This window comes from Amblyomma mixtum, chromosome 7 (genome assembly GCF_055824585.1).
Source record: "Amblyomma mixtum isolate Tamu chromosome 7, ASM5582458v1, whole genome shotgun sequence".
Taxonomy (NCBI): Eukaryota; Metazoa; Arthropoda; class Arachnida; order Ixodida; family Ixodidae; genus Amblyomma; species Amblyomma mixtum.
The window spans coordinates 9790961-9844041 of NC_143018.1; the positions used below are offsets into that span (position 1 = coordinate 9790961).

Here is a 53081-nt window from a genome sequence, read left to right on the forward strand (position 1 = left end):
CTAATCGCAAGTACATTTTTTGCTTGTAGGATTTTTCGCTCTCGGTTTAACCTCATACCTCTCTATCGCGCTTACGTTTCTGCATAAAAAGAGAGCTCTTTTTCGAGCAATAAAGATAAGTTGTCAGAGCGCCCTTCATTTCGCTGTAGTCGTTCCTTTGTGTGTCTGTCTTCGGTTTCCGCCACAGTGAACAACCCGTTCTTGGCCTCTTAGCGAAAGGGAGTTATCGTATGCACTACTTTTCTTAGCAGGGAGCGAGCAGGACTCGTATCTCTGGCACAGCGCAAGCAAGGCCGCGCATCTGAATAAGTGTTTCCGGTCTGGTTCGTTCCTATATATGGGAGCGACGTGATATCTATTTTTCTCCAGATTCGTCTCAATCTCTGGAAGTCGCGCTTTGAGCGCCTCATACTCCCCGGCACACGGCGCCACCAACAACGCTCTTCCGGAACTTCTGCGTTCTGGATCCGCCTCGTAGATTGAATTAAGCGTTCCTTGACTCATCGTTTTTTTTTTTCTTTTTACAGAGCTCTGGCCGGACACGGTCAATTGCAGGATCACTATTTAAGTTCCTATGTCAAACAACAGAGCAATGCATCAAGGAATGTCAATTGCAGGATCGTTATTTAAGTATCTATGTCAAACAACAAAACAATGCAACAAGAAATGATGCGAACAAACACGCCAACCTCCTTTTCTTGTTGCCATTTTTAACAGTGCCTAATCGCGATATATGCAATAGTATGAAGTTGCGCAGCTTAACTGTCAAAAACAACCAGCAAAAATTACACACGACTTCATGCTCATCATCGACGAGACAAGGTTCAACTACCTCTCTTCCTTCAACGCTTGTTGTTGGCATCGCTTCCATCGAATGTGGAAACACTTCAGGTCAGTGCAAGCGCAACTGCCCTTGGAAAGGGCAGTTGGGTAGGGAGTGATTCTGTTTAGCCGCTGGGGAAAATGTCGAGTGCGAATGACGTCAGTATATATCTGAAATGAAGTGCTTTGATTTTTGATTTTATGGGGGTTAACGTCCCAAAGCGACTAAGGCTATGAGGGTCGCCGTAGTGAAGTGTTCCGGATAGTTTCGACCTCCTAGAGTTCTTTAACGTGCACTGACATCGCGCAGTACATGGGCGATGTCAGTGCACGTTAAAGAACCCCAGGTGGTCGGAATTTCCGGAGCCCTTCACTACGGCGTCTCTCATAGCCGGAGTAGCTTTGGGACTTTAAACCTCCCTAAAATAAAACATCAACGCACTTTACTTCAGATAATAGTCGTTGACAACGCAGAATAATGCGCTGGAGAATTAGTTAACTGCGTTCCCGCTGTGAACGCAGCCACGTGCTCACAGCGCACACCGCTGGAGATGCGTCACCATTCTCTACAGAAGCAGGAAAGAGGGCGGAGGCGGGGAGGAGAGCGGTCAAAGAATGGAGGACGGAAGGGTACGAGAAGGCTGCGTGCACGTGCCAGGCGCCGGGAGACACACCTGCCGCGGTATCAGGGCGGTCGACGGCTCCGACTCAGCGCGTACGTTATTGTTGAGAGCTGCGCGCCATCGCAGCAACCGACAGATCGATGGGCCGACTGCAGCACACGCGCTTATTTAATAGGTCTAGTTGCGGAGGTCCTAACCAAGCCCGCTCTCCAAAAACAGCTCACCAACTGACCCAAAATTTGTGTTTAACAGATTGTCGCGCCACCTGTTATCAACAACGGCAATTTACTAACATGCCCGTAAGAAGTGTGAAGTACCATCCGAAGATTTTTTCACTACTATTTGCATATAGCCCATGACTACGGCCAAATGAAGAATTGCAATGTTTGGTGAAAGAAGTTTCAAATCACTGGGGTGAAGAGATTTGCAGGGTTGCTCGCTTGTCGTGCGTAGAGGGCGCGCATGTCTGCTAGCTCCTCGGCGCAGGGAGGGACGGTCGACTTCGAACTCGCAGTACAGTGAGGCCTTGTGTGGGACCCCGATAAAAATTCGCATGTGTTCTTAGCGGCGAGCGGGCGATAGGGAGGTTCGCGTTGCACCACAGAGCACGCCATCGGTGTGTGCACACGAATGCGACTCTTATCTGGACCGCGCCATGCGACACCCGAGCAGACGACGCGACGCGTGAGCAGACGACGATCTTAGCCGCCGGCGATCGTCTGCGGCGGATACTTTCGCGGAAAGATAACGCTAGAAAGTGTTATTTCTGTCTAGACACGCTCCGCAGATGAGGGAAGTAAATGTAGGATAAAAGCAGCGTTTCGCGGCGAACCGGTTACACGTCGATAACGTTGAAAGAAAAATGATGCAATGTACAACGTCGCTTGTTTCACTCGTCTGTAAAACTACTGCTTTCCAACTCGTTTTCGGTCTGGATTGTGAGCTCGAGAGACCTCCGTGCGCTCGGCTGTGCGGTGTGCGATGTCAATGCTCAGTAAAGAACCGCAGGTGGTCGAAATCATTCCCAAGCCCTTCACAAAATGGCGCCTCTTTCCCTCTCTTCCTCTGCCTCCTACGTCCCTTTCTTCATGGCACGGTTCGGGTGTCCATCGATATTGGCACAGTTATTGCGCAAGTTTTTTTTAACGATTATTTCTGAAGCGGATTGGACCATGAGGAGTCACATTTAAGTACTCCGGTTGCGAAGGCTGAAAAAAAAAAGAAATGAAGGAGAACACGCTGTCCGATTGCAAATCAATCACTGGCCTGGGGCGCTTGACTGATGCCCTGATAGACAAAATTCAGACTTATTGTGGCGTGGCCATCAGAAGACATGTGCTTGGAGGACATGTGAAAGGCCGTGTGGGCCTCGTACTTCTACATGGCCTCCACTGATGTACTACATCCATCTCACGGTCTCCTTCCAAAGGGAGCCAACACTTGGTGCCAGTTCAACAAGAGTGAGATGAATGGCAAGCCCTATACATCCACCAGGAATGCCTCCCACCAACAGTAATTGAGGCTGTGAAGCCTATTTTTCAACAGCTTTCAAAATCTGAACTTGTAAAGAAATGCCTTCATGGAAAGACTCAGAACGCAAATGAGTTCTTCAACAATGTCGTCTGGGAGCGCGCCCCAAAGAATGTGTTCGTTGGCCTTGGGGCACTGAAAATAGCTACCATGGGTGGAGTCGAGAGTTGGACGAAATCTCGTCTGGTAGAATTATATAGCTACCGTGGATGCTGTGCTGACATGTAATGAAGGTAGCGTTACTAAAGCCGACATTTTCAGAGCGTTTGGCGTTGCCCCAGGATGCTTCACGATGCAGTGGCTGCGTGAAGCTGACCAACAACGACTGTAATTTGCATACAGGCCTACACTGCCGGTTACAAAAGAGGCCCGGAAAGCAAGGCAGCAAACCAAGAAGAGAATTGCTGACTGTGGAGGTGACTTCGAGGCTGGTGGCTGTTGACCTGATACATCAACATGCATTCATAGAGTGCAGTTATGGAATAAATTGCTTTTTTTTTTTACTTCAAAGCTGATTATTTCGAAATGTCGATTTTCGTAATGTTTGCCCCCCCCCCCCTTTTCTCTGGAACCAGAGCAGCTAGAAGCATTATTTTTTTGAAAACATTAATGCAACATAAGGGAAAATCTACTGAACCAGAATTATAAAAATTAGTGCAATTATTTTGTTTGACAAGATGTCTATTGCCATTTTGGCTGAAAATTGAGTACGTCCACTAAAAACTTGAACACAAAATAACATATTTTTATCAAACAATAATTCTGGCTCAGTGAACAGAACTTGGATAGCTAGTTTCAACGATACCAATATAGCTGCTCTAACCTTGACTGATCCTGAGAAAACGGGTCACAAACATAGGCTAAAATACATGGGAGGCATAGGGCCTGCCCTGCCCCGTTAACGGAAAATTATTCCGTGAGGGCCTTTTAGTCCAGGAGCTTTCCGGGTATTTACTCCCAGAAAGGTAACTAAAACCTTTCACGCCTGAAAAATCCCGTCAAAGCAGACAGAGCAGTAAGCATCCAACGCAGGTAGTATCGTGAGATAAGGGTAACAGATAATGAGCGATACTGAGTCACATACACCGCCATGCAATAAGCACTTTATTTTTATCATTAGGTTATCTTTGAACGCCCGGCCGTGTTTATCAGACATGTGAGTGAACTCTCTTCGCATGTAGCGGTTCGGTCAGTGCTGGCCGCAATACACCGTCCACGTTTTATCATGTAATGGAGCGTTGTGCAACAACTTTACAAGGTGTTCCAGGTAAAGTTAACCAAGGCTTTCAAAGAGACGAAGAGTTCTGCACGAGTGAAACCAAGTGGGCGCTGTTGGGGGAGTCGCTATAGCCCAGTCTTCAGAATTTTTTTCAGCGACAGCTGTTAAAGGCACTTTTGTTTTCGGTTCTGCAGCGTCGGCGTAACACCGCGCCACAATGATTGCTCAGCATGCAGGACGTCGCGCATGACGCCATTGCAACACTAATTTCAATAGCCAATCCAGCAAGAAAACTGTGTACCATATATTTTTCTCAGCTGTTCCCTTTGTGTCCCACCCCCTTAATTGGATGTATACCTCGACATTATCTCTTATTCCTTTTTTATGTTCTCAATTTTTATTTCCTGATATACTAATTTTTTTTGTGTGTGAAGATCCCCTTTATTTTATCTTTAATTGGTTTAAACCCATTATATACTTAAGTGGCACGGGCTGGGACGCTCTACTTTAAATCCTTTATAATAGTCCAACCATACTAAAACAAGCAAACAGTGGCGCTACGCGCAGACTACCAGAAAAGGCAAACAATGAATAAACTATATATTTCCCAGCGCAAACTGCCTCTGAGTCTCCCGTGAAATGACAGTTTTTTTTTACTGTCTACTAATAATTTGGTAACTTTTGAACTCTTGGCTTGAGAAACGAAATGTCTATAGGAAAGTCGTAGGTAACCTTTAAAAACAAACGAAGCGAGTGCTTACAAGGTATGCTCTACACAGCTCTTTTTGCGGGCTTTAAAACAATACTCTCAAGATATAAGAACTATACCACTTGGAAGCAGTGGTTCCACACGCGCTCTTAAAGAACTAGATCATTTATATCAGAAGCACTGAGCGCCAGCGGCAACTGACGCGCCGTACGGGCCAAGCGAGCCCCCGTCGTTTTTAAAATAATTAAGCGAGCTGTCAACGTGAAACAAGAGAACACGACGTTAGGTTAGGTTAGGTTAGTACGATTGTGCCTGTCCTCGTGAAGAAACTTGTGATCGGAGATATTTACTCACACCATAGTTGTTTTTATTACCTTCTCGGTTCTTACTTTTTCCTGAGCGCAACGCACCTTTATCGGAATCCTTTTTATCCCGCGTCCCGTGTCGCACATGGCACGCCGCCTCCCCTTGGCGCCGTCATACTGGGTTCAGTTGTTGCAAACACTCCAGGCGTTTGTTTTTTTAACGCTATCTACGGCTCTCCTATCGACACTTTCTTCCTGCAGGCAAGAGTTCGAAAGTGATATACACTCTAAGAACAAAAGGAGTGCGGGGAACTCCTTTCGATGGAGTATACGCTTGTCCCATATTTCACTCCTTTATCCAGAGTCGCCGCACTCCTGCTAGGCGCACTCCCTCTGCATTAGTAGCAACACTCCTTTATTACGCATGGCTGGGAAAAAAAATAGCTGCGGGGGAGGGAGGATTCCAACTGGGAAACTCTGCATTGCGAGCTTGGGAAACTCTGCATGCTTGGGACGAGTGGTAATGCTTTTCAGTAGTTATATATGCTAACATTTTGAGTTCAGCGGCAGTTTCGTGCGTAATGTCGCGAGTTCTGTTCTCTAAATTGGTAGATCGCTGGCTGGTTAGAGTTGGCACAGCTCAGTAAATGATGAAACAGTAAAGGCAACATCTGAACGCCACAACGCCACGGTAAATCTTTACTCCACAGCAATTTCATGGTGCACAGTACGTTGACTCGCCCTTCGCGAACGAGTACTGGTGTCCTGATGCACTATTATTCGTATTAAAATGATGTTTAGCTTCCCTAGAGCACTCGTCGATCATTCATACCGTAGTAGGAATGCCATATAAAGTGTTTAGACTAATGTTTCGCCGTCGACCGCGAAGGTTTACGGGATCTGACAGAAGTGTTTTCCTTTAACAGAAGCATCGCTCGTTTCTGCGAACCGCTTTTTCTTGGAGGTTGTTCTGCTGAAATAGATGTTGCAAAATGTGAATGGCGGTTCCGAAGGGCATAAAATATATTCACACAGCAATGAACTAATGTTCAGGATAAATTGCGACACTTACCATGACAGTCTCTTCTTAAACGCATTCTACGCAAGTGCATGACTTCGCTGAATGGTATAGACTATTCAGAACCCCGCGGCGGTCGCATTTCGATGAATGCGAAACTACAAAGCCTCATGCACTGCGCGATGTTAGTGCACTTCGCTTTGGGATGTCGCGATGTCAGTGCAGTTGCTTTGGGACGTAAAATCCATTGAAATCAAATCAAATATGCTATATGAATGGAACGCAATAATCTCCAAAGTGTACACTGCACGTATCGGTTATGTACAAGGTCTGGCTCTGTGGGCGGAGCACAGCGCACTTTCTTGTTTAGTTGTTTTTGCTTATCACTAGTTTGCATGAGATGCGAATCACAGGTCACTATATATATGGCTCCGCTGCAGTACAAAAGCTAAGAAAATAAACAACCTCCAACTCCCTCAGGCCCTAGAGGGAGTGCGCTCGCAGTTTTACTCTTTACCGAAGGAGTCATTTCACTCCTTAGGCAGTTTGGGCGGAGTAAACTGCTGCTAGAGAGAGTACAGTATCCGGTATACTCTATCATAGAGAGTATCAGTTCTTAGAGTGTAATTAGTAATTAGTTTTAATCAACTATAGGCACGCTGAAAACAAGTTCAGCGAGGAAGCTCGAATCCCGGCTGCGGTGGTCGAATTTGGGTAGAGGCAAAATGCCCAAATTATTAAAACGCCAGTGTGCTGTGCGATATGCCATGCACGTTGCAGTCTCTGGTGGTCGAATTCAATCCGGAGCTCTCCACTAATGAAATGAAGCTCAGGAGCACAGACCTTTGGGCTAGTTGGTTTATAGCAGACACGTACAAGCGCTAAAAAAACACGGACAGAGAAGGGACTTGGACTGTAGATTCCAAGTCTCTTCTCTGTCCGTGTTTTTTTAGCGCTTGTACGTGTCTGCTCTCCACTACGGCCTCTCTCTTAGCTTGGAAACATCAAAACCCACATGCAATTTACCATAATATACTTCATGGAGACTGCGTCAAGCGACTCCCAACAATCAGTGTGTTTCGCTCGCGTAGGATGGTCCGTCGTTTTTAAAACTTTAGTTACTTTCAGCTGGGACGCCCTATACACTATCAAATTAGCTGCCTTCATTTGAAGTACAGCATGTAGTCTACACTGCAAAAAAGATATCTGAAGAAACGTCCGTTTCGTTCGTGTGGCTGTGGTCGTCAGCATTAGCTTTTACGCTTTCCACATACTCTTACAGGCTAGAGTTAAAAACCGACAAGAAAGAGAACTCGCGATCGCAGCTCATACATTCGTTCTTTATTCTGCAGGGTTATTCTCCATGCCGTTCAGTCCTCGTCATGCAACAATTGACTGACTATAACGCGTTTCAAATGCACCGTACTCATTCATTGGGCTCATATATAGTGACGAGAACGGCACGCCACGAATTGCTACAATAACCACATGCGCGCTGATTCCTTGCACCATGAAGTATCCAGCATTTCTCTGCAAGCGAAACATGTGCACAGACGCAATCCCGTACTGCGCACGGACGCAGATGTTAGCGAACCTGTGAGCTTTTTACCAGAAATGATTTACAGAACGCCCATATGGACGCGATCAGGTGGTATATTTTCGAAAGTATTGCAGCATGAACGCTTGCTGTGCACCGGAAACTCTAATGATCCACTTGGCTGAAATAGCTGCTAAATAAAAGTATGACAAAAAAAAGAGCACCTCCTGGCGCAGTCTTCTGTTCACTGCTAGCTGATATCCTGATGCATCGTGTTTCCCTTTTCAAGCGCTAATGTGCTCCGGATAGCCGAGGCAAGTTATCTGGTGTGTAGCAGTTGTGAACACGTATGCCAAAGCTTGTTGGAACACCGGCTGTGTAGAACTGAAAACAACTTTACAACATTGTTAAGAGGGAACAGCGCAAACTCATGACTATAAGCCGGATTTTTAGGCACTAAAAAGCACGTTTTAGGCGCCATAATTAGGCGGCTGAAATTGCATTTTAGGCACCTAATGGAGAAAAATAGGCACTATAAACTTTATCAAAAGTGCACACAGTTCCGAACTTCAGCGCGCAATATCTGCCGTAAAATAAAACAAAAACACAGCAGGAATGATTTGGAACCTTAAGCAAGGTGCTAACGTTAGAAGCCGTTTTTTTTTAAGGCTGTCGCGCAACTTTTCGTTCAGCAGAGCAAAAGGGACGGTTACCAACCCTTTTAAAACACTTTGGTATACCTCGAAACAAACAATTCGCTTGTCGTGTACAGAAGCAGAAACAATGAACACCTTAACAGGAGGCCATGTATTTAGAAATTGATAGAAACATTGTGAATTCAAAGCATCTGACAAATGAGTTCAGTCCTCGCTCACACAGGAATTGAACTTATTTATTGCAGGCATACACGATGCTTCAACATTAATAAATATGTTGTCATTTGTGTAAACAGTGTTTTATAGTTTGTGGCTTCACGTGTCTGGAGCCACGCGACTATCAAATGGTGCTTGCCATTAGAAGGGTCTGGAAACCTGTTGTGTCCCCTTATTGTTTTTGTGTGTGTGTTACCAGTGCAGTGTTCCGTCCTAACGGCCACTTGCCCCCTCTTCGCGCGCTGTCGCCAGATTCCTCCCACGGTGCGCCCCCGCATCCTCCTCCTGTTTTGGGGAAGCCACTCCCTCCCGTGGACGCTTCTCCGCTCCCTCCTTTCTTCGGGCGGGCAGTTCGGCTCCTGCATCGGTCGACGCTGGTCGTACCCTCATCAGCGCTTTAAATAAACAAAGTCTTAAAGTACCGTGTGCGTCTTTCGCTGCATTGAACACAGCGACCGGACACGACAAAACCATAAATACAAGATGATAGAAAATGTTACACACAGTGCTGCTTGATGCGGAATATGCCGAAAAGAATCATAGTTTTGCACGGGCTTACGTACATCCACGAGGATCCATGGCAAAATAAACATCATCCATCATAAATCACTGCTAAAGCTATGGAAGCAGTAGCAGACAAGCACCATCTCCAGGTTGATGGAATTAAATTTATGCCTCTTATCAGTAAGAACAAGCTTGTATGCTGAAAAGGAACGCTCAACATCAACGGATGTTACAGGAGCGTGCTTGTACTTAGGAACATTTGATGGCTTTTCACTGTTGGTTGGTTGGTTTCTGGGGTTTAACGTCCCAAAGCGACTAAGGCTATGAGAGACGCCGTAGTGGAGGGCTCCGGAAATTTCGACCACCTGGGGTTCTTTAACGTGCACTGACATCGCACAGTACACGGGCCTCTAGAATTTCTCCTCCAAAGAAATTCAACCGCCGCGACCGGGATCGAACCCGCGTCTTTCGGGTCAGCAGCCGAGCACCATAGCCACTGAGCCACCGCGGCGGCATACTTTTCACTGTTCGGTATCATAGAATGTTCACCGGTAAGTACTCCTGCAATTTGCTTGAGGACTCAGAACCCCTCGTTTTTCTTCAAGACGGACTGCAACTTTGCGCGGATTTTCTCGGCAATTTCTCCGTGCGGAAGAGCAGCGATTCGTTGCTGCACATTCTCAATTAGTCCAATGTTGGTAGTGAGCATTACACCCCCACATTCCATTCTTTTTATAGTGCTTGCAAGAAAAGTGAAGTTAGCGCACAAGCTGCCGCGATAAAATGGCAGAAAATAGGAAAAAGGTTGCTTCGATATTTTCGGCTGACGTGGTTGGTGTTGTGCACGCAGCCGGCGTAGGTGCAGTGTTTACCACAGCCAACTGACGAGGTCATCTAATGTTGCCACGTGTGTGTTCTACTCAAAACCGAAATGGATTCGAAAGCAAACAGAATCTGAAAGCAAAACCACAGCGTATTCAGGCCCCTTTTCTAAAAATTGGGCATTTTTAGGCACCGACGTCGGAAATAGGCATTTATAGGCACTGACACCCAAAATAGGCATTTATAGGCACTATATAAAGAGAAAAACATATTGTCAACCCTAAATCGTGCTCATATGTAAAAACAGAGCGCCTACGAAGCGTTGAAAAAAATAGGCATTTGCCTAAAATCCGGTCTCTACTCATGACACAGGAACGAACAACACCGGCACTGACTTGCAACTGAAGTTTATTCGAAAGGTGCGCGCAAAATAAGTCGTCTCGAGGTAAGCTGTGAGCTGAGTCAACGTCAGGGGTGGTGTAAAGGGCCGGATAAAAGCGATAAAATCTTAAAAGCTATAAAAATTTTATCAAGGAACGATGCCTGCGGGAAGAGTGACATGGGAATATGAAAACAACAAGATGCAGGTAAAGGATCGATAATGGGCATGCGGTTGGGTAAAAAAGGAACGTGGCTGGCACTTTATGCAAAAGGGTTAAAAAGTTAAAAGTGTTCTACGAGAGATAGGATTCCTTCTTCAGACAGGCAGTCTCTTTCGATAGTAGGTTGATGGACGGACTGCTGACACACGTGTCACCATGGTCTAGAATTAGGTACGCTTCATGTATCTCACGTGTTCGCTTACCGTGATATCTTTTCAAAATCATTGTCTTGTCGGGGGCTGGCACGCAAGAGAATTTCTTACAGTGAATGGCCAGGTTGCTGCTCGTGCCGGTCTTGAGTAAATTCGAGTGCTCCATCAGACGCTCGTTGATGCACCTTCCTGTTTGTCCGTCCATCAACATGCTATCGAAAGTGACTGCCTATCTGAAGTGATCCTATGTCTCGTAGAACACTTTTAACTTTTTAACGTTTTTACATAAAGTTCCAGCCACGTTCCTTTTTTACCCAGCCGCATGCCCATTATCCATCCTTAACCTGCATCTTGTTGTTTTCATATTCTCATGTCACTCTTCCCACAGGCATCGTTCATTTACACCGCCCCTGACGTTGCTCAGCTGACAGCTTGCCTCGAGACTATTTATTGTGTGTGCACCTTTCCAATAAACTTCAGTTGTAAGCCAGAGCATGTTTTGTTCGTTCCTATATCCTGTGTTTCCCCTGTTTCCTCTTAACAACTACTATCCCGCAAAAGCACCCTTCAAAAACATGCGCGTTTCTGCGAGTGGCTGCGACTATGGCGCGCCTTGGCTTGATAACGCTGAGAGGCTTTGTTTGGACGTTTCAATAACTCTGAGCCTTATATACACGTCTCATGCTCTGTGAGCGCTCCACGGTGAGCGCGGAGCCGGCGAAGTTACGCCAGTTACGCCGCTCGGGTGCTTTCAATTAGAAACTTGTAATTCTTTCAACTTCATTTTTTGCGTGTGTGGATCCCCAAGCATCGTAAGGATGGATGATTCTGGGTCCGACTCAAATCCGTTTTCGTATCTAATTAGAAAGATTGAAGTAAGTGAACCCGCGTCGCTTGTTTTTGACTGCACGGTGCCACTTCGAATTAACTTTTTTCTTCAAAACGCCCAGCTTTATTTTTTTTAAATTCTTTTAATGTTCGAGAATCTTGCTGAAATGACATGCGTGCACCTTGCGAGTGTTATCTTGCTCTCATTTCTCTTTCAGAAACTGATCAAGCGCTTTTTAGAACGGGAACTGGTAGTTGAAGATGTCATGCAAGCGATTCGCTCGATTTCAATACAAGAGTTGTGAGTACGATCATTTAGATTTAATCCGCACTCGGTTACCAGTTGGCGAACCGCCGACACTTAATCTGGATGTCCCTGTAGCCTGTAACTGCTACAAAGCACTGGACGCAGCCTTAGTTTTTTTGTTTCTTTTTGTGCAGGGATACTCTGCGACAAGCTGTCGATCTCGCTTCGAAAAAGGTTCTTTCAAGGCTGCTGGTAAGTATTTCCTTTCCTGACTCCATCATCATTGCTTCCCTACCTCACAGCAAACTCATTCAAGTTTAATAGCAGTAGCTTCAAGAGATCGGTTGACAGTTTCCTATTGCCATTATGACTACTGTAATTCATTGCTGTGAAGGTACTGTTTACTTATCTCTAAATTGTCTTGTTCCTCTCTGATATGGATGCCTGCCTTGCCTGCGTGCCTTTTCCAAGTTTTTTGATGAAACAGGGAAACGATAAAAGAGTTGGGCATTTTGAACGAAAAGTCTGACAGGTGCACAAAGCAGCTGTTTGGTCTCATTTTTATGTTCGTTTTGGAAGAGTATTGATTGTTAGCCGAACAGCGTTAATATGCTTAAGCTGAAGTTAGTATATTAACCCCCCATCCCCTCCCCTTACTCATGTTCTTTCAACTTGCTGCCATTTTTGCAGCGTGTGGGCCTGAACAAGGACACAGCTAATGACCTTATTGACCTGTCCATCACTTTGGCTAGACAAGGTAAGGGCTTTCATTCATCTTTACTGTGAGAGCATCATCATCCTTGTCAAATGGGCCTTGGAGCAGTTCAAATGAGTAGTGATTTAGCTGTCACAAGTTTTGCAACAAGTGTCTGTCATGTGTATATATTTTATGCCACAGTCAGCTGTCGGCTATCCTGTGTGTGTTTCACGTTTTAGTTTTAGTTAGAAATTGCATTTTAGTTATTGTGCGCAAATACGTATACCATTTGTCATGACAATTTAGACGTCCAATATTTGTCATGACGCACATAGCGAAACGAAGGCAGAATTAAGTGCTTGTGGTAAATTGCAGATAGTTACCAAAATATGGTTCCATCTTTCTGGCTCACTGTCCTCACCGCCTTGCATCGGTTTCCTAGAAACACTTTTAGCCCAGCATATTTGCACTCTTGAATATCATTGCTGCACATTTATTGGTTTACTGCATTTCTTTCAAACTTAGCTCCACGGTTATGAAGTGTATGCAGTGGCATTTTTCTTGTTCGAAACACTGATTCATTTTCTGTTTTCTGGAACATTGTTTCCACAAAGCATGACTGGTATTGCTGGCTATCTGAAATTGAAAGTTGTTTTGGAGCCTGAAGGCCAGAGTGTGAATCGCTTTCAAGAGCAATAAGCGATTATTTTGAAATCATTGTTTTATTTGAAACACATCGTTTTATTATTAACTTGCATCATTTCATTATTTTTTGGTTTAGCACGATAAAGTGGCGCTCTAGCACAGCTCTTTTGATTTCCTTACAAAATGGACAGCAGTGGGCTGGTTTCTGATGACGTGTGGTGTAAGTGCAGTTTCCAGCAGGGCATCTATGTCTTGTGCGGAACTAAATGTCATAATCATGTTGCTGCATTGTTTCCCTTGTGATGAGCGCATGGAGTGTCCCTGGTGCAGCCGACCTGTGCTCGGGCAGCTTGCCTGTGCTGCTGCTGTGTGACGTGTTTGACAGCCTGCCTCTCAACGAGAGTGAGGACTTCTTCAGCCTGGTTGAAGACAAAGTCGACATTTGGAGGGAGGTGGGAGGCACATTTCATTTCATTTCATTTTGTTTAATTTCATTTACTTTATCGTCAAGGGACAGAGTACATTAGAGGTGGGAGGGGCTCAGAGAATCCAAAACAGGAAACATCTGTAAGAAACTTGCAAAAATAAAACAGTATGATACAAAGAATTCAAAATTTCGTGTGGACATCTGATGCTGATGGTGATAATAACGGTACAAAATGCAAGGTACACGTTGGCAGCATATAACTATACGTACATGTGAGGCAGCATGACAGGTCTTCGAAATGTATCGTTACCATTTTGATTATAATGTTGATAATAAATATAAATAACATTAAATAACATTCATCACCTTTGTTGTATTGGTGCATGGCAGTGGAGGAAAAAGTCTGCAATAGTTTGTGCAAAAAAAAAATGAGTTGCCGAAGAAGAAGGGCAATAATGGTAGCACACATATTTCACTAGACCAGTTTCACCTCTCAGCTGCCGTGGTGGCTCAGTGGTTACGGTGCTTGACTGCTGGCCTGAAAGAGACAGGTTTAATCCCGGCCGTGGTGGTCACGTTTCGATTGAGGCGAAATGCTAGAGGCCCGTGTGCTGTGCAATGTCAGTGCACGTTAAAGAACCCCAGGTGGTTGAACCTATCCGAAGCCCTCCACTATGGCGTCCCTCATAGCTTGAGTCACTTTGGGATGTTAAACCTCGTGTACCACAATTCCATCTCTCTCTCACTGCATGTGCACACTTGTTTCTGCAGTAGCCGCTATGCCTGTACTTCTCTTCGGTTCACTGCTAGGTTTTAGGCATGTGGTCGCATTGAGACAGTTTCTGTGTCTTAGCACCTTGTGCTTTGTAATAGGGGTTGTACCTAGCCAACTTTGTGTCGCAAGTTATGAACGGTTATGCTTCATTGGGTGAATGGCCTTAACCTCGGATAAATTACTTTGCCGGGTTGAAATGGAAGGTTTCACAGAAGCTTTCTTTAGTTGAAAGATATAATTTCACAGAAAATGCCTTGATTACATTTACACCATCATTGGTCATCTGATCAATGGCTGCTTTGAGATCTGTGTTTCCAATCACAGGTGCCCTTCAGAGCCTTCTAAAAAAACTGCAACTAATTTCATTGCTGTGGCAGCGGCAGTGAGCAGAAACGTGTTCGGATCTGTCTAGTGTGTGACAGCATGATGCCTTTGAGGCTCAACAATGTGGCTGTCAAAACAATTTTGCGTCATTTTTAACTGCCCTTTCTCTCTCACTCCTACTTTTTGTTAAACTAATGTAAACGCTGTCACTATTGCTGCATTGTTTGCATATCCATGTATGTGTGCTTTCCTTGTTTTTAATGGGCAGGATCTCTTCTTCAAGTGCTGCAAAAACCAGCTGCTGAGAACCTGCAATGGTGCGTCTGCTTCAGTGGTGTTTCAATTCAGAGAGCATTATTCATGTTTACTAGCCTAGATGGTTTAGCCATTTTTGTTTGTACCAATTGTCGCCTTACTCAGAGAGAAGACTGATGTGCCTTTTTGAGCTAAACTTCCTGGCTTGTTTTTGCATAGAAGTGGCATTTTGGGAGTCATTTCTTTTGTAATGCTATGTTTGAGTGAGGTACCTGCCTGTTTTGGTCAAAATTAATTGAAAATCTGCATCGTGTGCAGTGATGGTCAACCAGAATAAAAAAAGGTTTCACGAAGATGATACTAGTAGCGTCATCTCTCATCCGTTAGATGAACAGCCCCCTTGCAATGAGTTCCGCAAAATGGCTGTACAGTGAAATAGAGGTGGTGCGGCCGGTACAGTCTCTGAAAGCATTAGTGCTGTGTCGATTAGGCACAAGACAGAATGGCCCAGTGCCGCTCCCCACTGAGCTGTGCCCAGAATAACTGATATTTACTGCTTTTTTGTCTCTTGCAGACTTGCTTCGGAGGTTGTCCAGGTCACAAAACACAGTGTTCTGTGGCAAGATCCTCGTCTTTCTGGCCAAGCTGTTCCCACTTTCAGAACGCTCGGGTAAGTTTGTGGTGTGTGTACTATGAATAGCTTACAGACAACAACCTGGCTGAGATCAAGAAGAAGAAATGGGCACAAGAAGAGCATGTAATGCAAAGAGCGGAGAAGCAGCGGTCCCTTAGAGCAGGGGTTTGTAATCTTATTAGTCTTGGCAAACCCGGACTTCTTTCAAAATGTACTGAGAAACCCTGCATGTCTTGGCTTTGGGCTTGTCCTGCTTGACTTGCGTACTAATCCACAGTCCCTAAAAAAAAAAGAAAATTTAATTAATAATGACTCTAAAATTAGAGTGACCCTAACATGCTTCAAGTAGTGTTTGAGTGATTTTAGAATTGTTCCTGTTCTCAGTTGGAATTGTTCTCAATGCCAGCGAGCTCACAGCTTTTCTGGTTATGAGTCAAAGGGTGACCGTCCTCAGAAGTTGGTGCTGACGGGATTGTTGTTGTCGTGGGTGTTGCATTTCTCCTCAGGTTTGAATATAGCCAGCGAGTTCAACGCCGAGAACATCACGCTATTCAGCTCAGAGGACTACAAGGGCCTCTCGGATGAAGGTTCGTTCCGTGAGGACGCAGAAGACGGACCTTCCAGGTGAGCCGGCTTCCAGGCTGACATTTTTAAAGCTGCTGCGTCAGTGTGGACTTGACAGAAATGGAAAAGTGCTCTGGGAATGCATTTGAAGGAGGCACACATGTTCTGTGTAGTCTCTTGCTTCTTGTAGCCCTGCCTTTTTTTACGTTGTGCCACTTTTAACTCGCGTGTGACTTAGCATGTAGTGAGTGACGTCAGATATGTTCAGTTATGTGCCCTGTTTTGGGTAAATTTGTTCTCTGTTTATTGTATCCATTATGCTTAAGTCTTGCAGTTTCAATAAATCAGTAATAATGATAATAATAGCAGTAATAATAATGTAAGGGATGGCAGTATAACGCAGGAGCTCAACCAAAGGAGGCATGTGCTGCCATCTATATCTTGTAGGCAGTACAGCAGCAGTAAAAAAAGTTGGTGCAGTTGCATCGCTACATAAGACACACAATGCACGAATGCTACTTTGAAAGCGTCTTCTGTTAGGTACTGGTAAGTAGTGACTGCACTATTAGAAGTTGGTTAGTGACTGCAGTTATGATTGCCAGCTTTATCAAACTCTACAGCCACGGGCAGGGCTTAGGAGAGGCCCCTCAAAACAATATGATGTATGTATGGACATGAACATGACGAAATTATAGATGTGCCTATCTTCTGCGGTGAAAATCATTTGATTTAGTAATGGACAAGTGCACTTTTTGTGCACAGTTATCCTCTCTTTACTAACTCACTAAGACGCACCTGGGTGTGTACTAAACATGGCCATTTTTTTAAATCTTTTTTTCTTTTGACGGAGTATCAAAAAGAAATCAGTTCTGTTGTGAGTACAAGACACTCAGTGTCTAAAGTAAACTTTCATTTTTTTTATAATGAAAGTTTTGTGATCTAGAAAACTCTGAATATGTTTGTATTTCAGTGCCAGTCAGCATTATACCATTTCTAAAGCTCATTTCTTTGAAGCATGAAGCTTAGCTCTCTCAAATTTGACCATGGTGGGTTTTTTGTGGTTTCAGTGCAGTGCCCGTAGACTACAACCTGTACCGCAAGTTCTGGTCCCTGCAGGACTACTTCCGCCAGCCAACATTCTGCTACAACAAGGTCCACTGGCGGCAGTTTACCTCGGCAAGTGCTGCCACTTCTCTGTTATGTGCAGATGAATTATCGGTGGGTGTATGTCCAGGTATAGAGAGGGGCATTTGAATATTGTCTCAAGTGTCTGTTTTATTTGGATCGACACTTGCTGCCAGGTTTTCCAGTTGGTAGTACACACACTTGGACACAAAGCACTTTGATGGGTCATAGATATCTTATGAGCTCCTACTGATCAAGCCTCTGGGTCAGCAGTCTGGTCAATCCACATCCTGCAATCCTCAGCTAGGATTAATTTTCAACGTACACGAGAGATTTCGAAAAACTGCGTAGCTTTCCTTTACAGCCAGAGGCTAAACTTAGATGCACGTTAATGGTCATTATCTCCTTTTTGAGACCTGCTCCACTTTGGAGGATTTCTTTGGAAGTACGCGGAACAGTGAACAAGCAGCCATGGGTGGTTAAGGTTTCTCGTTACTTGCCTTTGTCTAGCTTGACGCTCTTCACTGTCACCAACTTCCAGTGGCCCGCAACATATCAACATATTTGTGGGGTATGTGCATGGATATCTTAATGTATGAGGAGTGAGCTGTCCCTGTTGGCTGCAGGCATTTTATTGCGATCACATTTGAGTTGTTGTCACACTGAGACCTCGCCATTGTTCTGTGTCACGAAATTCACTGATTGGTCGGAGAGGTCACGTGACTGTGTGGCGTCATCACAACCTGCCCTGATAGGCCACCCTGAATGGTCTTGTTATTCTCCCCGAGAATAACAACAAGGTGTGTTTTTGAGTCCCCCAGCATCTTCACCTCAGGGACCAGGTGTCCATGAAATGAATCCAGCGCCAGGATTGATGCAGGGTGAAGAAAAGGAGCGTCGTGCTGAGCGCATGTTGCCATCACAGGGACTGCTTTAAGCAGTGACAGTCGAAAACTTGCCTCAAACGGCGCCGTATATAAAGGACACATTGCCACATCGCGAGAGGCAACCAGGTTGGATACAGAGTTAAGAAAATGAGCATCATACAGAGCACATGTTGCCATCGCATGGACTGCAGCAAGTCCAAACAACTGTGCCGTGAATGATGCCAGATGTAAAGAACATAACGTGAGAGGGCACTGAATACCATCAAACAAAAGGAATGACGTTTTGACCGGTTGTGACTTTGACTGGATTGTGATTTGGCTTCTGTGATACTCGCATGACGTAACATCGCAAAACTGTGAAAATCAAAACCAACTTGCAATTGCTTGAAAGCGGCTGCACCACGGCACTGCTTTAGGGCAGTCAAGTCACTGTATTCGATTATAACGTGAGGGTAAACTTTTAAGAGACAGAAATTTTGCATTACGTTCGAGTAAATGCAATACTTCGTGACTAATCATGCTGTACTTGCTTATAGCCGACTGTTTACATCTGCAGTCAGTCAGTAATAATTGTATTTGGCCATTTTTTGAAAGGCTGTACATGTCAGGCAAAAAGGAAAAGAAGCTAAGATATGCGGGGCTCCGCAGCGCCTTTGCAAAACTGTTTGGGGTTCCCCGAGGCTAAAAAAATTGAGATCCCTTGCATTAGGCGAAGCTCAAGTTAGGCTTAATGTTTTTGCTGATGTCACGGGAGCAACATTATCTAGCGCGACCAAGAACTCGTCTTGAACCACTTTCTGCCGGTGAATAAATGTTTTCCAATCCAATCCAAAAATCTCAAAAAGTGCTAACTACTATTAGTGGCCCTGTAGAGCGTGTTGTGATGGTGTTTCTGGAATGCAGTACTCGGGCGACGTGCTGTCGGTGTTTGGCAGCTTCAAACTGGACGACGTGAAGACGGCCCAATGGGCACTGCCAGAGAGCTCGGACAAGTCGTCTGGCAAGTCGGTGTACTTTGCCAAGTACCTCACCAGCCAGAAGGTGCGTACGAGAGCCTGCTTGCCTTTGTGTGCTGTGTGCAGCCTGTGGCTTTTGCCTTCTTGACTGAGCAGTAGCTTGCCAGTTTAAGCTGTGTAAGTTGTACTGTACAGCGCTTTACATGTTGTGGGCCATGGGTCACCCCTTCAGGATCGGGCATTGTATCTGAGGCTTTTTGTCCTTACACCGGCCCTGTATGTTGAATCCTGTGAGAGCTGTCTGTTGCCTCTGTATCTCTTCAGGCGTTGCGGGGCTTACAAATGTGGACCCTGATCTGAACACCATCGGATCTTCATTTACCATGCACTGTGTCAAAAAGATGCTGTAAAATGTTCTGAAGTCTTGTGAATCTTGTGCAGAAACATGCCCGGCGAAGCGTACAAAATGTGTTGCAAGCATGAAAGCACCTAAAATGGGCTGATTTGTTCACATAATGACTTCTTTTGACAGGGATCAATGAGAGGTGTAACTGAGTCCTTGAAAGCAGGGTAGAGTAGGTAACAATGTGGACTTATAAGTAGCTGACAAATTGCGTAGTTAATCTTCAGGGAAGTTGGGGAGTTCTCTGCAGTCCTGTCATAGTCTTGTACAAGAACTGAAAAATTGGAAAAGTGTTCTCACTGGATAACAATTAGCACCTGGAGGGGATATTTGCTCTCCTCAGTACTAGTACAAAACTTCAGGCAGCAGAGATATAGGGTAAGTGATGACTTAAGGGGGGAGCCTGGTCTTGAAAAGAAGATTTTATTAATCTAGTCGTAGTTATGAAATTTTCAGGGCACGGGTATTTTTGTGCACTGATTCTAGATATGTCATTTAATTTCATGTTGAACAATTCCTTGATCACTTATGCAATTTTGATGCAAATATAAGAGTTTTGAAGAAAATTTGCTGCGGGAAACTCTCTGAAATGCATGCTGTTGGGTTCTCTTGATACGAAGGAATGCAATAAGGGTAAAATTGTCATCCTGGCTATCATAGAACTTGAGTTATAGGGTACTGAAGCTGCCACTTCACAAACAGGAATACACATTTTTCTTCTCATTTCTGAAGTGACAACTTCAAAACCCTATAACTTAAGTTTTATGACAGGCAGGAAGACAATTTCACCCTTATTGTATTCGTTGGTGTCAAGAGAACCCAATGGCATACATTTCAGCAAGTTTCCCGCAAGAAATTTGTTTCAAAGCTCTTCACAAAATACACGCATGAAAATTACATAAGTGCTCAAGGGACTGTTTTACATTAAATTAAACTACATATTTAGAATCAGCACATAAAAATACATATTCCCTGAAAATTTCTTAACTGTGACTTCATTAATAAAAATTTTTTTTTCAAGACCAGTCTGGCCCCTTAAAGGTGACAAGGAAAAACAAGGCATCTAGCCTGCACTTGTCGCAAACCAACACATCCAACCAAAATATCTGTGGTGAGTTCTGCTCCTAAACGAAGGTTGTCCCCCTCCCCTTGCAGCTGCTGGAGCTGGAGCTGAGTGACAGCAACTTCCGCCGCTACGTCCTGGTGCAGTTTCTGATCCTCTTCCAGTACCTACAGTCCACCGTGCGCTTCAAACTGTTGAGTGGCCTCCTCTTCTTCTCTCTTCCGCAGTGTTCAGTACTCTTCCTTCCGTAAGGACACAGACTAAGAATGGTTGTGATGTCACAAAGTTTGCATATCTCCAGAATTAACAGACTGTGTAAACTCTTCCAGGCCTTGAGAATAGTTTCTTCATGACCACGCGTAGTGGTCCCAAGCAAAAGCTGTCACACGTAGACCAAGTGCTTTGCTCTAAAAATAATGGAGGGGTGCCCAGCTTTTAATGTTTGTGTGCCACTTTGGGATATGAAACCTTGGGATTATAACCATTTTCAGTTTATCGTGTTGAAAGTCAAGCCAAGTGCTGTTGCTCTTCAAATAAGGCCATGTCTAAACATCTAAACATTAATATGCATCCTAGGCAGTGAGGTAGCAGTGTTGTGCAGTGTAGCCTTTGGGATGCTTTGATGTTTTTGTGGCTTCATTTTGCCACATACCATGTGTTTCAGTGATGCCTGCAACCAATATTTAAGACTAGGGTTTTTGAGGTAAAGAGAAGCTTTCTGTGGCATAGTAATACCAATGTTTGCGGACAACAAAAAGCAGGTGAATAATGTCAACTAGTAATGCAGTTACATAAATTCCAATAGCTAATGCAGGTTATGATAGCAATTAGTGTCTTGTAGCCAGCAGTTACTAAGAGCCATATCTGTTCTTAGAGTTTCAAAAATGGATTTACCCTCACCTCTGTGGCTCAACAAATTTGGGCCATTTCTTGTGCCACTTGACAACTGCGTGCCTGTGGGGAACGCTGAGCAGTGGCCATCAAATTGCGACACTCCATGACATACGTGCCATGCCACATTCTGTGGGGCTCATGTCACAGTGTGGGTGGGGACACAGAATGTTCCTCACCTGCACTGGAGCAGCAGAGTGGCAAGGAGTGGGGAGCACTGCAGCATGGTTTAATGGACGTCACTTTGCGCTCCCCGCAGATGTGTGGTTTTCGAATGATGCGAGAAATGGCCCAAATTTGTTCAGCCACAGTGGTGAGGATAATCGCGTTATTCAAATTCTGAAAAAAAAAGATATGGCCATTACTAACGGCTGACTACAATTCACTAACTGAAATCAGGTGCCTATCAGTAATAGTTGAAATTCCCATATGTGCGGATGGTGATTCTCTGCTTTACATTTATAGACCCCTGGAAGTCCTCATACCCATCCCGATGCAGTGGTGCAGCGGTTAAGCGATGCGCCACTGCTCTGCGATGGCAAATGATCCCAGCTGTGGGCCTTGTGTGTTGTTGCTCTTCTCTAACGACCAATCAGTAATTGAACTGCCACTTGCCACAGTGGGGCAGGCCTCCCTGAAACTCCTGGTGTACCGTATTTTCCGGTGTATAAGACGCGGCTTTTTTTCAAAAATCTTGCTGGTGCGTCCTATACAAGTCTGCATCTTATACGCGAATTTTTCGTTTTTCTGCGAATTCGGAAATTACTCAGGTTCATGTTCAAGCTTTTTCACCGAAAAAGTATCGCTACCAATAACGCGGTTAATACTTCACTACGGGTATTGCCATGCGCATCTTTTTTAGGTGAACTTTATTATGAAACGGCGGTGAAAACGACTTCCGGCATCACAAACACGCGGTAGTTTTGGAGGCCCCAAGCAAAAATAATGTGAATTGCCAAAAGATGGCTTAAAATCGCGCTTCTCGCCATTGTCAAGACAAGACAAGCCAAGACAAGCCGGCATTTTTTTTAGTCGCTCTTTGCAACTGTGTTTGCTCTGTGTACGTAGTACGTCTGTAGTGCGAAGAGAATGTTTCAGCCACGTTGCCTCCAGACATAGGCAAACTTTTTGATAGCGCTCCCGAAGATGAAGACGTCGAAGGTTTTAAGTTAAAATAAAAAGTTGTTGCGGACATAAAGGGAGTACTTTCGTTTTTTTTTTCTTTTTTTGCTAAAACGTGGGCGGGTATGCCGTGAGTGTTGCCTTTTTCGATCACTTAGCGTTGCTTAAGAACTTCTCACAGGTATGGTGCACGATGGCCGCAAAAGCATGTTTAATTAAGCCTCACTAGGCTAACTGGGTAAATTGGGGTGCGTCTTATACACGGGTGCGTCTTATATACCAACTTTTTCAATTACAGCCTGCATATATGGCAGGTGCGTCTTATACAAGGGTGCATCTTATAGACCGGAAAATACGGTATTAGTTGCGCTGATTCGGTCCTCTGCTGCCATTTTGTGTCTCGTGCCTTGCAGTAGTGGCTATGGTTGTCATCCAGCTCTGACCACTGGTGCCCTTTTTTCTTCCTCCACCCCGCTTTTCAGGGATACCTATGTTCTGACGGAGGAGCAGTCAGCATGGCTGAAGAACACCCTCGCGCAGGTGTACAAGGTGGGCGCCTCCTCATTCGAACCTGCCATAACAAGGCACACCACCAGTGAGGCAACTGTGTGGTCACCATGTCACTAAGTGCTTGAGAAGGGGCTGCACATTAATTAGTTAACTGCACATACTGGCTTATTGTTTGGGCATTGGGCAAGGGTTTTGCTTGTTAACACTGAATGCTGAAAGGTGAATACAGCAAATTTTGAGAGCACGAAATGAGGTGTAAACAAGGCATATCATTAGGCAGTACTTGAAAAAAAAAAAAAAAAAAATGGCTGTCATGGAATTCCTGGCACTAGCAGCAGATGCAACAAAAACAAAAATATGTTAAAAATGCGCTGTTCCATGCAGTGATCTATAAGTGTGGCATTTCTTTTCGAATGGGTGCCTTTGCAGACACTACAGGCATCATTTGGTTTCTGCAGGCGGTGGTAGCATTGTAAATCGAATTTTCAAGTTGGGTGCAGCATGACCTTAGGTGCCAAGGTACAGTGTCAGTGTTTTCTTGACATGCACAGTGTAGTGTGAAAAGTTGGAGCAAACTTTACTTAGCAACAGATTTGATGAACTACTGGAATACTATCTTGACAAAACCAGTAACTAACACTTTTCAAGGCCTTTCCACTGCTAGGCCCTGTTAGGCAACGAAGTGTTGTTTTTATTTCAAGCATCTTGAACCGTATTTATGGACAGAAACCTCTGTAAAGAAAAAAAAAAAAGGAACTGATAGTTAATGGTGTGGCTAATCGAAGTTAGCGAAGCCAGTTTCCCAGAAATTTGCAAATTGCAGATTTTGCACGATTGGAACAGTCCTGCTAACAGCTGGCTTCCTTGCGACATCACGTGATGGTGCTGGCCTCCAGTGCAGTGGGGCTGCGAGTCTTCCTCCCAGGTAGACCAGCTGTAGCATCAGTCTCTGCAGTGCTGTTCTACTGGATGCCAGATTTGTTTTACAGGGGAGTATGTTGTGGACTCACATGCAGGGAAGGCCACTTGTGTGCTTTCGCACTAGTCTAGGTGTCTAGAAAGATGGGCTTTGCCTGTTTTCTTTTTCGGGAGCTTGCTGATAGGTGGGTCCGCGTTCTCTTTACTCCACATGGGCAGCTGCTGGAGGAAACGCCACCAGATGGAGCTGGGTTTGCCGCCTGCATCAAGGTAATGCTTGTGTCTCAAACTCTTTAAAGTGCCATTTGCAGTCTATTTGAATGCGTGGAACATTGTTTTGTTCCTGGAATAGTGCTAAAGCAGGTGCACGTGTGACTGTGTGAAGTAATGGTGTCACTGCTGGGATGTCTCATGACTTTTTATGAGGAAACCGGTCAAAAAGACAAAGGACAAGAAAGTAAGGCGCACATAATGAGACTGGCAGTGTTTGGCATTCTGGGAAACAATGTTCAGCAATGTCTAATAACATGAGCATTCTTGGAAGAGGCAGGAGCAGAGAAGAACATGAATTTCTAGAAGTCTTTTACATCAGGTAACACTAGAATGACTGCAGCAACATGCCATCACTCTCTCTGCCTGTAGGAGAAAATATTTGTTTCGTCTCTTCAAGACAGCGCGCAATATATTTGTTTCAGCCTGATATTTCCCCACTATCGCCAGCATCGTCATGTTGGCCTTCCTTTCTTGTTGTTCGCTTCTTGACTGGTTTCCTCATTAAGCTCGTTTCTGTCTGCCCCAAATCTCGAATATCATGGGCTTTACTAGCTGTAGTTGTCCTGTGCACATCAATAACCGAGTTAGTTCGTAGTACTTGGGTGCAGACAGAAACGAAGCCACATTGTGTCATGCCTGCTGCTCTGTTCTTCTGCATTGTGAGCTCAGAGGCATCACAGATGCCCATCTAGTCGTGGAAGTTGCGGTGGCACTTCTTTGACAGTGGCCATTGGTGTGGTCACTAGCTTCACATTGCACATGCTACGTGTGTGATCACTGGATGCAGCACATCCTCCAACGAGAAGAGTCGTGGAATGCCTGGAAGAACGAGGGGTGTCCCGACTTCAAGGAAGCACGGCCTGTGGAGCCGCCGCGGGAAACAAGGTGAGCACCATGCTGAGCAGTGTGCCGCTGCCATCTTTGCCTGAGCATGAATGCAGCCGTTGAGTCGCATGGTCACGTTGGTTCCTCTCGAACATCTTCTTGGAGAACATTTTAAACAGGTGCAACTGCATTGTACTGTGGTTGTGCAGAATGAATATCCTAATCAAAAACACCCTATTGCAACGACAGCTGTTTTGTCAGTGTTACTCTTTATGCAGTGTCGGTTTCATTGGCCTAGTGACGCTTCAGGTGCAATGTGCCACTCTGATTGGTCAGAATGGAATGACGTCACACATAACATCATGACAGCATGCCAAGCTGATTGGCCAGAATGCCAAGCTCTGATTGCTCTGAACGCAATGACATCACTTGAGATGTCACGAGGCATTGTCTACAGCTTACCCATGGTGCTTAATGCAAGTGTAGTGCATAACCGCGACGAACATCATACACCCCTACCCAGGGTTAGTAAACACTTGTACTAGCATTGGCAGTTTGAAATTCTCATTACTGTAGTATTGAATGTCCGAACAATTTCTATTCTTTTTTTTTTTACCGGAGCGTAGCAGTGATGTTGTTATACTCCTGGGTTGTGCACTTGGTGACAATGTTTTTTAACCATGAATGTGCGTAACTGTGCAGTTGGTTGAAGAACCTTGCGGGGAGGGGGAGTGGGTGGACACTGGGTATATCTGTTGCGGGGAGCAGTAGGTTGTCGGGCTGGTGGTGACCAGGAATTTGTATTTGCTGCCAGAAATACTGCACCAGTTTAGTTGGCTTACTTCGTTGATGCTCTGTGCTGTTGTGTTACAACGCTGCAATTTTAACCAACCACTGCTGAGGGATACGTGTCTGTGGATGGTGGGATTAATTTTTTAGGCTGGCCTTGAGTACTATCAACACATGTAGTTTTTTCTGCCTGATGTGACCTTAACTTCATAGCCACTGGTCAGCTGTTGAAACTGAAAACAGAGCTACATGGGCGAGTAAATTTAACTAGTATAGATTACCTACTTGCCCTTTTTACTGATGCCTCATGCATCATTACCAAGAACAGAAATTTCACTCCTTTGTTCCGTGTGTGTTCTACATCTCTGGCACTGTCTGCATTGAAGCATCAGTGAGTGATGCTTACTGAATTCAGTGGCGCCCACGTGTCTAAGCGTCGTGCCGTGTAATCAGTAGCAGGGATTTGGTGCTTCATTTTCTTGGAGATTTGCAGCGGCACGGCAGGTTTTAATGGGAATGGCGTCTCCTCCCGCACTGTGCAGGCCCAAGAGGAGACTGGGGGACGAGGTCAAGGCTGCCATGGCAAGCAAGAAGGTGGTCCTTGGCGAGTATGTGCCCTCCTTGTCATGTACTGCATGAAAGTGCTTCTACGAGGGTGTACCCAAAAGAAACCGGACTTATTTTTGTTTGAACTTATTTGTTCACATTTTAAGCACAGACCTTCAATCTCCTTCAAAGTATTCCCCACTTGCAATGATACGCTTGTCGAATCTTTCATTTCATTTTTCAAAACATTGTTTAAACTCATCTTTTGTGATGCTTGACAATGCCTCCGTCGTTTTTTTTCTTCACCTCAGCAACATCAGCGAAACGCTTTCCATTCACCCATTTTTTCATTCTAGGTAACAAAGAAAGTAGCACGGGGCAAGGTCGGCAGAGTATGACAGTTGAGGAATAGGGGTCATGCCATTTTTGGTCCAAAACTGTCGTAGAGACACGGCTGTGTGAGCAGGGGCATTGCCATGATGGAAAAACCAGACACCCGACCGCCACAAATCTGGCCGCTTCCACCGCACACTGCTGCCCAATCTTTTCAAAACATCCAAGTAGAAAGTCTGGCAAACTGTCTGACCCTGCGGAAAGAATTCTCAATGGACGACTCCTCTCACGTCGAAAAACAAATCAGCATTGTTTTGAGGTTTGATTTCACCTGACGACCTTTCTTAAGGCGAGATGAATTTGAAGTTTTCCACTGGCATGATTGTTGCTTTGATTCAGGATTCGATTCAGGAACACTTGAGTTGTCCCCATAGCATCATCCTTGTACGTCTTTATTAATATTTCAAGAGTTTCCATTCAACTTTTTCCGAGCAAAAATCAGAATTTCACCGGCGCACGCTGTTCACGAAAATCAGCCATTGCAAAAACGACGTTCACACAAAACAGTCGTCACTCTAAAACTCTGCCTAAACTAGTCTGACCTCCTTCAACGACGGCACTCGGCTTACTGACTCTGGAATTTTCGTTCTATGCGCTCCAAGTGGCAAAACGCGGTTCCACAGAAGCTTTGCCGACCAAAAAATTTAATCCGGTTTCTTTTGGGTACCCCCTCGTAATGCTTTGCTTTCTAGTTTGTTCGTTTGTTTATTAGTTAGTTTTCTTATTTATTTAATTATTCTGTCAACCCCTAGTTTGGCTTCATATGGCCCAGATAAAGAAAATTAACCAGATACTATGTCCAGTCCACCTTGAAAGGTTTCCAGCTGGGAAATGGCATTTCCAGCCAACTCCAGCTGGAACATTGTTTGCTTCCAGCTTGAAATGCCCTTTCCAGTCTCTCCAGCATAGCTATGTAGTTGGTTAAGGTCCAGCTGAAATTGTTCTGTCCATTTTCTCCAGGGCTTGCATTGAAACATGCTGTTAAGTGTACATGTCCCGCTGATCCCCGGGGTGTAAACTGTGCCCCCAGCTTTGTTCGAACAATCAGTATGTGATGATTTGGATTCAGCACAAGATTGAAATCTCCTTTTCTGTATTCCGAACTTTTGGCCATGCGCTGGGAGAAAATCTTCTTTGCGGAAAAAGTCACGAAATTTTTAAACTGCGGAGGAATTTTAGAGCGTCCCCTCTTTTCTCCATTATGTGCCTATGTTAGTTGCACTGTTAGAAGACCGGTTAAATGCTTAAAAGTGCTTTGATACCTCTCTAATGGAAGCGATTCACTTTGTCCTTAACCATTGGAAGAGAAGGGGGGGGGGGGGGCAGGTCCTAAACAAAAACTTTTTTACTGCACTAAACTTCTTTTGTACCGCATGTTCCGTATTTATCGGTCCCTGTTACGAAAAATTCCGGTGTGCAATCTACTGAACTATATGGGCTCAAAACGCCGACTACAAGGTACCTTATCATGGTCTTCGTCTTTCGATCAGTAATTTAACATCTAAAATTGCCTGCATTTTCCAGAATCGGCGAAAAGCTACATTCAGCTGTGGCAGAACTTTTTGTCCAGGCGAGCAAAGAAGCCAGTGTGAAAGACTGCGCCATCTGGCGAGTGGTGTTAACTTCAAGGAGCAGACGATACGCACATCCGAAGAAACCGCGCGAGGTGCGCATTCCCGCCCCAAGTGAAATCTGTTGCCTCACCGCTCGCCAGATGGCGCAGCCTGTCAAAGTGGCTTCTTTGCTCGCCTGGACGAAAAGTTCTGCCGCAGCTGAATGCAGTTCTTCGGCGATTCCTGAAAATGCAGGCAAGTTTAGATGTTAAATTACATATCGAAAGACGAAGACAATCATAAGCTACCTTTTAGTCGGCGTTTGAGCCCATATACAGTCTAGCCCGGTTATAACGAAGTCGGCGGGAATCGGAAATCACTTCGCATATCTGCTATTTCGTTATATGTGGACTACGAAAAAAAATGCAAACATCGGCATACCGATTTATTGCCGCTGAAAGAAGTCGTCCAGCGTCCCCTGAACACGTTTCGCGAGTGCGGACTTCAGGATTGCGGCTTCCATACCATCCAACTGCGAACCAAAGATCTGGTCGAACTCTGCGATAACGATAAAAATGAGCCACGCTTCCAACATGCACAATGCTGCCGCGCTTTCTCCCTGCCTTGTGCACCGCGGCACCGACATAAAACAAAGCGCGCGCTGCCACACCTCCTGCAGACTGCAGTCCAGCCGTGGCGCCGACTGCCTGGGAGAAATAGAGAACCGAGATTGGCCAAGACGGCCGCTCTCTGCGACGTCATCGAAAAAAAAAAAATCGTCTCTGTTCTTTTTTACATTTTTCCCCTGCGCGGCGTGCTCTACCGCTCTACGCCGTGACGCCGTTCAAGGACGGCGCAACACGAGACCGGCGTGCCATGCGATGCAGTGAAGCAACCTTTCGCTCCGCAGGAGAGCAGACGACGCCACGAAAGGACGCCGTCAGCCGAATTTTGCTCTTATTTTGGCAGATTATTTTTCGGTTGGTATTAAATCTCTTCGTTATATCCGCTGACGCACTCTTATTTACTTCGTTAAAACCGGACCCAAAATGTATTGAAAATGCAAAAATGGGAATGGGAAATTTAAATCCCTTCGTTATAACCGCTATTTCGCTATAATTGGCTTCGTTATAAACGGGTTAGACTGTAGTCCAGTAGTTTGCGCAGGAGAATTTTTTCTAACAAGGACAGATAAATGCGGAACAGGTGGTAGTTGACCATGCCTGTGATTCTGTTTATTGACAAATTTCCCGTTTGTGGTCATCGTCTATGCAGTGCCGAGATGAACCGGCTGTGGAACCTGTGCCCGGACAACTGGGAAGCGTGCTCGTCACCCCGGCGGGACTTTGTGCCCAGCCTGGAGAAGTTCTTTGACATTGGCGCCGACCAAGCTGACCCTGCGGCCGCAGCCAAGAGCCGAGCCAAGTAGGCGCCTCTCTCTGGCTGAATTGGGACTCGTCGAACTGGTTGCCAGGAGGGTCAACTCTCAGTACCGTTCACTCGCGGCTACATTGCCGCTTGCTTGTATGGGGCACAACTGCTAGGTCAATGTGTAAAGCCTCTGTTTATTGCAAAAAGAAAAAGTGCGTGCTTTATTGAAAACTTATCAGGACGTTACTCACAATCATATTTTAGGCAGAATTGAATCTTGGACATTGAATCATTGTGTAAGCTGCGATTATCAGAGGTTGATTTTTCAGATTTCAAAAGTGATCCACAGCTATTCGTTCAAAATATTCAAAACTTCCACCACATTATGAATTTAGGAAAGACCAATTTAAAAAAAAAAATAAATGGAGGATGAACTATGGAACTCAATTATTCAGTTGACAAATTTCTAACCCGTTGGACTGCTATTCTGATCTGATTGATGTCATGGAAACCTGTTCCTCTTTACCTGCTTTCTGAAAACAGGCAAAGATTTTTGTCTCGAATCATGTTTAAACCAGCTCATGTTTGTAGGCAATGCAGTGTCTGTATATTTGCTGTTGTTGTTTAGGAGGTCCACTTCTTCTGGGATGTCTTTCTTTTCGCTTTGTCAAGTGAAGATATTTGTGGTTATTATCATTTTTTAATTACATTGATTTAGCAGTGGTGTACTTTACATACCTATCTTTATTGCATTATGTGAGGTATTGCAGTCTTCATGTAATAGTATTGTGTATTTTGTCTGTCATATTGTATTTGTATAGTTTTGAAACTGTAGCTGTATGAGCAAAGGGTGTTTAGGGCCTAGTCAGATGACCGCGTGTGTCATCTTTAGCCCTCTTCACCCAGACAGTTGTATTTTGTATTTTGTCTAAATTTCAATAAATTCAAATTCAAACGTGTGGGAAAGGTGCCTGCGCTCAGCAGGTGCTTTGAAAGTGTAGCTTGCAGTCTGCGAGCTTTGGAGTAAAATCAGCAGTTTTTAAAAAATGGTCATGATATATACCGTATTTATTTGCATAATTTGCACACTTTCTTTAAATTAAAGCTTCAAGAAGAGGGTGCACAAATTATGTGAAGACTTCACTAGCACACCCCAAAAAACTCTACAAAGGTCATATTGCGCAATTTGTACTATATATTGCCACCAATATGTGGAAGCGCCCAACTCGCACCCCACACTGGTTAAAAAGATTCCCCTCCCCTTCCACTCTGTCTCACTGTAAGTAGAATTAAACGCACAATGGCACAATCGCAGAGCCAGCAGGCAAAGGCAGATGGAGGAAGGAGGCCATTAAAAGGTGGTTAAAGTTTTTTCTTATAAACCCACCAAATAAACTAGCAGTGTGCAAATTACACGGGGGCGCAAATTACGCAAGTAAATGTGGTACTTACTTGTTTCACTGGGTATCAGTCAGCACAAAATGTCCAAAAAAAGTCACAATATTACAGAAAAAACATGAACATCATGCTCACTACCAAGGTATACCATATTATCTCGTGTAAGGGCCGCACCCTCTGTGTTGGTCCGGATAGATGAGAAAAAATATGCTTATACATTTTCAAAATTCACATCCAAATTTAAAAAAAAAAAAGTGCAGCCCTTGCACGAGTTTTACAGTATTGGGAGAGTTGTGGTTGTCTTAATGAACTGCTGTGAATGTTGCGTATATCGATACATGTTAACTCATAGCACAGGAGGCCACACTGTGCAAATGCACTTAATGCTAAGTTTGTTTAAAGAGATGCAATTTTTGTTCCAAGTAAAATATGATTCTGTGGCTCTTTCTTGCAGAGAAAATTATTTTAAAAACTTTCCTGCTGCTGTCTATTCAAACTTGTAATTTCAAGACTGAAAAGGACTCCGTGATCACCATTTGAAGAGGGCGGCGCTGTAGCCTAGCCTCAGGGATTCTCGTGAAATGACTTAAATTCACCGGAGTTTGCAAAAAATGGCCAGTGATGGCAACACCAGCATTTCGTTCTTTTACCTCTCCTAGCTTTCCAAACCTCCGTTTTCAGTGAAAGTAATGTTTATGTCTTTGGAAAGTGATGATGTACTTTTGATACAGGCCAGCCTCAGTTTGTCCTTAGTGTTCTTTTAAATAAACTCTGGATGCTGATTAAACGTGCATGATAATGGGTAATTACTCCCGCATTACAAACCCACTCCACCTTGGGGGATTCCCCTAAGTATTGAACTAAACGCAGCCTCTTGCACTAGCATGTTGAACTTGAACACGGGTGTTTGGTTCCAGGAGCATGTACCAGAGCAATTCCGGGTGGCGGTCGCTGCGCCTGCTGTCGCAGAAGTCGCCCCACTTCTTCACCAGCAGCAACCAGCCCATCAAGAGCCTCCCCCTTTACCTGGAGTCCATGGTGATGCGGCTGGCCAAGGAGCTGCCCCTCAACACACAGGTCTGTGTTGCTCTCCACACTGGACTACCTGGGGAGGCAGTTCCACGTATCAAACATATCTTATCCAAAGTTTTATATTCACTACTATGTATGCGCATTGCGACGCAGGCCGCCACGTTGGCTCAGTGGTTATGGCGCTCGGCTGCTGAACCAAGAGACGCCGGTTTGATCCCGGCCACTGGCGGCCAAATTTCTATGGAGGCGAAATTCTAGAGGCCCGTGTGCTATGCAGTGTCAGGGCATGTTAGAGAACCCCAGGTGGTCGAAATTTCCGGAGCCCTCCACTACGGCGTCTCTCATAGCCTTAGTTGCTTTGGGACGTTATAAACCAAACCAATCAAGTCTTGAAATTATATTTCTACTTGGTTGCAGGTGTCGTCTGTGGTTCCTACCTTCACCATTATTTATTTATATTTACCGCCGCGGTGGATCAGTGGTTATGGCACTCGGCTGCTGACCTGAAAGACGCCGGTTTGATCCCGGCCACTGGCGGCCAAATTTCTATGGAGGCGAAATTCTAGAGGCCCGTGTGCTATGCAGTGTCAGGGCATGTTAGAGAACCTCAGGTGGTCGAAATTTCCGGAGCCCTCCACTGCGGCCTCCCTCGTAGCCCGAGTTGCTTTGGAACGTTAAACCCCCGTAAACCTAAACCTAAACATTTCGACGCATTTTTTTTTAGAGCGAAAGTGCCCTCATTTAACTGTTCTGTATTTGCCAAATTGTTTAAAGGTCAATTGGACACCTTCAGTAGCATATGCTGCAGCTCGCAAATCATTTCCTTTCATTTCTATTTTGTTTTTAATAAATCACGAACAGTAGCACAGGCACCTCATTTTAGTTGCATGTTTTCTTCTCTGTAGTGGTGCATAAGACATTAGAATACTTGAATTACAATGTCATATTCCCCCTAGGACTGCTAAATTATTTGTAATTGAATTTCTTCTCTCATGTGTCTCAGTTTCATCAGTGAAATGATGGCTGTTACGTGAGGCAAGAAAAAAAACTGCGACAAAGCTGCTGATACGTTGTTTGTTATCATTCTAGCTCTTGAAGCACGCTGGCTTAACTGTTGTAGTTAATTAAAACTACCTGTCAGCGACTATATTGGTGTTTTTTTCATGCCTTACATGGCCTAAGCACACCTTACAAATCACAGCCATCGTTCGGCTGATGAAACAGGAATTGATGCAGCGTGAGAGAAGAATTGCAAGTGTAGGTTATTTAGCAGTAGTAGGAGAATACCACATGGCAATCCATGTATACTAATTCCTAGTGCATCATTTGAACGAAGCAAACATGCAAGCCAAAATTCAGTTTCTATACATGGTTTTGTCATTTACGAACAAACATGGTTGCTGATGATGATACTAGCCCCAAAGCACTTCCGGTATCAATGGCGCTGTGTTTGAAAAGGTCTGTGCCAGTGGAGACGCGTGTCGTGCTGGTTTCGATAAGGCAGCTTGGCAAGCAAAGCTTTCCGTGCTGTGTTTGATAAGGTGCAGGTGACATGCCAGATTTCGATGTTTTGAAAATAGGAAGAACAAACAGATATGCAAACCTGATTTCATTACGGTAACTTTAATAATAAAAATATTAATTTCAAGACCCGCATCTCCCCTTAATGTCTCATTACAACTATTCATGTCATCGCAGCAACAGTAAAGAGTAAGTTTTGTGTGGTCTTTACACTGCAACTCCGTCATTACGCTTTTCACAAGACCATGGGAAAGAGAAATACTCAGCAGCCAGGAAATGTAGTAGCCGAGTACAGCGCGTGAAAAATTGTACATCGTTGTCTGTTGCTGCTTTTTTTATTATTTATTGTACATAACATGTTCCTCGAGAATTTCGAGAATCTCTGAAATTCTCTGGAACCTTTCTGCACGCGCAGATTGTGCAAAACACCTTGCAATGACTCCATCTGCCTGTGCCCATTTCAGAACACTGCGGCATCTCAGGCGGCCGACGAGAAGACAGACATGGCTGACTACGGAGACAGTGAGGATGAGCTGCTCAAGAACCACGATGAGACCAAGGAGGCGGCTGGCGAGGCGGGTGAGTGGCGGCCAAGCGGTCGACTTGCAACACTTCTCAGAAATTCCTGCGGCACCGCAGCCCCCGTTGCGCCTTTAGACAGTGAGCAAAGCAGCCCGCCTGACTGGCCGAAAGCACCTCAAGTGGACACACAGCTTTAGGACTGTCATGGTCACTTGCCGGGTCACCTGCAAACATTTTAAAAGCATTTCTTAGGCTTTGTAGCATGTGTTTTTACTATCAGCAACAAATCAAACGCAAACAAGAAAACTGAAATTCTAACGCGAGAGCACAGAACATATTAGCTCCTGGAGAGGGATTACAAGCAAGGTTGATGAACCCTTTGTGTAGGAGAGGCTTCGCACCTTCAAAGCAAAGTTAACCTGCACTAGTACTGAGCTGTTTGCTTTTCATTTGTTGCTGATGTAGTACATGTTGCATTAGATGCAGCCTATGTCGCTGACTGAATTTTTTTTTTCTTGTTCGATTCTTGGTGGCAACCTTGAAGAAGGCTCCACAGTTCAGCCATCTTTCATGTGTTTCAGCTGAAATTTTTTCTTCTCTGCATCCTTCCTGGACATTTCTTGTCAGGACAGTGAAATCAGTGCCTGCTGATCTTGTGAAATGGGCAACCCAACTAAATGCCTTTTTATTTTCTTCCTTGGCGAAGGCATTTTATGTGGTCCTCTTCCAGTGTCTGGTTGGTGTCTCCATCTTCAGCTCCTTTTGTTGTAGTATCATGTTTACACATATATAACACAACCACGAATATAATTCTAGGGGGGGGGTTTCAGACCTCATAAAAAATATTACGACTATAATGTGATCTCAGCCTGTTCCAGCCACTTTCAACTGAGAACTAAGAAAAAACGATGGCGGCATGTGAAAATACTCAAGCAAGGGGTACATCAGTATCATTTGAGACTCATCGCTTCAGAAATGCGTTCGCGACGCCATGGTGCATAGAGCTGCCATGGTGGCTCAGTGCTTATGGTGCTTGGCTGCTGACCTGAAAGACGTGGGTCAGATCCTGGCTTTGGGGTCACATTTCGATGGAGGTGAAATGACAGAGGCCTGTGTTCCGTGCAATGTCAGTGCACGTTTAAGAACCCCAGGTGGTCAAAATTATCCGGAGCCCTCTACCACGGCCTCCCTCATAGGCTGAGTCCCTCTGGGACGTTCAACCCGACAAAATCAATCACTGGGCTTAGTAAAGCCTCCAATGCCAACTCCGGCATTTTTTTCTACTTCCTCTGGTTTTACTGAAACTTCCACTGTAAGTTCTCCGCAGTTTTTTATTTCTGTGTGCCAAGTTTTGCAGCAGAACTATGTTTTATTTCAGTGCAAGTGAATTTCAAAATTTCCCATTTTGTGACCTGAATCGGGGAGATTTCTATGAGCAACCTTGCATGTGTGACTGGAGGCATGGCTGTCGATATTCACTCTCTGTTTGCTGAAGGACAAAATTCCGATCTGGCTCTGGGTCATTTCAGACAAACAATGTCCCAAGTGCTCACTTGTGGTCGCCACTTTAGCCAATCAACGCGCGCATGATAGGTTTTGTGACAGTGTCCATGATGTCATAGGATTGTCTGTCGTGACATCATCGTTTCGTAGAAACCCTGTTTCGGTTTCCTGGTTTTCGATCTTTTTGATGCTTCTGATTGGTATATTTATAAACATTTTTGTTTACCAGAGTGAGGGGACCCTAAACAACATGATGTGATCATCAGGTAAAAATGTTCAAAGAATCCCCACAGCAGCTGTTGTCACCGTAGTGCCACCACTGCTTCATGTTTTGTGCTGCCCAGCCCTGTGCCCATTTGCCTTCCTTTCCTTTTCCAGGGCAGTTAAACAGCTTTGCCCGAGAAGTGGTCCACGCCAGCTTGCTGACACCTTAAGAGTTCTCGCTGTGGCCAGGACACTTTTTTTTTCCGAACATCTGGAATTTACATCCTCGCTACTGAAAATATTGCACAGAAAATGAGTATCTGTAATTGTTACACGAGTTAAAAACAAGTTTGAAGCTTATTCTTATACCTAAAATATCTAGGAATTAGTCTTTTAACTGTATTAAAGGTGCACTGAAGAGGATTCTGAACATGTCTTTTTGCCACGGGAACTCGGTCCACACGTTCCTAGCATTCTTAGAAACAGTGACTTATTGCCCTGTGTGGCCGATTTCCCCAATTAAAACGAATTAACGTCTGGCTACCACCTTTTTCTTTGAATTCTGCCTCGTACGGTGGGCGGAGTCGACCAACGCGTGGAGCGCCTTTCACCCAGTCCCGTGGAGGCTTTGCTTCCGCTTTATTTTGTTTTTTAGGTTTCCATGAATAAATAGTTTCATTCGCAGATAATATAGTCGCAAAATAAGCCCGAAGAAATAAAAATACGCGCAGACTATTTGCTACTACGGACTACTATGTATTACTCCGCCGATGGCAGAGCGGCAAGCCGCCACGGGCATGGGTGAAAGGCGCTCCACGCGTTGGTCGACTCCGCCCACTGTACGAGGCAGAATTTAAAAAAAAAAGGCGGGAGCCGGACGTTAATTCGATTTAATTGGGGAAATCAGCCACACAGGGCAGTAAATCGCAGTTTCTAAGAAAGCTCGGAACGTGTAGATCGAGTTCCCGCGGCAAAAAGACAAGTTCAGATTCCTCTTCAGTGCACCTTTAAGTGGATAATCGCAGTGATGTTTGAGCAGGCACTCGTGTATTTTCAGTTTCGGATTTTTTTTATTCTCAGTGTAGTAGTTTTCATGGGTTACGTTCCCAGTCGCTTATGAGCGTGATTGTGCACAATGCGGCACCTTCATTCTTAAAATATTTATTCTTAAAAATTTCTTAAAAAAAAAAAAAAACTATAAAGCTAACCGAAGCATAGTTCTGAGAAAGGTAACTTCAGTATAGCAGATACTTTCTGGGACAGCCTTGACTGGTATTCCGAAGAGAGAGAAACATGACAGCACATACACTGAGCAATGTTTTTATGTGCGCGTTTTTGAGAGGAAATTACTGAACAAGTGGCTGAGCACAAGGCTACTCTCAGTGTTTCAAACTGATTCGAAGCACATGCCAGTTCACTCACTCTGTTCCGTGACTTAGCACGGGTGTTCAGACCTAATGCCATGCCAAGAATTTTTACACAGGGAAAACTCAAGCACGTAGAGGTACCGCGTTCTGATGCCGACGTTTCAAAGCCTTCTCCGCACAGGATTCACATGACTGCTGCACACATTTTCTTTTCAGTAGTTTAAATAAAGTGCACGCGTGCAAATGCACGCCCAGTCAGAAAAAAGTCCGAATTGCCGCTGTGAATAAACTACCACATTGCGGGCTCTTCCTTCGCTAGCTAAAAAAAACTGCCTTTTCTGTGAACGCAAAATAAAATATGCATGTGGCTTGCCGCAGTATTTTGGCTATTGGCACCATCGGCATTTTACGATTAGTGCACACAGTGTAAGCAGTAAGCCGGATTCATTGCTCCAAAGTCTTCTTCTGATATCGTCCTTGTGTCATACATCAAACAGATATTCTGAGACACTTTGACTGCTTTGATGCTGTTCACGCTTCTGCACTCATCTGATATACGGCTAGCGCTGAGCACATGCAGACCATTCAACGCAGAGATTACTCAAATATTTATTCATATCCTTACAGGACCAAGAAAATATCAGCCTTATAGTGGATACATGATTTCAGTAGGCCTTGCTTACCGTGTGAAATGTTGCAAACACTACGCATCAGTGTTTGCATGCTGCTTGCAGGTAAACAGCCAGTGGGAGAATAGCTGTGCAAGGCGCGAATGCGCAGTCATGTGACAAAACAGTTGAAACATGGCTGCGCTCATTCGTTGCCCGCTTGAATGCATGGGCTAAATGCGCAACTTTCCCCCCTGGAATCTGTATTATGTTCGTTTCCTTACTCCCTTAAACTCTTTCAGTGCCTTGTCTTTCTCGACGTCCCGCTTCGTCTTTTCACATTCGTGCCACCCCCTGCGCGTCATTGAATAGTTGGCTTCTCTTCATCGCTCGCATGTCTAGTGGCGAAGCTCGCTGTAGCTATCGTGAGGAACAGCGGAAAAGGAAAAGTGCGTTGTTATATTCGTACTTTTACTACGAATATAAGGCGAGATGCGTTCTGAAACCAATGAATATAGGAGGAAATCTGGTGTTGTATTTGTTTAAATACAAGTTGAGTTCACCAGACACGGGTTCGATCCCGGCCGCGGTGGCTGAATTTCAATGGAGGCGAAATTCTAGAGGCCCGTGTACTGTGCGATGTCAGTGCACGTTAAAGAACCCCAGGTGGTCGAAATTTCCGAAGCCCTTCACTACGGCGTCCCTCATAGTCTGAGTCGCTTTGGGACGTTAAACCCCAATAAATCAAAATCAAATCAAATCAAACAAGTTGAGTTCAGCTTGATGTTGACAGTGGCAATGGATTGTCACTGGATTATTTTGCCGTATCTGCAGCACACGTTGGCAAACGGCTATCGGCAGGTGAACTGCCAATGTGCTGAGATGGCAAATTTCTAAAATTGGGTTTCACTGCAAGACTGAGATACTATGCTGAAATCATTTGTACATAGCGTATTGGAGTTGCTAGAAACCATTACAAGTCAGTTGTTGTAAACTAGGGACAGGGAACAGACCTTTTTTCATAATCAAGATTGCTTCCCGATGTTGCACTTTCATCCTAATAAAGGCCACTTAGTACATGACGGAAGCCAGCAGTTACCGAAGCCAAGGAGCATAGGGGCTGTCTTTTTTTTATTTGTGGTGTTCATCAATGGGAGAGCAATAAAGTGATTACATTTAAAGATGAGTAAGGCAAGCATATAGTGTTAAACTCATATGCTAGTGCTCGCCAGGCACACGTAATGTTGTCGTGGGGACCACTGTGAGAAGTTTCACTTCAAAGCAGCACACAACAGTACGGCCACATGCGCCCCTTAAAGAAATTACAGGTGTGGCATAATGAGGGCTGGCAGGCAGCATTGAAATGAGGCCGCCTTAACCATTACAAAGAGTTAAACCAGGCGGTATTTCTGTGTCAGTTCTCAGGGGGACAATTAAAATAGCTCACAGGACAACTACCACTGTGTTAAATTAAATTCTGCAACAGTTTACAATGGTGAACATAATATTGTTTATTAATTATTGTTTGTGTTGTTCTGTGCTAGTGCACATGAGGTCACTATGATGTCACTCGTGACGCCACTGTGTTCAGGCCACTCAGCATGGCGCGTTGCACGGTGGCCAGTTAGCATGGCGCACTGTTGACTAGCGTAGTGCAATGTTGCGACATTGCCTCTGAACTGGAAAGCGTTTTAAAACTGTTCCTTTCAAAACGCAGCTTTGTCGGCGGGAGCGGCGGCGGCCAGCAGTACGTCGGCGTCAGCCAAGGACACGCTGAAGAAGGACGAGCTTCCGGCGCTGGCGGCGGCCGTCGGTGCAGAGTGGCTCAAGCTGGCGCCGTTGCTGAGCTTCGGTGAGGATGAGATCCTGTACCTGGCCTCCGAGCACGGCGGTGATGCAGTAAAGCAGGCCCACCAAGCGCTGCTCGTGTGGTTCGAGCAGGAGCCCGAGCAGGCGACGCGCTCCACGCTGCTCCAGCTGGCCGCCAGGGTCGGGCTCAAAAACAGGCTGGCGCCCCTCTTACTCAATTCACAGGCGCCACAATAAAAAGAGAAAAGAAAAGGCGTGGTATTTGTTTCATTGCGCCGACGTCGGGCCACCAGGCAGCGATGACGCACGGCAATGTGCACCCGGCACAAAGCTTGAGGAACAAAGCACTTCTTTATTTATTGCTTTATTTACTACAGACTGATAACATAGCACGCATTAAAGGTGCGCACCGCTGCCGTTCGCCCTCAGTGCGGATGCGTAGGTCACCCTGTGGGCGCCACGGGCGACTAATCGTTGCGAGGTAGTGGTAAGCGGTAGCGGTACGCGCTATGCTAAACGTCTCTACTGAATACTGCAGATCCCCAGAAGGAGCCCTAGCAGGAGGGGCAAAAACTGCATTGTGAAATCGAAACTGTTCTCAGTGCACTCACTTTGCTACAAATGTTTAATCACTGATTTGCTTATTTGTTTTCATTGTTGCGTATAAATTACTACACAGATCACAGCATAATTGCTATGTGATCTGTTATGTTCGACAGCAATACGAGAATAGCGACATTTTAAATTCGAAACGTGATTATGAAGTAAACGTGATTATTAAGTGATGTAGTAAAAAGTGATCAGTATGTATATTATCAACATAGTCAGTGTTCGTTATTACATCAGTAGGCAGCTTGTTTCATTCCTCGATTGTGCATGAAATAAAAACCACTTACAGGCGTTTATTCTCGCGTGGTACAGAGCCGGGAATCGCGTGTGATGATGCCAATTGTTAGTCGAATAGACAGGATAAAATATTGAGTATTCATAGACAGTTCATTGTTTTTATGTAAAGATGCGAATTTTAGTCTTTATTTTTTTTTCGCGCTTGCAGTGGTGGGATATGGCTTGCTCTTTCATTAAAAAGTCGGTAATATTATAACTCTATGATTAAAACGGATGGGGAGAGTCCATTGCGCGGTATATATTAAAGAAATAATGAAGCATACGGCATTCTGCCGGATAGAGTACTCGTAGCGTTTGCCTAGTGTAACCCTGGAGGGAATATTTTTTAGTTTTTGCTGAGGAAAAGTCAAGTTTGAGGAGTGCGCGTATATTTTGGCAGTGTGACTGTTCCAGCTGAAATTAGATATCTACTTATCTTCGATCACGCATAACACTGGACGCACGGAGCAGGGCGAAATGTAGCGCCATCTTACGAAGCGTCACTCACGCACCAATACAACGCGGGTCGGGCTTGGCCAAGCGCCGCTGTAGCTTGCACGAACGCTCCTGTAAAAAAAAACAAAAACAAAAAAAAAAACGCGGTTTTTTGGCGCGCTGGTTCACTTTTGACTATCAGGCACGCCGTAGTGCAAGATCTTCCCAAAATCCCGGTACACGATCGTTTGTGCACTGCCCGTCCATGGAAACGCGATGATGCAATGCAAGATGGGAGCAAACTACGAAATTAATTGCGACCCACAGAGAGATACAACAAAGAGTGCGGTATGTCACGCCGGAACACCCCCCTCCACCCCTGCCACCTCCTCAATGCATTGCAGCTGATAGTACAATCCCATATTCGGTCCATAATAATATTAATTACACGCATACGTTGTCTTTTCTCCCGTTACCCATATCCCCATTCATTTTAACCAGTTCACTGATTGCGCACAGAGAAGACTATTATGTAAAAAGCAGAGACGGATATGTGGTACAACTTGTAGAAAGCAAACGTAGCAAATGTTTCGTAAGCTTTTCGCGCGATAAGCTAACTGCTAGCCTGTCGGTCGGCATTCGAATACGTTTTTCGCGCACTGGCACCACAAACCGAGAATAAAATGCAGTATTCCATGATTAAAAATCAAAGCATGATCTCGTTAATGCACATATGAAGCGTAGGATATCTACGTACTTCGTGACCCTAGAGAAGAAAACTGCACAAGAGTATAGATTTAGTGTTCGCAGTACTCACAGTGTTTACTTCTTGAAACACAGTTCAGTGTTTACATTCATGTTCAATCTCGTATCATCAGCAGGCCACTGAGCCCCGAGTTGGCCCTGCTAGCGTATCTGAAGCGGTGTCGAATTAAAACACCGGCGAAGCAATGCGAAATGTTTTTTTTTTCTCGTTTTGCTTATTATGCTTTGGACGAGCGACACACGAGATGAACGTTGCACGTTTTCCCTTCTTTCCCATTGTATCGCAGGCATGTAAGTATGCAGCCTTTGCGTACACGCACAAACACGCTTGCGTGAATAGACTTGCCCGCGCTACCCGCGCGTTTCGTGGCAACCACCGTTCTGAAAGCTCCGCCCATTTTTGAAGATTTCGCGCATGTGGCGACCTCTTTTCAGCTAGAAAAAGACCGTAGATCGGGACAAAATTTTTCTTTTATAAATTATAAAACGCCTTGAAAATTTTCGTGAATATTCATGACGATAACGTTTCTATTTCTGCTTGAAAAAAATAAAGGAGCGATATCAGTTGCCTGTGATTGGTTTAGGTTGGTGTTACGTCACTTCTGCGCAGCGATTTATTCGCGTCATGATTGGGTGACTTTTCTAATGGATAAAAGAAGCTGGTTCTTGGCGCGAAGACGGCGGAGAGGTACAGTCGCGCGCGAATTCTGTAGTAGTTCAGTCGTCTGAGGCACTCATATTCGGTAAATATGTCTCTGGCTACGCGAGACATGAACGTCATTAACAACAACCTGAAGAACAAGGAAAATCACGTGAGTATTTGCAGCATGCATTCATAGTGCTGCGGTTGATTCCGCAGCCGTTAATTACCTTTTCACGCTCCTCGGCATCCAGAGCTATCGCCTCGGCTCGTAAAGGTGGCTTTCAAGCAATATGGTACCTCGGAGGTAGCAGCAGGAATGCTAATGCTTGCCTAGGAGCGCAAATGTGCTGATGAGACAGATTGCGGCAAGAGGCGCCGCCTGCATCTTTTCCACAGAGCAGCAGCTTTAATGCGATTTGGCAGAGGTCCCAGGTTCTTCGCACATCTTTTGCAGGCCCTAATCTTCAAAAGAAGCTAGATTTATCAAAAGCTTGAGTAGTGAATTGTTTTTGTGCGACACTAGTGCGCCTGAACACGTTAGCGCGAGAGAGGCGCGGGAAATGAGCCAGCCAGATGTTCCGGTATTGTCCCGCCAAAATCGGCGGGCGTAGCCTCGTCAAGCTCAGCGGTCGGTTTCACCTTCACGCTGCACGCTCAGTGGTAGCAGCCGCCTGAAAGAAAAATAGCGCAGGACAGTTTTCTGGACTAGGGCTTGTGGACTATTTTCGAGGAAATTTCCCAGCAACCCTGTACTGGCTGGTGGCCACTACGAATGATCCAGCCAAACTCTGTTGAGTCCATCTCTTAGTTCTGTGAAGTTTAATCTTTCTACTCAGTTCATAGTTGTGGCAAAAACGCTATTAAAGCGTGAAAGGTTCACTTTTGACTTAGCCAATGTCATGCGTTCCGATAATTCGTGTAGATCGAGCCTGTGTCTAGGAGCAAGGAGAGAAGGAATCTGATATGCCTCAGTATACTTCATTGCAGCGAAACGTTATTCTTTACGTGCTTTTTGTTCGCTTAATTGCAGGCACCCGACGGCACCATCTCCGACTCCGTTAAGGTTGAGAAGAAGGTGAGCACCACGTTTGTTTGTTTTTTTTTTTCGCTGCTACTAGAAATGCTCGCGAGCGGTCGAGTGCATGTGCTTTGCAGCTAAAATACATGACAAATATAGTTCAGTAGAGTCGCGTACTTTCGCACGTATCCCTGGCATGAAACATGTTCATTGCGGCCGGACGCGACAAGATTCAACCTAAGTATACCTTTTCAGTGAGCGCTAATTCGCACTCGGCTATGATGTAGTACGCTCCCGCGCGTGTTGATCGCGTAGCGATTGCAGTTCAGTCAGCTGACAAAGCTAGCCAGCGAGCGATATTTAGTCGCGCCACTTGCGAAACGCTGAATCAGAATTCCGCATTTCTGCGGCCGGTTTTGCAGACGTACGCGGTACCTGATAATTTTGGCGCCAACTACGCTACGCTGCGCCTAGCTTGGAGCTGTGAAAAGCAGTTCGCTGGGTGTCCGCAGGGGGCGTGACAGTCCGGGAAAAAAAAAAAATTCCATACATCTTGATATTGGCCTCTCAAGGTCATGCGGGGAAAGCGCGACACAGGAATTGGAGCTTCACCGTCTGCCTTTGTGCGCGGGTGTTGCAGCAGCAGCCGGCGCGGCGGTCGGCGCCTGTGGAGGACGAGCCGCTGCTGCGCGAGAACCCTCGTCGGTTCGTGATATTCCCGATCGAGTATGAGGACATCTGGCGTATGTATAAGAAAGCCGAGGCGTCCTTCTGGACGGTGGAAGAGGTGGACCTGGCCAAGGACCTGCCGCATTGGGAGTCGCTCAAGCCCGAAGAGCGGCACTTCATCTCGCACATCCTCGCCTTTTTCGCCGCCAGCGACGGCATCGTCAACGAGAACCTGGTACGGATTTACTGACAACAATGCAGCCCGCATGAGTTGCTCCGGACGCGAGCCAAAACTGGTTTTTAATTTCTTTACTGCTCCATGGCTAATAATAAAGCTCTATTCCAAAGCCTCAATAAAATTAATCATTGCGAGTACTTAAATAATGCATTGCATAATTGCGGACGTGCTTGATAATGTCTCTCCAATACCCCTGTTGGTGCGTGTTTTTTTTCCTTATTTCCATGTTTTTAATTAATATATTCGGTGTTAAAATAAATTTTACAATGTCTTGCGATTGATGTTCTTAGGTAAGTTATTGTTGCAGAGTTCTTTCTGCCCTGCTGTAACCGTTGTAATAGAACTTGGGGGGCCTGTGAACCTGCCTATAAGCAGCTTTTTCCCTGCAACCTTGTTTGTGAAAGCAAATCGGATCAAATTGTTTCATCTGATCAGCCTCTTACGTGTGCGCTTGATAGCTGTGTGTCATCGGTCAAGCTTCTAGAAAGACCCACTTTTGGATTGTCTATTTCTAAAAAAAAGAGGGGGGGGGGGGGGCATCTACATTGCTTTCTATGCACTAAAATTGTGGTGCTTACGTGTGCTGCAACAGTGAGGATATTGCATGTGTACATGTCTATACTAATGTTGGCCCTGCCCTCTTGTTTTGTAGGTTGAGCGCTTCAGCCAAGAGGTCCAAGTGACGGAAGCACGCTGCTTCTATGGCTTCCAGATGGCCATTGAGAATGTTCACTCTGAAATGTACAGCCTGCTCATAGACACGTATATCAAGGACTCTGCTGAGAGGTGTGTTTTCTTTGAATTCTGCTGAAATGGACATCTTCATTTTTGCTCGCTCTGCACCCAAATTGTTGGGTTCATAAAGTCTGTTGCACTTGCTTGACATGGCATGGCACACTCTGCAGATTATGCAAGGCCTGCTGCCTCAAAGATGTAATAATTAGGGATGAGTTCTGGCAAGACTAACCGAACTGGTGTGGCAGTGGTTTTGGAGAGCTCAAGCTAAAGCATATTTGTGTTCTTTGTGATGGCAGCTGTATTCATCGCATTAGCTTGCTGTGTGTGGTATTTATTGTGTGAACATTTGTTGCAGCCCCTTTCAACAAAATGAAATCTATATTCCCTTGGCATTCATCATTGTCACTCCTTTCTAGTACTGTTGCAGGTGTCACTTCAGCTGCTATTGAATATAATGAGGAGGTATACCACACACAATAACAGTTTCTTTCTGCACATTGTAGGTGCTTTTATTGCATTATCCATCTCATATTTGCTACAGAAAAAGACTTATTGCGTGCAGCCATGTTGAAGTGCGTCCCGTTTCTGTCTACCCTGACAGGGAGCGGTTATTCAACGCCATTGAGACGATGCCGTGCATCAAGCGCAAGGCGGACTGGGCACTCCAGTGGATCGGGAACCGCAGTGCCAGCTTTGGGGAGCGTGTAGTGGCCTTTGCCGCCGTTGAGGGCATCTTCTTCTCCGGCTCGTTTGCCTCCATCTTCTGGCTCAAGAAACGCGGCCTCATGCCGGGACTCACCTTCAGCAATGAGCTCATCAGCCGGGATGAGGTACGCAAAGCAATGCGATGACTTGTGCATTGAGACTGCACTTCGTGGTAATGCTCAGTAGCAATGCCCTCTTAATTCAGACCTGAGGAAAAGTTTAGTTCATCGCATTAATGGCATATTACTCAATTCTGAAAGTTCCTATGAAAGTACACGGAGAGTATTGCAGCCAAAGGTCTAACTGTTCTTCCTCTAAGCATTTTTCTAAGCTTGTGACTTCTTATGATGCTTATTACATACACTGCAGAATGGATCTCTGAATCAATATTGCTGATAATTTCATGGTGAAGTGGGAGAAGCTCTATAGAGTTATTTGGCTGTGTGTGGCAGGAAGCTGATTAAACAAAGCAACCAGTTAGGAAAGCTTCTCAGGTCACCCCTATTGTTCTACTGTTCTTGAACATTTAGGCTAGTTCATGGGGGAACAGAGAGTACTCTTCAAGATGCAGACTTGGTCCACATTTTTTTTTCAAGCCTTGTAAAAGACAAATGTTCATTACAATGTACGCGGGTCCAACGAAGATATACAATCTATCGCAACCTTGGCTACCTGCTGGCAATGCTAGCACTGTGAAACCACGTGATGGTGTGCACTTGAGTCTCTCATACTTTTTCCTCGTGACATTGGTGTCGCGTGGCAAAGCCAACCTAACCGATTGACGCATAGCAGAAATGCCACTTGCTTAGTGTGCTTTGCTACCAAAGGCATTGTGGAAATCATCTTTACCTTTGTATTAATGACATTCTTTTATATTGTACTGATAAAAGCATTCGACCTCCTATGATAGCTAGTGGCTAGTCAAAGCACTGTCCGCTGTGGCTTTGATGCGAGTGGAGCGCACGACACGTTGCTAGTGTGGGTGCTGTGTATTCTTGCATCTAGTTTGCAGATAAGTTTATTTATTGCCACTATTGATATGTGGAGCTACTTCATGATCCTCTTTGGGTTGGACATATTCGGGATCTGCAGTAACCTGCATATACTCGGAAGGTTGGAGGCCTGCTTTGCCAATTTCTATTGCACTGGTGAGGGTGATGAAATCAGTTAGTTTTGAACAGTATATGCCAGTCTTACAGTGGCTTCTTCGAGTAACAGTGGCTAGATGGACCATATAAGGTCAACGTTTTCATGTTAGGTCATTCGCTTAATCAGGGCAAATAAAAACAAGTTCAGAATGGTCTAATCGTGGAAAGCTTGCACACCATGGGTTTATGAGAGCTCAATTTTCGGAGCTGGATGGTATGGTTAAACGGCCTCTTCTGTCGTGATTGTTGTGCCAATGCAACTGCAAATCTTATGCTGCAGGAATATCCGGTCTGAGCATGTTTCCCGTTCTCTCGAAACCAGTGGTACTGTAAGGTTGCAAAGACCAGTGTTGTCACGTGCTGCCAAAAAGCTTCGGGATGGCACCCCTGGAGGTGTTGTCCCCACATTGGCAGCAAAAGCAGATGCTGCCCGTGCTATTCAACTCCTGTTTAGCCCATCATTTGGCTGCAGGAGTCAAGCACACGGGTACATGTACACATGGTAGGCTTAGGGTTCTGCATGCAGTGAGCGGTGCTGTTGAAATTCTAGTGAGGAGGATGTGAGGCAAGCCCCAGGACTGAGAAAGGCAGCGACAGAAATGGAGGACAACTGTTTAATAACCCATAGTGTGCGCGTCTGGCAGGTTGGACAATACACTACTGATATACGAGTATCGTATATCGTGCTTCAGCAAGCTCTCATTCCCATGGAACATAAGCTGGCTTTAAGACAAGTAATTGGCACAAGTGTACAGCAGACCTGTCGCACTATTACCATGAGTGTGAAATAATAATGGAACAGTTCGGATACATTCAGGAAGATAGGCTGCTCTGTGCAGGTCAAATTGCAGCTCTTCGAGCGACATTGAAGTACAGTTGAACCTCGATATAGCGAATGCGGATGGTACCCTTCCTGAATATGTTCAACAAACACATGCGATTTCTACTTTAAATACGAATGCTGTTGACCATAAGATGTATATCGAGCGTCATTGTCAACTTACGTGAGTGGGGAGCTTGCATTTTTAGGTAACTGCTGTGGCTTTTGGGTATTTGTGCTCACATTTTTTGAGACATACTTGTCTTGTATGGGTACGGTATCAAAATGCACAAAAGCGCTTTACAAAATGACCGAATTGCACAGTCTTTTAGACTGCTTTTTTATATGTTTGCAACAATACCTGTTCCTCATCAGGGCCTGCACACGGACTTTGCGTGCCTCATGTTCAGCCACCTGGTGCACAAGCCCTCGGCTGAGCGGGTCAGGCAGATTGTGTGCGACGCGGTGGTCATTGAGCAGGAGTTCCTGACCGAGGCACTGCCCGTGGCACTCATTGGCATGAACTGCGAGCTCATGAAGCGCTACATCGAGTTCGTGGCCGACCGGCTGCTTGTCGAGCTGGGATGCGAGAAGGTTGGTTTTTGCTGCTCTCTGCTTTGTGCTGTTTTTGTTCCTTTGTTTGTTTTCACAATGCGGCAAACTTTTCAGTCAGTTTATCTTGATTAGCCCCGTCGCGGTGGCTCAGTGGTTGCGGCGCTCAGCTGCTGACCAGAAAGACGCTGGTTCGATCCCGGCCGCAGCGGCCGAATTTCGATGAAGGCGAAATTCTAGAGGGCCGTGTACTGTGCGATGTCAGTGCACGCTAAAGAACCCCAGGTGGTCGAAATTTCCGGAGCCCTTCACTACGGCGTCCCTCGTAGCCTGAGTTGCTTTGGGACGTTAAACCCCAATAAACCAACAAGCTAAACCAGTTTATCTTGATTAATGTTGCTCTTGGTGCTATTGAGGACAGATATTTGTGTGCTTAGAGCCAGTGAGTGTTAGTATTAATTGACTGTTGATAATTTGAACTCAGGGTCAGAAATTAGTTTCGAATTGATGTGACCCTTCCTAATGCATTTCATGTTGTCAGGACCACTAATGCATTTTGCGTTTTCTCTGTGCCACTTAAAGTGGCAATTTCACTGATCGATAGTTTTGTTGCTTGAAACCACAGCTTTATTGGTGCAACTGCATTTGTTCTGTGTGCCTGTCTTATAACCGATACGTCTGGCTAACTGAGGCATGCAGTGTAATTAGTTTTGTGAATAAAGATTGGTGTTGATAGCTGATCTTCAACTGGTCTTCCCTTGTTTTGCCAGGTTTACAACTCCGAGAACCCGTTCGATTTCATGGAGCACATCTCTCTGGAAGGGAAGACCAACTTCTTCGAGAAGAAGGTTGGAGAATACCAGAAGGCTGGCGTCATGGCCAAGAAGGAGGATCAAGTGTTCACGTTGGACGCTGACTTCTGAGTTGCTTGTGCGCATGCGATTTTATTTATACTGAATGAGCGCGCGCTGGTCTGCTCGTGCGCTGTTCATGACGTGTACATAGCAATTTCGATCTCTTGTACGGTGAAAATAAACCTTTTTATATAAATCTTTTAAATATCTTCTTTTTAGTGATGTCTTTAGCAGATTGGGCAGTTGGTGACGTACATGAAAAGACTATGATGCGTGAAGATGGCCGCAGCTGGTATAGGATAGGGTCAACTGGAGAGACGTGGGAGAGGCCTTTGTCCTGCAGTGGGCGTAGTTAGGCTGATGATGATGATGATCTGAAAGAGTTGCAGAACATGCCTACAAAGGAAAGTGCTCGCTACGTGATCAACTGCAGTTGACATTTTGCAGATAGTTCTGCTATATAGACAAGATCCTAATGAATTTTCCTGTGCCAGATTTTTGAGCTTCAGGTGTACAAGAGGTGTCTTGATTTCATTAAACTCCTATTGTGCAACAGCTTGAAGCTGACATGCCAAGAGTTGTCACCTTGGTTGCCTGCATGTTGTGTTGTCCTAGTTGCACCCATTTGATTTAATTGTTTTATTGGACAAATAAAATTCACTACACAATACGTTAATTGCCGCCGTGGTGGCTCAGTGGTTATGATGCTCGGCTGCTGACCCGAAAGATGCGGGTTCGATCCCGGCCGTGGTGGTTGAATTTCTTTGGAGGAGAAATTCTAGAGGCCCGTGTACTGTGCGATGTCAGTGCAGGTTCAAGAACCCCAGGTGGTTGAAATTTCCGGAGCCCTTCACTATGGCGTCTCTCATAGCCTGAGTCGCTTTGGGATGTTAAACCCCATAAAAACCAAACCAAACAATACGTTAATTGACCCTTTTGACATGACAGCTCTGCGCCTTTGCTTCTCTCCCCGTGACCCCTCTACTGAGCTCCACTGTGCATCAGATTAGTGACAGGTACAAGCAACAGATGGCGACAGCTGCAAATGCATACCAGCCAATCTGCATATGCAGCTGGAGCGTAATAGTAGAAGCATATTGTGCCTGTGGTGCAGATATGCATTCGTTTTCAACGAGTTTTCTCTGCAGCAGACAAATTTCCACACACACACACCGAGGGTGCAGTATCTTGCGAAAAAGGCAAACTTGAAGTAAAGAATTGTACAAACCAGTCCAGTATGGCAGTCTATGGAATTACTGAATCTGCTAGAAGTGTCCAGGTTGCAGTGATGATGTCCATTAAATGCTCACTGCATTCAGCTTATGAGGAACACCCCATATAGGTATTCTTTACACACTGTGTTAGGTCTTTGACAGTGTTTTGAGGTGTATCCATTTGGTAAGGTTAAGGACTGCTGGAAACATTTGTTACTGCTGTGCCCGCCCAAGAACTTGATGCCAAACCAGGTGAGATGGCACATGCACGAAAGCCTTGCCGGGATTTCAGTTTGTTTCGGACAAACTAATGTTAAATTCCAACAATTGAAAAGGCAACGTGAAGTGCGGCTCCAAAATCGTGGAATGGTGCTTTGGAAAAACTCCTCTCCACTCTGTAGCGCAAAAAGTATGCCTAATTTTTACTACACCCCCAAATTTCCAGTACAGCAGAACATGAAAATTGGCAAGCCTTCATTTTATATCTGGGTGGGAGGAATTAAAAAGTTTGGTGTATGGGGTTTAACATCCCAAAGCGACTAAGGCTATGAGAGACGCCGTAGTGGAGGGCTTCCGGAAATTTCGACCACCTGGGGTTCTTTAACGTGCTCTGACATCGCACAGTACACGGGCCTCTAGAATTTCTCCTCCATTGAAATTCGACCGCCGCGGCCGGGATCGAACCCGCGTCTTTCGGGTCAGCAGCCGAGCGCCAAAACCACTGAGCCATCGTGGTGTCTGGAATTAAAAGGAAAGCATAAGCCAATGGGGTGGGATGCAACCAAAGAATGTTTGTCTGGGCTTGCATAGTGGTCTAGACATAGTTGTGGCTGGTTAATAAGCGCGCTTTGGTTCCTGGGTGAAAGCGTCCACAAAGGATGTCCATAACAAATTATAGGGCAAAAAAAAATAATTCAGAAAAAAAACTTTTGGTCTGCTTCTGCACATAATCATTTGCAGTGAGGTGGAAATTCGACAAAATCTTTGCAACTTCTTTATTAGTCTTGGGCCAATATTGAAAAAGAAAAAAATGGTTCGAAGTGCATTGCAAGCCACGAGATGTCTCATGAAGTCTCGTGACATGATGATATCACTCCTTGATGGCTGTTCACATCTCTTGAATCACTAGTACAGTTGGCAGCAAAAGTTTACGGGATATGTATGGTCAGAAACAAAATTACTGTAGTGGCTCTTCCCCACCTAGCTGCCTGGTGTTGACACCAGCAGATGGAGCATGCACGACCCTTCGTATTTGAATACAGGCACTTTGGGAGAGTGGCTTGACTGCACCTACGCAATTTTTCTTCTGCACACTTGCACTCCATAAAGTATTGCTGCTGACTGTACATATGTGGACCCAGATGACTGACAGGTGCTGTATGTGATTGTCAAAGTAGAAGAAACCGCGAAGAGCTTTCTTCACAGGCACTGCGGCTAATGTAAAGGAGAGTCAAGCGGGCACTGTAAACCATGAAAAAACAAGAAAGAGAACCGTTGCTGAGGTGTCTGAGGTTTTGCCCGGCCTTCCACTAGTTTCTTGCACTCAATATACAGGAAGGAAAACATCCGTTTCGGGCAGTGTTCTCATAGTTATCCATGTTACCACGACAAGAATATGTGGGCCCCTATGAGCTCTGCATTTTCAATTTTTCTATTGTCCAAACTGTGAGTTGCCACATTAATGAGGATTATACACGCAATGAAAAGATTAAACCCTCAAAATTGACTTATTTGTGTCATTCATATTGACTACAGCAGTATTAGAGGTGTACAGCTATAGACTGTTGCAATGCTAAATGCGCATCGTAAAATGCTTCTCTCATTAAACCGCTCGTTTATTTGTGCTGGAATTTGAAGCAGAAATGGCATACGACAGCCTTGTTTTTTCAATACCAAGTTTGGATGGTGTACTTTTCTGATTTGATCAGATTTAATTATAAATCCATGCATCTACAGCATTGGCGACCTCCTATAACAAGCAGCTTTCGCATAGTGTATGTTTAGCATTGCAACGGTCTGCCATATTTGTAGCCTCAGAGAGCCGAAGGGACATCTTAGTGCTGAACTCAAATAGAATACCCTTTTCCCACCCCCGTTAACAGTGGCCCCGCTCTACTGCTCCCATTAAGAATGACCACCACCGTTTTGTCTTGATCAAGACTTCTGCAAGTGTCTTATCCATGTGCACTGCTAGCTATTGCCATTACATAACATGCATTGTGCACTATCTGTATACATTGTTTCAATGTTAACCACCCAACAGATTTTTCTTTCTGAAATGGTACCAAACTGGTCATTTCATACTCATGCTGGAATCTGTCAGCAAATGTACAATGCTTTGGACGAGGCCTACGCACCTTTAACCAACCAGGCAGAGTGCCAGAAAACACACGACTAGCTGGGCTTGTCAGCAGGCAGCAATAATAGTCAGCTCAGGAAAGTCTTTTAGAGGGTTAAAGAGCAGCTGAGGAGAGAACTCCACCCAAATTTTTTCCCTCATAAAAATCAATTTTATGGCTCTTTCTGGATATCTTAACGCTTTGTCCAGCAGCAAAGGGCACATTTATTGCCATGAAACCCCATTTGAAAATTTTCCTGTCGCTTGATTCAGACATCAGACGTCAGTGACGAAAAGGAGTGCACGGTTCCAGTTTTGAGGTGAACTGTGGTGAAGTCCTGCCTCAGAGATCTGTGCTA

The 53081-nt window shown here is 45.0% G+C and overlaps 2 protein-coding genes and 1 long non-coding RNA gene across 3 annotated transcripts; 2 read left to right on the forward strand and 1 right to left on the reverse strand.

Annotated features, from left to right (window-relative positions):
- Positions 1 to 11390: 11390 nt before the first annotated feature.
- Hpr1 (THO complex 1-like protein Hpr1) lies at positions 11391 to 39953 on the forward strand. The gene is made up of 19 exons (XM_089551641.1): positions 11391 to 11590; positions 11762 to 11844; positions 11985 to 12042; positions 12481 to 12547; positions 13463 to 13584; positions 14927 to 14975; positions 15488 to 15583; positions 16054 to 16171; positions 17179 to 17287; positions 19027 to 19164; positions 20638 to 20738; positions 23041 to 23107; positions 24206 to 24256; positions 25047 to 25144; positions 26416 to 26481; positions 29641 to 29790; positions 32052 to 32211; positions 34152 to 34266; positions 39609 to 39953. The coding sequence occupies exons 1-19, from the start codon at positions 11534 to 11536 to the stop codon at positions 39935 to 39937; spliced, it is 2034 nt and encodes a 677-aa protein (XP_089407767.1). The 5' UTR covers positions 11391 to 11533; the 3' UTR covers positions 39938 to 39953.
- LOC149334963 (uncharacterized) lies at positions 34011 to 42109 on the reverse strand. The gene is made up of 3 exons (XR_016283989.1): positions 41838 to 42109; positions 41098 to 41152; positions 34011 to 34433 (listed from the first exon to the last, which is right to left on the reverse strand). It is a non-coding gene; the product is annotated as an uncharacterized LOC149334963 (long non-coding RNA).
- A 321-nt stretch (positions 42110 to 42430) lies between these two features.
- RnrS (ribonucleoside-diphosphate reductase subunit M2) lies at positions 42431 to 49367 on the forward strand. Its single transcript, XM_089551646.1, has 7 exons — positions 42431 to 42597; positions 43459 to 43503; positions 44087 to 44350; positions 45006 to 45139; positions 45693 to 45921; positions 48140 to 48358; positions 49087 to 49367. Exons 1-7 carry the CDS (start codon positions 42535 to 42537, stop codon positions 49237 to 49239), a joined length of 1107 nt encoding a protein of 368 aa, XP_089407772.1. The 5' UTR covers positions 42431 to 42534; the 3' UTR covers positions 49240 to 49367.
- Positions 49368 to 53081: the final 3714 nt, after the last annotated feature.

Bases quoted from the DNA above. Each gene is read 5' to 3' on its own strand.
- Hpr1 (XM_089551641.1), top strand. From the start codon at position 11,534: ATGGATGATTCTGGGTCCGACTCAAATCCGTTTTCGTATCTAATTAGA. The intron at 14,976-15,487 runs GTGCGTCTGCTT...TGTCTCTTGCAG, and splicing joins GCTGCTGAGAACCTGCAATG to ACTTGCTTCGGAGGTTGTCC. The intron at 24,257-25,046 runs GTAATGCTTGTG...CACTGGATGCAG, and splicing joins GGTTTGCCGCCTGCATCAAG to CACATCCTCCAACGAGAAGA.
- RnrS (XM_089551646.1), top strand. From the start codon at position 42,535: ATGTCTCTGGCTACGCGAGACATGAACGTCATTAACAACAACCTGAAG. The intron at 42,598-43,458 runs GTGAGTATTTGC...GCTTAATTGCAG, and splicing joins TGAAGAACAAGGAAAATCAC to GCACCCGACGGCACCATCTC. The intron at 48,359-49,086 runs GTTGGTTTTTGC...TTGTTTTGCCAG, and splicing joins TCGAGCTGGGATGCGAGAAG to GTTTACAACTCCGAGAACCC.